The following is a 72,089-nucleotide window of genomic DNA, read 5'->3' on the forward strand; positions in this document are numbered from 1 at the left end:
TAATAGGTTTTTACATAAACTGTCAAACTGTGGAAGCTAATTTTTGTGAAATAATGTGAAATACTTCTTGTGTTATAAGTGGAATTTTACTCCTACAGAGTTCTTCTTTAGAACTTCAGCTTTCAATATTGTGTGTGTCTATAAACATATATGTATTTATGACTAAATATACATTTATTACTAAACATATATGTATATATTACCTCATGACCCAGGTCACTAACAATTATTCATGAGTTCATTTCTTTATATGAATAAAACAAAAGTTTTTCAAAACAATGTTATATCTAATTACATGAATTGAACACTGATATTTTATTTACTTTCTTAGTCTATACTGCTTATAATGTGGTGACTAAAGAATGTCTGTTTATTTCATGTGAAGTGCAATGAAAATGAGATTTTATGGAAAAAATATTTCTTCCTTTGAAATATACCACAAGTGAAAACATACATTTAGCCTCCAGTGCTTAAAACACCATATTCTTTACAGGAAATTAGGGAAAAGATAAAAATTTGAGAAAGTAAATTCACTCAATAAAGAAATTGTGTGTTAGAAACCTAGGATTATATCAATCTAAAATTAGAAAATTGTGTTTTTCATTATGTAATCCCCACAGAATAAATTTCTTATCAGTGTACTAAGTGTACCAATACACTCAAACATTTAGGGTGGTAATATAAAATATTATAAAATAGCTTTTGCAAACAAAATGTACAATAAGTGTTTATATCTAACTAGAGGCCCAGTGCAAGAAATTTGTGCACTGGTAGGGTCCCGAGCGGCTGCTGGCTGCCAGCCAGATACTCCCTCCCTCCCCCCAGCCACCTGCATGCTGCTGGGGCCTCGCTCCCTTCCCCTGGCCCCTTGCCTGCCAACAGGGCCTCCCTCCATTCCCCCGGCAGGTCCCACCCCCTGGTCAAACTCCAAGACAACCTCTCGGTCTAGGGGACAATTTGAATACTAGGCTTTTATTATATAGGATGGTTGTCTACTTTAAATGCTGTATGTTTCCAAAAAATAAAAGAATTTTTTCATCTTTTGATTGCATTTTGAATGCAACAGCTATAAATAAATACTGATATAGTTGTGTTGCACTGGCCATATGAATTCCATGAAATGTGTTGATATTAATGATGCAATTCCCTGAAATATTAAAAAAAGTAATACTTTCTAAGCAAAATTCAATCTTCCTTGACTTACATAATATTTTCATTCCTGAATTGTAAAACTACAGTTTATAAATCCATCAAAATTGTATAAAACACACATGGTATTGAGCACAGGAAATTATAAAGTGATTAGCAACTACAGCATGCATATCTTCTAGGATGTTACAGTGCTAAAGATGCCCAGAAACATTTTTGTTGTTGCTAGGGACTGTCCTACATATTGCTTAACCTATAGCATCTCTGGCCCCCATCAATTAAATGACCATACCCTCCTCATTAATATTAAATTATTAAAAAAATCAGGAAATTTCCCAAAATGTCCTTTGCAACATAGTGATGCCAGAGAACTACAATTCTTAGACTACATTTATTAGCATTATCTTATATCCGCAACTTCTACCCACAACTATAACAGTCACAAAGGTTATAGGACAATATCAACAAGAAGAGTCGTAGATTAAAAATTCTTCATGAAATTGGAAGGACTTGTTACTTATAAATTGCATGAGCTTTAGATAGTCAAGGAAAATAATTATAGATATAGCAAAAATATGAGTAAAGGCACAAGTGAATATGAAAATTAGAACCAAAGACAGACAAAGGGAAACTCTATAAAATATAAAATAAAAATAAGGATTAAAATAAGACAGGACCTGATTATCTGTGGCCTTACATTGATATTGGGTAAAGGATTTCTGCTCATAAACAGAAGTTTAAATGTGTCAATTTACTCTTACTGTGAAGTCTACATAAATATGGCAATAAATAATTTAAGCTTGTGTGTATGTGTGTGTGTGTGTGTGTACACATACACACATGCGAACAAATACCAGAACAAAAGAGAAAACAACTAATGATTTAATTGAAACACAGTTTAAAAGGATATCAAATTATTAGAAGTGTGGTTATTAATATAACAAAGGCAAGGAATCTACAACTTAGGTATGTGTAGAAGTTAAAAATAACTCAAATCATAAATGTTATGTTCCCTGACAAAGAAATGAATGAGAATAACATTAACAACAACACATCTAGAAAATTTCCAAATAAAAATATTGCTATAAAATCTTCTAAATAAATTTTATATGATTCATTGATTGAAACAAAGGAAATTAGACAGCATTTTGAATCAAGTGAAAATAACACAATATAACAACATTTGTGGGATCCTGCTAAGGCAGTTCTTAGAGGGACTTTTTAGCACTGAAACAATTTATATATCTGGAAAAAGATTGGTCTCAAATAGATAGCCTCAGTTTATACCTTAAGAAACAATTTAATCCTGATAAAATCTCCCAGAAAAATGAGGAATAAGAGGCAATTTCCTTAATGCCATAAAGTGCATAATAACTCAATGTTATTAAGATGTCAAGTCTTAATGAAAAACCTACAGCTAACATCAATTTAGTGCGGAAAGACTGCTGTTTTTCCTCTGAGATCAAGAATATGGAAAAATGATGCCTGCTGTCATGACTTCTTACTCACCGTTCTATTTGGTGTTCTTGCCAGTACAATAAGATATGAAAAAGTACAAAGCCCTCAGATTGGAAAAGAAGTAAATCTGTTTTTATTTGTAGATGAAACAAATGTCTGTATAGAATATCCAATGGAGTACACACACACACACACACACACACACACACAATCTACCAGAACTAGTAAGTAATCTTAGCAAGGTTGTAGAACACCAGATCAATATAAAATAATCAAGTGTATCTAGGTAAATAACAAAAACTACTGGACATTTAAATTAAATAAATAATATGAAAAACACAAAATACTTAGAAATAAGTGTTACAAAATTTTACAAGATCTCTACATTGGAAACTATAAAACATTGCTGAAAAAACATTTAGACCTAAATACACAGAGTGGGATACTGTATGCAAGTGACAGAAAACTCAAGGTTATTAAGATGTCAAGTTTGCAAATCAATTTATAGATTTAATGCAAATCCAGTCAAATCCTAGCAGGATTTCTTTTTGTAGACATTGCCGAGCTGATTCTAAAATTCACATAGAAATACAAAGGGAATGGGGACAGGAAGAGATTAACCAAAGAATGTATGCATATATGCATAACCCATGGACTCAGGTAATAGTGAGGTGAAGTCCTGGAGGGGGAACTAGGGCTTGAAGGGAGGGAGGGGGTCAAAGGGGAAAACAAGGGGACATCTGTAATACTTTCAACAATAACGATAATTTTTTTAAAATACCCAAAACAACTTTAAAAGGAATATATTTGAAGGACTAATATTTCTTCATTTCAAGACTTATTATGAAGCTACCATAGTCATACCAGTGTTGAATTGGTATAAAAGATAGGCAAATAACCCTGACAGGTGTGGCTGAATGGATGGATTGTTGGCCCATACACCTAAGGGTCATAGGTTTGATTCCAGGTCAAGTGCAGGTACCAGGGTTCCCTCCCTGCCCCCAGGTTAGGGCATGGCCAGAGACCATAACTTGATGTGTCTGTTTCTCTCCATCTCTCTCTCTCTCTCTCTCTCTCTCTCTCTCTCTCTCTCTCTCTCTCTCTTCTCCTCTCCTTCATCCCTCCCTTCTTCTATCTCTGAAAAGCAATGGAAAAATACCCTTATGTGAGGTTTAAAAAAAAAAAGCAAATAGATCAATGGAAGAAAAGAGGATCAAAAGTCGATTCACTAATATAGAACTGATTTTTCCCCAAAGCGTTAGACATTATTTACAGGAGAAAGGTTAGTTTTCAATAAATGATGTTTAAATCATTGTATTTATACATGTAAAGCAAAACAAAAGAGAGGGAACTGCAATTCACACTTCCCACTGTATAAAAAACTTACTTAACCATTATCATAGACCTAAATATAAAACCTAAAATTATAGAATTACTAGAACACATAACTTCTGCTCTTTAGAAACACAATAATTAAAAGATAAATCACATGACAGAAGGTAGTTGCAATTTTTAAAATTTATTGTTTGGGGGGATGATTGGTAATGACTTTTTTATTAAATTTATTAGGGTGACATTGTTTCACAAAACCATACAGATTTTAAGTGTACAACTCTAAACATTATATGCATGCTGCATTGTGCACCCATTACTCAAAACAAAGTCTCTTTCCACCCCCATTTTTCTCCCCTTTGCCCACCTCAACCTATCCCCATCCAATTACTTCCAACCCCCTTTCCCTCTGGCTAGTACCATACTGTTGTCTGTGCCTATCTGTTATATATGTTTTTACGTAGTTGCAAATTGTATACCTGGTTAAAACTTTTATCTGGAATATATAAAGAGCTCTCAGGACTCAAGAATAAGTAAACAATTTAATTCTGATAATATATTTGAATATAGACTTCATAAAAGATACATGAATGGCAAATATACATATGAAAAGATGTTCAAAATACTCATTAGAGAAATGCAAATTAAAACCACAATATGATACAACTATAAATATACTAGAGGCCTGGTACACGGATCCTGCTCCGGTGGGGTCCCTCAGCCTGACCTGTGCCCTCTCGCAATCCAGGACCCCTCGGGGGATGTCAGACTGCCAGTTTTGGCCCAATCCCCTAAGCAACTGGTTGCTTAGACTTTTATATATATACTAGAGGCCCGGTGCACAAAAATTTGTGCACTCGAGGAATGGGAGGGGGACCCCCCAACCCCGGCCTGTGCCCTCTCGCAGTCTGGGACACCTCGGGAGATAACAACCTGCTGGCATAGGCCTGCTCCCGGGTGGCAGAGGGCAGGCCCAATCCCTAGGTGCAGCCCCTGGTCAGGCTCAGAGAAGGGCCGATTGGGGAGTTGGGGCGCCGCCCCGTCATGCTCAGAGCAGGGTGTATCTGGAGGTTGCGATGCCACACTCAGTCACGCTCAGGGTAGGGCCGATTGGGGGGTTGGGGCACCCCCCCGTCACGCACAGAGGATGGCCAATCAGGGGGTTGGGGTGCTGCCCCCTGTCACTCACAGAGCAGAGCCGATTAGGGGGTTGGGGCGCTGCCCCCTGTCACTCACAGAGCAGGGCCGATCAGGGGGGTTGGGGCTCCGTACCCTGTCACACACAGAGCAGGGTCGATCAGGGGGATGGGGAGCTCCCCCCTGTCACGCACAGAGCAGGACCAATCAGGGGGTTGAGGAACTCCCCCCTGTCACTCACAGAGTAGGCCAATAGGGGAGTTGGGGCACCGCCCCCTGTCACACACAGAGCAGGGCGGATCAGGGGGTTGGGGCGCTGCACCCTGTCACACTCAGGGCAGGGCCAATGGGGAGGTTACGGCTCTACCCTGTCACACACAGAGCAAGGCCCGTGGAAGAGGGTTGGGGCGCCACCTTCTATCACCTACAGAGCAGGGCCGATCAGGGTCTTGGGGCACTGCACCCTGTCAAACACAGAGCTGCAGGGCAATCAGGGGATTGAGCAGCTCCCCCCTATCAGGCACAGAGCAAGGCTGATCAGGGGGTTGGGGCACCTTCCCCTGTCACAAACAGAGCAGGGCAGATAGGGAGGTTGTGGCCCTGCCCCCTGTCACACACAGAGCCGCAGGGCGATCAGGGGGTTGGGGAGCTCCCCCCTGTCAAACACAGAACTGCAGGGAAATCAGGGGATTGGGGAGCTCCCCCCTATCAGGCACAGAGCAGGGCTGATCAGGGGGTTGGGGCACCTTCCCCTGTCACAAACAGAGCAGGGCAGATAGGGAGGTTGTGGCCCCGCCCCCTGTCACTCACAGAGCCACAGGGCGATCAGGGGGTTTGGGCACTGCCCCCTGTCATGCTGATCCCTGTGCTGGGAGCCTCGCTGCTCTGCTGATCCCAGTGCCCGGAGGCATATTACCCTTTTACTATATAGAATAGAGGCCTGGTGCACGGGTGGGGGCTGGCTGGTTTGCCCTGAAGGGTGTCCTAGATCAGGGTGGGGGTCCCCACTGAGGTGCCTGGCCAATCTGGGTGAGGGGCTGAGGGCTGTTTTCCGGCTGGCGAGTGACTGAAGCTTCTAACCGCTCCTTGTTTTCTTTTTTTCTTTTTTTTTTTTTATTCTGGGCCAGCTTTAGCTCTGAGGCCTCGCTGCTGAAAACATCGATACAATGTTGCGGTCCGGCTGGCTTTCAGTCTGGCTGGTTTCTGGGGTTTTGTTTAGCTTCTTATTTGCAACATAGTACATAGTTGCTTAGAGTTGCAGCTGAGAGGCCGGCAATTTAGGCGGGAACGTTGGAGTCCACAGTCACTGGAGCAAGCAAGCCTCCCTGCTCACTTCAGTGCATGGCTGCTGGCCGCCATCTTGGCTGACAGTTAATTTGCATAAGGATATGCTGATTAGCCAATGGGAAGGGTAGTGGTCGTATGCTAGTTACCATGTTTCTCTTTTATTAGTGTAGATATAGACTAGTGGCCCGGTGCACGAAATTTGTTCACATTAAAAGGAAATTAATTAGAGGAAATATTTTAATATTGCTATTTTCCCTTTCTCTATAATAGAAGTGTCAGAGATGAAAGAAAATTAGTAAAATGTAAATGAAAATCTTCCTCCTTTCAGAGTCTGGGGTGCGCTGTGGGACCCAGAGTCAAGTCCCTGCCCACCTGTGGTGACTCAAAATCTCATGAGAGCCAGACCCAGCTGGCCCCACTCCCGTTGGGTAAAATCCAGACCTGGCCAACCCCACCCTTGTCTAGCCCCTCTGAGCAGGGGTGCAGCTTCAGGTCCCTTGGCCCAGAGCTGGGTGGGAGGCACAGCCTCACATCCCCTGTCAAGCCCCACCAGGTGGGGGATGCAGCCTCAGGTCCCCTGGTGCTGTGGTGAGGGCATGGCCTGAGGTCCCCTGGCCTGGGGCAGGGGGAGCAGCCTGAGATCCCCTGGCCCGGCACCTGGGCGGAGGGCACACCTTGAGGTCCCCCATCAAGCCCTGCCAGGCTGGAGGTGCAGCTTCAGGTCCCCCGGCCTGTAATCCTTATCTTGATTGTGGTGATTATTTTCTATGTATGCATGTATAAATGTATATATTTTAGTTGTACATTTAAATATGGAGTTTATTGAATATTAAAATACCTCAATAAAATATATATGTATATATATTTTTTGCTGTGTTAATTTGGGCAGCACCATAGGGCAATCATTTGCCCTAATCAGGAATTTATGCCTCAGGGGTGGTCAGCTAGTATTCTAATCAGAAAACCCACACTCCAGAGGTAGCTAATACAAATGTTTTGGTTATTCCAATCTCAAACAATAAAAGTGATTTAACAAATATTCAAAATGGATTTTCATTAGTGGCTTGCTAATTAGCTTAATGAATATTAGAAATAGGCTCTTATTAATGAATTCAGAAGTATTCAAGACATGTGGCTTGTCAAAAATATTTTATAGACACACCCATCCATTGCATGTACAGGTGTATTAATATAACAAGTCATCTAGCCTCAGAGATGGCAACAGAATCTTGTTCTCAAACCCATGCTGTGTTTGGGTCTGAAGATTCTGGTTGCCTGTTACCAACTATAAGGTTAAATGAATATTGACACTGGAATGTATCTGCATGTAGTATAGCATGTTCAAGTAAGGTGTGATGAAAGCACCCAAAACAGAGATGAGACTTAATATGCCCTGTTAATAATAAATGTTTAATAATTTCTGCATGTGTGGGAGAATCTGCCATGAGATTTGCTGTTATTAAAATCTGGCCTTGAGGTTATGGAGAGTGCATTGTTTTTCTAGGGCTGCCATAATAAAATACCAGACAGTGGGCTGCTACCTCAATAAACTATTTAAAAATAGAATTAATTGTTGAAGACATAATTACTGATAATTTTCCAAAACTTGTGATTCTATATCTTTGTGCCACAAATTTAATAAATATCATGATCCTAAGCAGGTCACACACCAAAAAAAATCAAAAACAAAAAATAACACAGAACTGACTTATCATGGTAATATTTTTAAGTGGGAAAAAAAAAGAGGAAATTTTAAAAGAAGTTAAAAAAAATAGACACATTATCTTTAAAGAAGCAACAATAGATGGTAGATTGCTGACAAAAGTAATGAAGCAGTAGTCAATGAAATATGTAATGTTCATAATGTTGAAAAAAATATAAAACTGCTACCTTATATTTCTATACCCAACAAAGTCTCTTAATTTTTTTCAAACAAACACATTGAAGATAAAAAACATCAGCATGATTCATCAGCATACCCTTAACAAATTTCCTTATGACCATTTATAATCTTTCCCTCTCACCCTTATCCCTGAACCATCCGCAAATAACCACTGATCTGCTTTTTATTTTTATAGATTAGTTTGTACTTTATGAAACTTTATAAACTGGAATAACTGAGTATGCATTCTTTTTTAATAATCAACTTCTGCTGAGAATATTGAGTGATGCAATCACTGCATTTTTATGTACAGGCCAAAATAATAAAATCCATCCTTAGCTAAGAAATGATAATGTTTTTGTAAACTTCTCCAAAGAATAAATTAAATTGGTAAGAAAACACCCACACATATAGCTAGAGTTAAACTACTCATGACACTAAGTTATGACAAAAATATGAAGAAAATAGAATTTTTACATCCTTCCAGTAGAAGTAAAAATTAAGGATAATCACATTGGAAAACTCCTTAACAGTATTTATTATGGTTTATCCTATAATTACCCAGTAATTTTACTCTTGGATATATATGTAAAATAAATGCATACATATGTCCATTAAGGGCCATCTACTTATATAAAAACCCTGGGTGGTGTTCATCACGACCATCAGAACTGTGACCAAGCGGAAGGAAGTCAGTCTTGCAGGGGTTGTCTTGGCAACAGCTGCGCCCTCCCCCAAGCTGTTTCCTGAAGCTGTTTCCTGTAAGGGCGGGGTATGAGACAGGAACCCGCCCTGGGAGCGTGGAGGCATCTCTTTCTAAAGTGTGCCTTGCCAGCACAGCCAAGGGTTAACCTGAGTGGGGGCGGCTGAAAGGCTTAGAAAAGACAGACAAGAGAATAAAAGCCGGGTCTCGGTGGGACGCTGCTTCTCTGAGAGACAGCGACCATGCCCACAGCCATGCCTTTATTTTATAACAGATGCTACGAGGCAAAGTAAGGGTGTAACCAAGATGTTTACAATATTCTCCTGGGTTTCAATCCTACTCAACTATATGCACCTGAACTCTATCAAGCCTACATCACTCAGGCACCTGGGGCCACGTGTTTGGACCATAGGTTCAAGCTTACAACTACAGCTGTTGGCTATAATTGTGCTGGGAGGGCCCTGCCCTCCAAGCTGGGACTTGCATGTGGCAATGAGAGGACTGTGCCCTCTTATCAGTCCAAGGCTTGAACCTATCCATAACACTGTAGTGGCTCCCCACAATAAAGTTTTAATTCTGTTTCTTTGTTACTAATGTTGTGGCCCCACCCCATAACAAAGAAACAATTTCCGGAGGATGAGGCCCAGGAATCAGGATTTTAAAAAGATTCCCAGGTGATTCTAATGTGCAGCCAAGGTTGAGAACCACTGCTATAGATAATATTAAATATATATCTAAACATGCAATTCTTTGTCCAAAAAATGCATGTTCAAAAATCAAATGAAGAAAATTTGGATATACTCGATGGAGATTTTCACACATATTTGAGTGATGAGTCCATTGATTCCACAGATGATGCTGAAAAGGAAAATTTTCCCATCGAATTTCTTAATAGTATTACTCCTTCGGGAATGCTGTGTCATAAATTAAAATTGAAAGTGGGTGCAATCATCATGCTATTGAGAAATTTCAATAGTAAATGGGGTCTTTGTAATGGCACCAAATTTATTATCAAAACATTATGACCTAACATTATCAAAGCTGAAGTATTAACAGGATCTGCAGAGGGAGAGGCTGTTCTGATTCCAAGAATTAATTTGTCCCCATCTAACACTGGCCTCCCATTTAAATTGATTAGAGGACGGTTTCCCGTGATGCCAGCATTTGTGATGACTATTAATAAATCACAAGGACAAACTCTAGACAAAGTAGGCATATTCCTACCTGAACCTGTTTTTGCACATGGTCAGATATATGTTGCTTTCTCTTGAGTTTGAAGAGCATGTGATGTTACAGTTAAAGTTCTAAGTACTTCATCACAAGGGAAATTAGTCAAGCAGTCTGAAAGTGTTTTCACTCTTAATGTGGTGTACAGGGAGATATATTAGAATAAGTTTAATCACTTTATCAGTCATTGTTTGCATCACTGTTGTTTTTATATCATGTTTTTATTGTTTCATATCATGTTTTTGTTGTTTTTATATCATGCCTCTGTTGTTGTTATATCCTTTTGTTACTGTTTATTTATTAATACATTTACATATTATTTTCATATACATTTTATTAATTTCCTTTCATCTCTCACATTTCTATTATGGAGAAAGGGCAAATAGCAATATTAAAATATCTCTGCTAATTAATTCCCTTTTTTTAAAAAAATATATTTTATTGATTTTTTACAGAGAGGAAGGGAGAGGGATAGAGAGTTAGAAACATCGATGAGAGAGAAACATTGATCATCTGCCTCCTGCACACTCCCCACTGGGGATGTGCCCTCAACCAAGGTACATGCCCTTGACTAGAATCGAACCCGGGACCGTTGAGTCTGCAGGCCGATGCTCTATCCACTTAACCAAACCAGTTAGGGCAATTAATTCCCTTTTAATGTGCACAAATTTTGTGCACTGAGCTACTAGTGTATAATACTTTTCATTGCACCATTATTTCAAGTAGCTTGAAAATAAATAAACAAGTGCCCATTAATATTAAGATGGATAAACAAACTGTGGTACATTTAGGTAGTAAATAACAACAGTAGTAATGCATTAATTATAGCTACACAACAACAAATATATGTCATAATACTAGAGTAAAATAAGACAAACAGAAAGAGTGCATAAATAAGATTCTGCTTTTGTAAACTTCAGAAAGAGCTGAAGGTAATCTTGTTTCTTAGAAGTCAAGATGGTGTTTCCATTGAGGCAGCAGGATGGGGGTTAGTGACTAGGTGCTGTGTGTGTGGGAGGCGAGAGGGCTTTGCAGTGCTAGTGATCCTTTACTCCTTAATGTATGTGGTGGTTATACACACATGCGCAAACTGTGAATATTTACTGAACTGTACTCTTATATTTGTGTATTTTTCTTTATGCATGTTATACTTTAATTTTTAAAGTTTTTTTAAAAAATTACATCCTATTATAAAATAAGATCTATTTAATAATAAAAAGTTCTTGGGACATGAACATATAAATAGCAAATTAAATTACTAGAATATTTTAATGATAAAGCTAACACTGAGGTATAACACAATTAAATGTTATTGAAAATAGAAAGTAAATTTTAAGAAAATCAGAGCATTACAGCAAGAACAAATATCTAATAATAGGACACCAGAAAAGGAGGAGAAAAATTTAAGTGGAAAATCATCAAATAAATAATGTTAGAAAAAAATTAGAATTTAGGAGCATGTGTCTCTACTCCAGATTAAAAAGCTTCTTTGAGTCTCTAGCACTCTTAATAAAAAGGGACCATCAACGCCCTAACTGGTTTGGCTCAGTGGATAGAGCGTCAGCCTGCAGACTGAAGGGTCCCAGGTTTGATTCCAGTCAAGGGCACGTGCCTGGGTTGCGGGCTTGATCCCCAATAGGGGGCATGCAGGAGGCAGCCGATCAGTGATTCTCTCTCATCATTGATGCTTATAACTCTCTCTCCCTCTCCTTTCCTCTCTGAAATCAATAAAAATATTTTTTTAAAAAGGGACCATCAAGTCCCAAAAGAATAAAAGTCATCTACAAAGTATCCAGATTTAGAATGGCATTGTTAGTAATAGTGTAATGTAGAAAAGAGCAGCAAAAAGCCTTCAAAATCCTGTGCAATGTGTTTGTTTTTTTTAAATCTAAATGTATTTATACAAGTTGAGGGTCAAAAAATAATTTTCAGACATTAAATTTATCAAAATAACTAATTCTCATGAAAACTTTCTCAGGTGATACAATGAAACAAGAGAATAAACCAAGTAAGAAGAATATAGGGAAATTAAGAAAAAAATCCACTATGGGAGAAATGATGAAAAATATCAAAATGATAGCTGGGCAGCATAAATAGCAATTCTAATGGGGAAAAAGAGGGCTTAGAAGTGGAGTTTCAGGAGTGAAACGGAATTAATGTGATCAAATATATGACTTACAATGTCTATATATAAAAGCCTAAGCAACTGGCTGACCAGCAGACCAACTGACCAGTGGACTATCCAGTAGCTATGATGTGCACTGGCCACCAGGAGGCAGACACTCAATTCAGGAGCAGAAACCACAGGCATGGAGACATGGAACAGACTGATGAATCTCAGAGGGAAAGGGGGAGGGAAGAAGGTGGGGAGAGATTAACCAAAGATCTTATATGCATACTAGAGGCCTGGTGCATGAATTCGTGCACTGGTGGGGTCCCTCAGCCTGGCTTGTGGGGATCAGGCTGAACTGGCTCTCTGACATCCCCCAAGAGGTCCCAGATTGCGAGAGGATGCAGGCCAGGCCGAGGGACCCCACTGGTGCACAAATCCATGCACCAGGCCTCTAGTATTAAATAAAAGACAGAGTTACTGAAACACTTAATACAAAATAAACAATGCTGTGAAAAGTTAGCCAGCTTATTTTTAGTGTCCTTTCTGATTTTTCTTTGTATTTAAATGTTAGAGTGCTCACAACCCCATACTTTAACCCCTTTCTTAATGGATATCATGAAATTTTAAATATCACACTATATCACAGACCTATCACTTTCACTCCAGCTGCATATATCTACTGCTCACTGTACATATCTACTTGGATGACTAATAGACCTGTGAACTATATCTTAATAAAATGGAAATTCAGATATTTTGTCCCCAAACCTGCTTCTTCTGCTACCTCCCTTAACTCACTCTATGGAAATTTTATTCTTCCAATTTTTTTAGTCAAAAACCTAGAGTAACAATTGATCTGGTCTTTTATATTATATCCCAAATCCAACCTTTTAGCATATATATTCTGATAGCTACTTTAAAAATTTAACCCAGAATCTGACCATTGCTTAATGGATCATCTCCTGCTACTATTGGACTATATATACAACTGAAATAATTTCTAATTGATATTATTTTTGAAAGTATATGTTATTGATTTCAGAGAGGAAGGGATAGTAGAAAGACAGAGAAACATCAATGATGAGAGAGAATCATTGACTGGCTGCATCCTGCACTCCACTCTGGGGATCGAGCCCACAACAGGGGTATATGCCCAGACTCAAGTCGAACCATGACCTCCTGGTTCATAGGTTGACCCTCAAACACTGAGCCACACTGGCCAAACCCGATTTATATTTTTGCTTTAACTCTTGACTTCCCTTTATTCTCTACTCTACATAGGAGACCAAATGCAACTTTTTAAACATAATTGTGATCATAACATTTGTCTGCTCAAAACCACAGCTATCCAAATAAATTATAAAATACTTACCATGTTCCACTAAAGAAACATAAATGACCAGGTCCAAGGCTCTAACTCATGCCCCATTTCTATTGCCTTTCTCCCATTTAGTTACTGACCTTCAATGCCACTGGCTATATGCTGTTTCTAGAATATATAAAATATCCCCTGAGGTCTATGCCTGTTATTCCTTTCCTAGCCTATCTAAAATACCAATACCTTCCATTATCCTCATAATATTTATCCTTTCTCACATTTAGTTATATATTGGGATTTATGTTTTGTTTTTTTCAGATCCTCTTTCTTCTCAATTCAAATTCAAGATCATTAAAGAGAGGGATTTGATTTCTTAATTGTTATGTCCCTGGGTTCAGAACATAGAGTAGACATTCCACAAGTATTTGTTGAAATCTCAGCTTATTTTCTCTTATGGTGATACAACATGTAATTATGGCTATTCCTTTGTTACCTGTGGTAAAAGCTAGATAGAAGCAAATAGGCTCAAAATTTTGCCTTATAAAATTGAAACAGAGTATCTATAAAATTGTTTTAGAATCTCCACATTATTTATTCCAGGGGTCCTCAAACTTTTTAAACAAGGGGCCAGTTCACTGTCCCTCAGACTGTTGGAGGGCCGTACTATAGTTTAAAAAAAAACTCTGAACAAATTCCTATGCACACTGCACATATCTTATTTTGAAGTAATAAAACAAAACAAGAATAAATACAATATTTGTATTTGCATGTAGCCCGTGGGCCGTAGTTTGAGGACCCCTGATTATTCTGTTCAGTAAGATTCTCCCATGGTTGTATTTAACTATAGGAAAGAGATGGTTGTATCAGTCACTTTGAAAGGGAGATTTTGTAGAATGTTGCACAGGCAAACCAATATTCATCCTATTTGCTAATGTACTCAACCAGAGTACTTTTGTTACTGCTTTGGAAGATAGGCCTTATGGGTTTTTTCCTTGCCTTCCAGAGACTGAGTCTTGAGTACAAATGGGCCCAAGTGTGAGAGAGAATCACTGAGAACAAGGCTGACAGAGCCTTTCCATTAAATAACTTCATTCCTAAACTATTCATGTATCTGCATCATCACTAAAACCTGAGCTAGGTATTAAGGATACAAATAGTAATGAACAATGGATTTCTATTAATTGATATACAACAAATCCAAAGATGTGTTTCAAATAGATATCACATGCTATTAATCTAATATTTTTCTTAATGTACAAAGAATCACTCCCCATTTGAAATATTAGGATATTAAAACAATCTATAAAACAACACTTTAAACCCAGCATCCAAAATACTAGAATTTTTTCTTCTTTTGCTTAACTATACTAAAAATATTATTGATGATTTTCTCTGTGGTAAATTTAAAAATAGAGATGAGGAGAAATGGAAATAGTTCACTATTATTTAGGAGTAGACTAAAACTAATTGTACAAATGGACAAGTATTATTTGGTTTGATTTTCCCCCTGTTGTGATGTGTATGTGTTATATCAGTAGCAATATCAAAAGGAAATTGTCCTATAGGTATTATTTCTCCCTAGTGTTAAAACTGTTTTTTGATCTAATATTATTTTTTTTCTTTTTCTAGATTCTTTTAATATATATATTTTTTAAATCCAGTGAAGCAGCTACAGATGCAATTAAAAAATAGACAAGTTCAAAAAAAGAGACAAGCCTGGCCGGAGTGGCTCAGTTGGTCGAGCATCATTGTGTGCACTGAAAGGTTGCCAGTTCAATACCTGACCAGGGCACATAACTGGGTTACAGGTTTGATCCCCAGTGGGGTGGATATTGACCTATTGATGTTTCTCTCTCCCATCGATGTTTCTCTCTCTTCCTCTCTTTCTCTCTCTCCCTTCCACTTTCTGACCATGCCCTAGGGCAGTGATGGCGAACTTTTTGAGCTCGGCGTGTCAGCATTTTGAAAAACCCTAACTTAACTCTGGTGCCGTGTCACATATAGAAATTTTTTTATATTTGCAACCATAGTAAAACAAAAACTTATATTTTTGATATTTATTTTATATATTTAAATGCCATTTAACAAAGAAAAATCAACCAAAAAAATGAGTTCGCATGTCAGAGGTTCGCCATCACTTCCCTAGGGTGAGGATTAAAAAAAATAACCAAAGAGACAAGAAACAGCAAAGAAAACCCTTCACTCTACAGAGCTGAGCTCTACTGGTGCCTTCCCCCTCTCACTACCACCACCCGCCCCCCCCCCCCCCATTGGAGACCTAGCTTTCCAGTGGTCAGGTGTTTTCTCCTTTATTGTGTGGGGACAGCAGACAGCATTCAGGCACTGCTGAGATCAAAGTCTACAGTTTGGGTCCTAGACCCGAGTAGGGGTTCATCACTCTTAACCTCTTTCATACTGTGCTTGATTTCATAGACAGCAAACTTGATCACCTACCAGACCCCGGGCCCAAGTACCAGCTTTCAGTTGCCTCATAAGATAAACATTCACAATGATGCTCATTAGTGGGAGGAGAGGCAAAGCAGGGAGCCTTAAAGTGAAGGGACGTGGAGCTCTGTGTCTGTCTCCGGATGACCCAGTGACCCCAGTAACCAGCATCAGGAGTAGCACAACCCCTGCAGTCCACACTGGATCTCCAGAAAGCAGTGGCATTGACCACTGGGCCAGCACCAGGCAAAGGACACTCTGGAGCAGAGCAAGCAGTGAGGAGCCAACATAAGCACCTGGGCCAGAGAGTGGGGTGGGGGTGGAGTTGTGTGGATAAATGGTGCCTGTGAGGTCAGCTTTTCTGTTTCGGGCATCCTCTCCTTCTGCAACTCCTGTTCACCCTCCTCAGTCTTTCTCTCCTGGCCAGGCCAATACCTGAATATGAGCACACACATAGGATCGGCAATCAAGGTCCCAACTGACATGAGGTCCACAAGATCTGTGAGTTCCAAGAAGAATGCCATTAATGCTGCAATAAAACCAGAGACCACAGTTCCTGTGATGGGTGTGTGCGCGCCATTGTGGATCCGGGCTAGGACACGTAACAGCAAGGCCATCCTTCACCATTGCATAGATCACCTAAGGCATGAGGAACATAGAGCCCAAGAGGCTAGTAGGAAGAGCGCAGAGGGATCCAATAGCCATAACATAGAGGGAAGGGGCCCATCCAACACAGAGAAATGCCTCAGGCAAGGTACGCTCAGTGTGAAGCTGGTAGTAAGGTATCATTAGCATGAGTGCCGAAGAAATACCCAAATACTCCAAAAAGCAGACAAACAGTGAAATCACAGTGCCCATGGGGATGGGACACTGGGGATTCTGAGCCTCCTCTGCAGTGGTAGCAATATAGTCAAAACCAACAAATGCATAGAAACAGGTACCTCTCAAGCTGAAAGGCCCAAATCCTCCAGAGATCAGAGAGCCCAAGCTAAAGGTATGGAGTCTTTCCTTGACCAGTTTGCAGTCCTCTTCTGTGAGCTTCTGGCTGTGCAGGTCCCCTAAATGAAGTCGGAGACAATGACAAAACCCAGAATCAAGAGGTTCAACACTGTGAACACTTTGGTAACCAAGATGGACTCAGGCCCCAAAAGCAGCATTCCAGTGAGCAACAACACCAGGCCCAAAGCAAAGGGGTCTGGATATTGTGCCAGGACATGGGGATCATGCAATGAGAGGCTACCGGCGGGGTCTGAGACATGTGGTTTCCCATCAGGCTGTCAAAAGCTGAGTTCCAGGCCCGGGCCACACTGGCTTCATCAATGACAGAAGGGAAGATGAGGTTCCAGGCAGTGGTGAAGGCCCAAAGTTCTCCCACAGTGACATAGATGTAAAGACATGCAGAACCAGATCGGGAACCCAGGCACCAAACTCTGCAGAGCATAGCCCAGCCAACACAGAGGCGAGAGCGACCACCACAAAGCAGATCACAGAGGAGGGTCCTGCTTTATTGTTGGCCACCTTCCCAGCCAGGACATCCACACCTGCACCTGGTGTGCTGCCCACTAAATGCAGAGTGCTCAGGCATCTGGCAAGGTGAGTCTTCGCCACGCCTGGCTCTCCTGTACGTCTGCATGCCAGCTTGTGACCAAATCTGTGAAGTTTTCTGCAAGGTCATCTAGCCGGAGATGAAGAGAATGCTAGGATCCAGGAGTGGTGAGTCTTGAGTTGGCTTCAGCGAAGTTGAGTGAAGCCAAGTTGGTTCAGAGGTGCAGGGTGCACTTGCTCAGGTTTCAAAGCTGCTGTTTCTGATCTAATATTCTTGTCACCTGGTTTACCAATGTATAGGAAGGTCCTCCAATATTGCCAAGGTAGTAACATACAAATGCTTTTCTCCTAAAGAAGAAACAGATGTACCTTGTCTTAGTGAAATTCCTACACTTTAAGGAACTCAAACTCTATTGCACTGATGGAAAAACAAAGATGAATATTCCCCAACCTCCATTTTGACCCTTACAACAGCAGTCTTTCTTGTTCTTTTTCTATTTTTAAATTTAAAATGATTACTTCACGTTTATTAAAGAAATTGTCTTGATTGTTTTAAAATTCATCTAAGCAAACAACTAATTTAAATTGTAATATATTACTTAAAGATATTTTGCCATCATTTTCTTGGTATCCTAGATATAATGTTGATAGGAAACAATTTGAAAAAGTTGATGAAACCATATGGATTAATTTGTCACATAACACTGACATGTAACTGAGTGACAGTAGTTGACAATAAGATATTTAAATACTTTTGTCTCTTCTCTCCTTTTGAAACAAGAAAAGCATGGTCATAATGTATGTGTATGTTATTTGTTCTGCTCTGTGGTTCATTTTTATGAGGAAATATTTATCAAGAACATGTAAATAGACCTGCTCACATATCTGTTTTAAACTGTGTTGTTTTTTTAGAAGTGAGTTCTGGGTTATGGATGCTAGTGCATAAATCTCTCAATATAGTCATTTATACCTCCTGACCCTTCCTGCCAGTGACCTATATAAGTTAGGAAAGGGGACATCATTTTAAGAATTGAATTTTCCTGGAAAGAGGGGAAAATAAAACCATAGATGTACGTGGCGTCTCAGAAGATAATGTGAAAATGGAAGGAAAGCAGCACACACTTCTCTCTCTGGGGCAGCCCAGTAAAGTGGGAAGTCAGGTTCAGTTATGGGGTGTGACTTGCTGCTTGGGACAATGTTGTTTGATACTTTCTGTCTTGTAATAATTTTTGATAATTGGAGGTAGGAAAAAAACTACTAATACCATGTTTGATACATCATTGACCCCACAGATTACTTATTAAACTATTGCTGAAACTGGCTCTTTATCTGTCATCTGTTAAGAAAGTAACAAGCTTACCTCATCTCCTATTTGTAGAGGATTTAATTTCTTCTAACAACTATACAATGCAAAACTTCTACAATTGCTATCTGGGGAATTCTGATCAATTTTATGTAAGAATGTCTCAGTCTGCAGGATGCTCTAAAGACAAATGAAGATGCCACATTCAGAATAGCTATATCAATAAAAAATTACGCATTTTAATTTTACTGGTTAATTTCTCCAAATGGAGAATACAAAGTAATGTTCTAAAATCGGGCCTGTGATGAAGGTTATACTATTTTATGCACTTGAATAAGTAGTAAAACATATATAATAATTTGGGAACAATGGCTCCAACAGCGTAGGCCACAGAGTTAATAACTAAAAATCACAATATAAACATTCTATGATCAAATAAATTTGGACGATGCTGGGTAAATAAAGTTAAATAGCTTGTTTTAAAATATGACCTCTTAAAGCTGTTAACATGTTAATATACATTTGAATGTACATGAGAGTGTTATAAGCAGTAAGCAGAAATTTTAAAAAATATTGATCAAGAATTTATTTTTAAATCAAAATCTATACTATTGGTGTTTTAATTTCTTTTTTTAAAAAAGGACTTTATCTCCCTCTTCTGAAACTTCTCCTTTCAATCTTCAGCCAGGTGAAGTACTCCCTATAGCATGATGCTATCCAGTTGATGTAGGTGTGACTATGTGCCCATTTTAGAGAGTCAGCATGCCATTTACAGGCAGTTCTGAGACTTGCAGCTAGGATTTCCTGACAGTGAACACTATCTTGAGATTGTCAATATATAATTTTATCCATTTATCCATAAGTAAGTCAATCTACAAATGACACTGTAAAATTTAACAGGTTCAACTCTGCTTACTCTTATTATATGAAAATACATTTTTACTTATATCTCTAAGGTGTTGAAAACTTTCCACTCATCTTGATAATTTAAGAAAAGGATGTGTGTGTGTTCTCTATTCCATATATTGCACCATTTACCGAAAATAGAAACAAAACCAGAACTTATCTCTAAAGAGCTTTACCATATGATATCCACCAGACTTGCAATAAATAATGTATCTATTTTTGAAACATGTCCAGGTTCTTCTTACCAGATGGCTAGCTATCACAAGATAAACCCATACTGTTTTTCCCAATTTCTTTGTGAGTTGGCATATATGGGGGAGGGTGGCAAAAGTAGGTTTACCATTGTGGAAACATGAAACAGAAAGTTTGTTCTTGTATTTTATTTATTCATGCTTGTATTATTTTCCATATGAACAACTGTGAACCTAATTTTGCCCCACCCTGTATATGCAAGAAGAGTTTGAAATGGCTGGTACATGTGGCTTTGAATCTCAAGAGTTATCCTCGCACCTTTAAAAAATATATATTTTTGTTCTGACAGAATTCATTCCTCACAAAGCCACATTGCATTACATTTTCCTCAATGCTTGATTTCCAAGGATCTGTTAAATTTACACATGGAAAAATGAGACTGATAGGAATTGCTATGCTTTTCTACTTTATAAAAGACTAGAGGCCCAATGCACAAAATTTGTGCAAGAGTAGGCCTTCACAGCCATGGTGGCTGCCTGGATCCCTCCCTTGCAGCCGCGGTGGCTTCCTCGATCCCACAGCTACAGCTCCGGCTTGGTCTGGAAGGTCATCCTGTCTAATTAGCATATTATGCTTTTATTATTATTATAGGTAATATAGGATGCATTCAGTTTCTGATCCAACATGTAAAGAACTTGGAAGTTATCTATCCTATCCACAGAACAAGAAAAAAAAAAACTGAGTAAACTGAAAAAATCAACTCTTTTTAGATACATCACAAAATTGAAGACACAGGGTAGACCACACTACCAAAACCTGGAGTGAAAAGTAAACACAGAGAATTACAGTTAAGTGTAGGAGCAGAAACCACTGCTGAAGGCTGGCAGCAACACTTAAAAGGTAATTAACCAATTGCTAGAGATTAAGCGTGGACCAGCTTGAGAAATAAAAATTCCTGAAGTCCATCTCTTTCATTAAATTTTATTTCTGGAAGCCCCACAAGTTTCTTAGGGTGAAGAGAGGAAAAAAATTCCCTCATGTTTCTGATAAAGGAGGGATGGTGGAATTAGCCCTTTCAAATATGTAAAGAATACTCTGTTTTCCTTAGCAAATGCTTGCCCTCAAGTGAGTGAATCTATTTTAACAGAGCCTGTCCAATCTGGGGGAAGGGAAAGGGCCAACTCCAGGCCTCTCTAGCTTTTGATGTGGGGGAAGGAATATACTGAACTCCAGTCTCACTCTCCAACTCTTTCTGTCTTACCTAGTAGGTAAAATAGTTCAGAACCCTTGTGGAGATCACAGCACAGGGATGACACTGGCATAAGAATAGACATATAGATTAGTGGGACAGAACAGAAAACCCAGAAGTCAAACCACCTCTCTATAGTCAGCTAATAATGAACAAAGAAGGCAAGAGCATACAGTGGAGAAAAAGCAATCTTTTCAATAAATGGTGTTGGTAAAATTGGACAAGTGCATGCAAAAAAAAAATGAAACTAGACCACCAACTTACACCATACACATGAATAAACTCAAAACAGATAAAGGACTTAAATGTAAGTTGCAAAACCATAAAAATCCTAGAAGAAAATATAGGCAGTAAAATCTCAGACATCTCTTGCAGCAATATTTTTTGCAAATGTATTTCCTAGGGCAAGGGAAACAAAGAAAAAAAAACAAAGCAAAACAAATGGGAGTACATCAAACTAAAAAGCTTCTGCACAGCAAAAGAAAACATCAACAACAAAGAAAGGGAACACACTGAATAGGAGAACATAGTATCCAATGATATGGCCAAGGCATCAGGCTCTTGGAACCCCCAAGGCTGATGGAGGGCAGTAATGAACCAATGGGTTTATTCAGAATCTTGTGAGATGAATTGATCCCTTCAACTCTACTTTCACATCTCCATGAGCAGTACACATGGGGCTTTTTTCTTAGCCAGCATCTGAGCATGAGGCTAAGAAAAAAGTCTCTAAAGAAATTGAAAAAAACAACCTTAGAGAAATAGGCCAGTTTGTGAGTTGGCACTTCATGGTGAGCTCCATATTTTCACATCTCCCAACATAATGATTACACATCCCGACCACCGCCCACCATAGCTGTGAGGACTACTAATTAACAAAGCTCTGTCCCACATACTCATAGACTCCGATCATATTTTTCTTACTATGATTTTTTACTATATAAAAAAGTAAGGATAGCCACACATTTGAAGTATGCTACCCATATGAGAGACAAAAGCAGAAAAAAAAAATAACCATGAATAAAACATATCAAATTTAGAGAAGAAAGCTTTACCTACAAATACAAAGGCACTCTAGTTACTATCCCTAGGGAGATAAAAAAAGATATTATCAATATACAACATGAAAAGGATACTGTTAAAAGTAACCCTTCAGAGAACAAATGCTTTTGAAGAATAAAATTGTAAGTGTTGAAATTTTATCTATATATAATGGAGGCACAGGGAATAAAGTTAAGGGACTCTGAAAAAGTGAGATAAAAAACAAAAAGTAAGAGAAAAGATGAGAAAGAACAAATCAATCTACAAATTTAAATATCCTATTAATAAAAGTATCATTAAAAAGGGAATAGAATAATGACAGGGAAGACATTACAAAGCATGTAATCCAAGATATTTAACAGGAAAGAGTTACACAAATATTCAAAACAGTCATCAGATATACAACCCAATTAATAAAAAAATAACACATATCAGGTACAGAGCTATGAAAATTTACAAAACCAAAAACATAAAGATGACTCTAATGCTTTCAAAAGATTATTCAAGAAGGTCACTTATGAAACCCTGATAACAGTCTAATATTAGACTTTTTATCAACAAACTCGATGATAGACACCACTGGACAAATCATTATAAAATAATGAGGAATAATATTGACTTTTTGTCATGAAAATAAAAACTCTATAACCTATCTTAGGAAGATGCTCTAGGCCAGCAGTTCTCAACCTGTGGGTCGTGACCCCTTTCACAGGGGTCACCTAAGACCATCCTGCATATCAGATATTTACATTACAATTCATAACAGTAGCAACATTACAGTTATGAAGTAGCAATGAAAATAATTTTACGGTTGGGATACAACATGAGGAACTGTATTTAAAGGGCCAGAAGGTTGAGAACCACTGCCTAGGCTGTGTTCCCTCAAAATAAATGACTTAAACCAACAAAGAAGTGACTAAACCAAGTTCTCCCTCCAGATTTCTTATACACTTGCAGTTGGATGGTTGTTAGCACTGGGCCATTTAAAGGCTTTTGCACTCACACGTCTGGCACTTGTGTTGGGACATCCAGACACCAAAAAACGGATCAGTCATCTGTTTCTCCATCTTAACATCACTAGTTTGGGCTTCCTCACAGTATGGAGTTATAGGATAGACAGAGCAAACATTTTCAAAGACCCAAAGAGAATCCAACAATGCTTCTTACAGCTAAGACTTAAAGGTCTCAGAAGGCATATATGCCCATTCTATTGATCAAGGAAGTCACTCAGTGCAGCCACAAGGGGAGGTAAGTCAGACTTCACCACACAGTGAGAGGAGTGTCACAGCCATCTTTACTCCAATGTAGCCTATTTATCCCCAGCTATTTCCTTTTTGCTCTTCTTCTCGCTCCACACATAACTCCAAATTAACATATACTGTTAGTCAAGGCTGATATTTAACTGGCACAAAGTGATTTTGTTGCTAAAATTTGAAATAGTTCCACACTGATTGGTAAATAACCTACCTGAGACCCAGATGGTCCTCCTAATGCCCCAGTTACCAAAATCCATTTCCCAGATCACCCCAAACAATCTCAGGATCAAGCAACTAAAATGCTTGGCTTGTTACAGGATACTAGGACATGCTCCATATGACCTTCAATTGTGGTTCAGTACCTATAACAAAAGGCATGTTCCAAAGGCACTGGGATTCCAGGGACCTCAGAAGTTTGGACCATGATCCACTTAGATGCCAATCTTGCCCTGAAAAGTGCCAGGAAGGCACCATGTATTTGTTTTTGTGACAATCAGCCCCCTGGCCTTCCAACCAATTTCATGTCAGCTCCCATACATGCACCAATAACATTCAGCCCTTCACATGATAGTTTGCATCTTGATGAAAGTTCTGGCATCTAGGAAACAAACCGTTGGTGCCTCTCCAGCCCTCATACAGTATGGCTGCCATTTCAGGCTAACACTCCTACATAACTGCTTAAGGAAATGAAGACATCCAGGTAGAGGGAGGGAGAGGAGGTGGAATGACAGTAACAAGGCTACCGCAGGCGCTGGCCTCCTGGAAGCCTGTCAACAGAGAAGCACCTCCGTTAGAGAAGAGAGGACTCAAAGCAAGGGACTGCTCCCAGGTGTGTGTCCAGGCTCCGGAGTAGTCTCAGGTTATGATTTCTCCTTTTCATTATTCCTATTGAATTTGGTTCCCATTTAAATGTGGTTTGGCAAGAACCATCAAAATTCCCATCCTTCATAGCCATTATTAGATTTTCACTTTATGAATAAAAGAAATAGCTAATTTTTACAGAGCATTTGATCCATGCAAGATGATTCTACAAATTTACATTAGATCAAAAGAGTACTATAATTTTAGCTCATCCCCATTTACAGATGAAGTAATTGAGACACAAAGAGATGACTTAAAAGATAAGTGGGAGAGCTGGAATTTAAATGTAAACATCCTGTTAAGAAGCCAGTCTCTTAAATGCCACGAGTTTCATGGGATTAAGTTTCATTTAATTAAATATGACATGGTAATAAACTACTTTTAGGACTTTTTTTTAATAATAGATATATTAAAAAAAAACATCCCAGACTGGATTGAACATTTTGAATATAATTGCTGTTAAATTAAGTAGAGGGAAAAATGCCTCAGCACCATGAACATTATTGTTGATATTAAGAAAAATTATCTACCTTTTGAGGCAACAAATAATCTAATCACTTTCAATTTAATGAATAAATTATTGGAAAAATTTCATATGGTTCCTTATGTCAAATTGCACAAAGTCACTAGGTAGCTACCATGAACCCATGAGCCCTGACACACACATACACACACACACACACACACACATACATACACACACACAGCACACACACATACACACACCACACACATACACACACACCACACACACATACACACACACACCACACACACACACTCCAAATAAGTTTATAAGAGCTATTTTTAAAAATTGATCAATTTCACTAACAATTTGTTTTATAATTTTGTTACTTGTAAAATATCTATAATTTTTCATGCTAAAAACAAGTTTATTAACTGTTATATATACATATATATGTATCATAGATGTTTATTTAGAAATTAAAATGTTTCTTTAGAAATTGTGATATATAATAATACTATTATTGTAATATATTATTAATATTGTTAATAGTAATATTATTACTCAATATTACTGTATTGATTGCTAAAAATATATTAATTTGGATGGGGTGTTTTTACTTGATATCTAGACAGAACCAAGAATGATGAAACATTTAAGAAAAAAAGCAAAAAAAGAGTCATTAATCTTATAAAGCAGAAAAATTTTAAACTCCAAGAACTTCAGGAATAGAAAAGAGTTAATACAAGTTTATGTGTACCAAGAGATGAAAAAGATTGAAAATCGTGGCCTAGACTCTTAATCCTGAAGTTGCAACATTGTTTTAAGTGATGGGTTGTTTGCATCAACTCTATTTAAAATGCACATCAACTTATCTAGACTCTAGAAAAAAATATATTGAAACTAAGCATATGACCTAACATTTATTTTGTTTTTTTAAAAATTTTTAATAGTATAATTCTTAAATTTTAACTGTAATTATCTATCAAAAATAAATACACACTTTCCAGGCACATTTGATTGCCCAGAGTAGCCTTATGATTGAGTTCCGACAAATAGAACATGAGGTGCATTGCAACTTTCAAAGTGTACACCTAAGGAAATGGTGTACTATTGACCTTTCCCACTTCTGGGTGCTGGAAGATTCTGCTAAGGAATCTCCTTGAGCATGTAAACAAGGCACCACCCTGGTGATAACAGAACAAAAACATAGAAGACTGGGTTCCTATCTCTGGAGTATTTTTATTTGTGCCATTGTGAGGGAAATAAATAAACATATGAATTTAACATCTATTTTTAGCTTTACATGATTATATCAATTGTAAGTATATACAGTATTATAAAGAATTTGGTTCCAGCCCTAACCAATTTGGCTCAGTGGATAGAGCATCAGCCTGCGGACTGAAAGGTCCCAGGTTCGATTCCGGCCAAGGGCATGTACCTGGGTTGCGGGCACATCCCCAGTAGGAGTGTGCAAGAGGCAGCTGATCGATGTTTCTCTCTCATCAATGTTTCTAACTCTCTATCCCTCCCTCTTCCTCTCTGTAAAAAATCAATAAAATATATTAAATAATAAAAAAAAAGAATTTGGTTCCAGAAGAAGGGCTGCTGTTACAAGGTGTCTATGTGGCAGGTCTCAAGGACACAGGTGCTGCTGGCCAGAGGTCAGTTACCTTTGTTGTGCAAAGCAGAATGTGAGTAACCAGCCTTCTCCACCAGACCTTTCTGTGATAATGGAAATTTCAGAAGTCAGAACACAGGCCAAAAGAGTCTGTAGCTTGAGTGGATACTATAGTAATAAAAAAATCAGAATATTAGGAAGTGTTGGTTTCTTATTAACATTTGTAGCAAGGTCCAGTTACAGAGACAGAAAATTTCCAGGGGGAGATATTAGATAACGCAGTTTTGATTACAGAGATTGTTTTAGTCTCAACCTATAATCTATTTTGAACAAAATTCTGATCATCTCAACCCTAGTGAGGTTAATAAAGCAAACTCTTTGTGTAAACCAAACCAAAGTAATAATAAGTGACCGAAGAAGCAACATTAGAAGCGAGTAAGTCTGTGGCCTCACACTTTTAAGCAACATCAATAAGAGCTCTTTTTTCTTTTTTTCTTTTTTGATTTTGTTAATCCTCACTCCAGGATACTTTTTCCATTGATTTTTTTTTTTTTTTTTAGAGAAAGTGGAAGAGAGGGAAAGAGGAAGGGGGAGAGAGAGAGAGAAAGAAGCATCAATGTGAGAGAGACACATTGCAGGCACCCTGACCCGGGCCTGGATAAACCTGCAACCCAGGTATGGGTCCTTGACCAGAATCGAACCCACCACCTCTTGGTCTATAGACCGACATTCTAACCATTGAGCACACTGGCCAGGACTAAATATGAGTTCTTTTGCAGGCAATGAAAAGCAGCTAAACTTCAAAATTCAGACAGAGCAATTCAGATTTCTATCCTACCTAAGCCTTTATTTCAGACAGCTTCAAGGTAGCCTCCATGAAGGAATGGGGGATAAGAAATGCACAGAACAGGAGTAAGGTAACTGTTCAGGATTAGACATAACCTTGCCCGTGTCTCTTCATTTATGGTACTGTACCGAAGTAAATAGACACAAAACCTACTATGTTTTCAAGGGACTACATTATCAACCAAAATTATACGTCTAGCCTGCAAAAACCTAAACTTGTTTGACTGTCAAAATCACTCCTAGGTCCCAGAGATTGTACCAACATGAAGTAAGTTGTGAAATAATTTAAACCCTTAAGGAGAGAGCATATACTGTCCATTGGCCAACTCAACTATGGAGGTAGGAAGTAATAGGTAAGGAAGAAACTCCTCACAATGAAGATGATGGATAGGGGAGTACGTGACAGATAATTGACCCCAAGGCTATGACATGGACCAACCCAGGAATCTTCTCTATTGTTGCTCAGGGGTTTGCAGGTCTCTCAGCAGGATGTGATAGGTGCTTTGGATGACTGAGTGCTATGTGTTTTCTATTATTCCTTATTCCATGTGGGAGTTTTTCTTGTAGTTATACTATTTCTATTTTGTCACTGTATATTTAATAAAGGTAGGGAGAGAGAGAGAAAAAGAGCTTAGTTTTTAGGTTGCCAGACCATGTACAGTTTTGTCCATACATCTAGTTGCTGAAATCAAAATCCTTAGTCACTCATGACATCCTATTACCTCTATGTTCTAAACACAGAGTCCTCGCTTATCTTCACATACACTGATCCAACACTAGCCCAAACCATATTTATCTTTTAATTCAACTATTATACTAACCTTATTACTAATCCCTTCTAAATGCTCTCTATACTCTATTTTCAATGAATCACCCAGAGAAATCATTTTAAATATTCGTAAGATAATGCCATTCTGCTCAAATCTCCTCAGTGGCTTCCTAACCATTTCAATCTCATTAAAAGTCATTTGTGACAACATGGATGGACCTTGAGAATAGCATGCTAAGCTAAATAAGGCAGTCAGAAAAAGTTAAGAACTATCTAATTTCACTCATATATAGATATAAAACTGAGAGCAACAAGCTAACAAACAAGAAAAACAAACAAAAACTCATAGACAGACAACAGCATGGTCATTACCAGAGGGAAGAGAGATGAGGGGGTAGTGAAGGGGGCCAAATAAATGGAGATGAAAGATGATGTGTCTTTGGGTAATAGGCACTCAGTGCAGTATATAGACCATGTATCATAGGAATGTACACTTGAAACCTATAAATCTTAATAACCAATGTCACCCTAATAAATTTAATTTAAAAAAGAAAGAAAATTATAAGTCCACTGGAGGAAGAAGAAGAAGAAGAAGAAGAAGAAGAAGAAGAAGAAGAAGAAGAAGAAGAAGAAGAAGGAGGAGGAGGAGGAGGAGGAGGAGGAGAAGGAGAAGAAGCTCTCCATAATCTGGCCTCAGTTTACTCTTTAACTTCATCTTCCTATGTCGCTCCCCTTAATTTACATGGCACAAGCCATGCTGTTCTGTTTATTATACCTCAATGACAACTCTTTAACTTTTAGCTATTTCCTTCCCGGAGACACTTGTCTCTCTCATATCCAGATGTAATTGTGTGTTTTTATCTTTTCCTGTTCACAAAATCTCAAATTTCAGGAACATGCGGGAGCCTACTTTTGCAAGCTTATGATAAGTAATCAACATTTTGGAAAATTTTCAAGTAGGTTGACATCACATTGGTAGCTTAAAATTGGTGAGAGTATTTACAACATGGAAATTGGACAACACTATAAATCAGGATTTTTTCCCCCCAGAACTGATTTGTAAACATTTACCAGCATACTACTACTGATTGCCTTTACTTCCTCTATCCTTTTATAGTACTAATAATCTTCTAGAAAACACCTTAACATACCTATTTTTAATGTTTAGTATTTACTGTCTGTCTTCCCTATTAGAATGAAGAACTAAGTGTAGACTTTTTAATTTTGTTCACTGATGTAGGTCTCTAATGTATCTCTACTCAGAAAAGCACTGATACCTAGAAGTCACTCAATAATACCTGTGGGATAAATGAGCCATTATCAATACAAACCCTTTGATTGCAGCTAGGAACAAGTATGCCCAAAAGAAAGAGTACACTTCCCAGATTCCTTTGAAGTTAATCATGCTCAGTGGCCATTTTATGGCCAATATGATATGACTGTAAGTGATGTGTTCAACTCTTGCACTATACCTATACAGGGTAGGGATAAGCCTTCAATTTGCAGTACAGATATAGATAGCCATGTGCCATCTCAGACCATTTGTCTGAGGCAGTGCTTATATAGATGTCAGTGTGAGATTATTAAATGGTCATGGATCCTGGATGTTGAGGTGCTACAGTAACAGCCCGGGAGTGATAATGCTTAGATTGTTATTTAAGAGGTAAATAAAACTCCATCTTGTATAAGCCAGTGCTTCACACCATTTTTCACCTTGTGGCACTGTGAATGTTCCCCCACATCCCGCGTGGTTCAGGGTTCAGGATCTGGAAGAGAGGCCGCACGCAAATGAAAGAGATGAGACAAGAAATAATTTGGAAATATTGGGGGCCAGGTGGGCAAGCCCAACTCAAGGGGAAGGACTTCCACTGGTGCCCATGCCTCGCCAACCTTTTATTCAACTTTGGATACACATCTAGTTCTTAGTCAGGCAGGCCATTGCAGTAACAGACAGACTATCTTAAAGGTCAGTAAATATTAGAAGGATTTACTCAGGAAATAGCTTGAGCCCCCATTATTTGGACTAGGCAATTGGTGCATAACTCTGGCCCTTGCCATGGGTTCAAGGTTCACCAGCATTTCCGGGATCCTTGTTTGCACTTCTCTGCTAGTGAAGACAATGGGCGGCTTCCTGCATGGCACAGTTAGAAATGCTATCTGCATAGCACGCTGGGCAAGTAGCTGAGGTACCAAGTCCATCATCTCCTGGCACACAAGTGTCCTATGGCACAACTATTGCAATACTTCACTTTCTGCCAGTGTTATTTGATCTTTCTTGCAGTAGCCAGACAAATAGTCTAATTAACATAGAAAACCATCCACTTTGTTGACTAATTTGTTCATTTACTCAAAATAAATGGATTGCAACCACTCCCTTTGTTACTGTATAAGATTGCATTATGTTAGAAATGTTAGAAGGGTTAGGTTCTCAGCTCTATTCCTTGGCTAGGCTGATTCCTTTTTCTGTAATACAGAATCATTTCAGTGTCTCTTTCCCAGTTAATTTCTACCAATCCTTCGGGTTTAAGTTAAAAAATCACTTTCTTAGAAAGGCATCCCTAAACTCTCAGACAAAATCATTTCCCCTGATTATATATTTTTCTGTGCTTTTTATTGGTCATACTGTCTAAAACAACTTGGTTTATCTGTGTCACTGGTTAATGTTTTTCTATCATAGAGAATAAAAGGTAACATGTCTGTTTTGCTCACCATGGTACCTGGTAAGCATTCAATTAGCATTTTATTACAAAACTAGAGGCCCTGTGCACAAAAATTTGTGCACTGGGTGGGGGGGTGGGGGTCCCCCAGCCCGGCCTGTGCCCTCTCACAGTCTGGGACCCCTTGGGAGATACCGACCTGCTGGCTTAGGCCTGCTCCCGGGTGGCAGAGGGCAGGCCCAATCCCTAAGTGCAGCCCCTGGTCGGGCTCAGAGCAGGGCTGATTGTGGAGTTGGGGCGCTGCCCCGTCATGCACAGAGCAGGGTGGATTGGGAGGTTGCAATGCCACCCTCAGTCACTCTCAGGGTAGACTGATTGGGGGGGTTGGGGCACTGCCCCCTGTTACACTAAAGGCAGGGTCAATGGGGAGGTTGTGGCGCCACCCCCTGTCACGCACAGAGCAGGGCCAATCAAGGGGTTGGGGCCCTGCTCCCTGTCACTCACAGAGCAGGGCCCATCAGGGGGTTGGGGCACTGCCCCCTGTCACTCACAGAGCAGGGCTGATAGGGGAGCTGGGGCACCGCCCCCTGTCACACACAGAGCAGGGCGGATCAGGGGTTGGGGCGCTGCACCCTGTCACACTCAGGGTAGAGCCAAAGGGGAGGTTATGGCTCTACCCTGTCACACACAGAGCAAGGCCCGTGGAGGAGGGTTGGGGCGCCACCCTCTATTACCCACAGAGCAGGGCCGATCAGGGGGTTGGGGCACCACCACTGTCACACTCAGGGCAGGGCTGATGGAGAGGTTATGGTTCTACCCTGTCACACACAGAGCAGGGCCGATCAGGGGGTTGATGTGCTGCACCCTGTCACACACAGAGCCGCAGGGCAATCGGGGGATTGGGGAGCTCCCCCCTTATCAGGCACAGAGCAGGGCTGATCAGGGGGTTTGGGCGCTGCCCCCTGTCACGCTGATCCCAGTGCCGGGAGGCATATTACCCTTTTACTATATAGGATAGAGGCCTGGTGCACGGGTGGGGGCCGGCTGGTTTGCCCTGAAGGGTGTCCTGGATCAGGGTGGGGGTCCCCACTGGGGTGCCTGGCCAGGCTGGCTGAGGGGCTGAGGGCTGTTTTCCCGCTGGCAGTTGACTAAAAGCTTCCAACTGCTCCTTGTTTTCTTTTTTTTTTTTTTTTTTATTCTGGGCCAGCTTTAGCTCTGAGGCCTCGCTGCTGAAAACAGGGATACAATGTTGCGGTCCGGGGCTGACTGAAAGCCTGTTTTGTTTAGCTTCTTATTTGCAACATAGTAATAGTTGCTTAGAGTTGCAGTTGAGAGGCCGGCAAGTGAGGCGGGGAACGTTGGAGTTGCAGTTCCTGGAGGAAGCAAGCCTCCCTGCTCGCTTCAGTGCATGGCTGCCGGCCACCATCTTGGCTGACAGTTAATTTGCATAAGGATATGCTGATTAGCCAATGGGAAGGGTAGCGGTCGTACGCCAATTACCATGTTTCTCTTTTATTAGTGTAGATGACCCAATAAGATGGCACTTGCCATGTCAAGTTTTAGGTGTTCATGTGAGCATTAACTGAATTATGACACTTTAATAATAGTACTATAGAAATATAAGTATATATAACTAAGTGGCTTAACTATGAATTTTGCAGCACGATACATTATTATGTAGAAATAGGCCTTGTTTGTTTTTATTTCATTAAATGATATAATTTTGCTTACTTGTATACTCAGAGGTGTTTAACAATAAAACAATATTTTTTTTCATTATTTCATTCTCATTTATTAAAATCAGTGCAGTTATATTTTTAATTTATGCAGAATTTTGTTAGAGTCAAAGCAAGATTTGGGGTTTGATACAATCCTGAATTAAAGATGAGGTGGAGCTATTGACATTTTATAAGTCTCCATAGACAACTTTTAATATTTGGTAAACAAGATGAGCAATTTTGAGAATTAGTGAAAAGCTTTGGAATATCATAATTCCCCCTAAACCAGAGTTTTGGAACTAAGTACGTGTGGATCTCATACCAGAAGGTGACCTTTAATTTAAAACTTCCTGGTTTTATGCAATTTGAGCTCCTGAGAATTGCTGTCTACCAGCTGGTAGCAAAGCACCGTTACAGAGTTAAAAACAATCTAACTTCATTTATCACAGTTCCTAGGACTGATTTACACTCTTTCATTTACTCTGTCCATCGCTAAGTATTTCATGAATACTTATTTTGTTCCAAGCACTGGATACACAGTCCCTGTGTTGTCACATTGCCTAAAATCTATTGTGGAGAAAATACAATAAATACAAAAAATAAATAAATAAAACAAATGCATAACATAAATATGACAAGTTCAGAAAACAGTTCTATGAACAAAATTAAAGGGGACAGAGCGTGATATTGGAGTCATATTTCTGCAAAGACAATGCGAAGGAGGTTGCTTCAGGTTCTCAGTAAAGTGCATTTTAGCATTTTATTGAATAGTCATTAAATAATTGCTAACTATGTAAAAGGATGTATGCATATAAAATATGTAAGGCAATTATTGTGTAAAGATATGAATATGCAGAAATTAACAAGTTATGTTTGTTAGGATATTGTGAATTTTAAAGTCAGAAAGTGATTCAAATAACATTGGAATCTCTGCTTCTTTGGTAAAGTAGGAAAAATAGCTAAATTCATAATATTATTATGATCCTTTAAGGGTTTTATGTATATAAAACAGATAACAAAATAACTTGCATATGCTAGTATCTGCTTTTAAATAAAATTGCTTTTTCTTTATTGGGTTTACTATAATATAATATCTCACATGGTACAAATATTAAGTATTTTCCCAAAGGGAAAAAATGTAAAGAATATAAATTGAATCTCCTGACTCCCTGTTTTTAATATCTTAAACATTATAAATAAATTAGTGAAAAGTTATTTCTAAAACTTTGTAAAAAAGAATATTGGTGGGAATGATGGTTGGTTTTGTTTATTCAGTTTTCCTATGTTTTCCCTCTGGATTCCAAATTTTTGAGTAGCACACTTAAACAGTGATACATTGCCTTATTCAATCCATGAGAAGAGGGCTGTATAGTTTTAAATTGGTCCCAATGGAAGTAATAATAGAGTCCTTGGGGAATGTGGTAACAAAAAAGAGAACAGTTATTCTTTGGCCATACCTATGATTCTAAGCAACTTGTTTGTGTCTAGCATGCTTAGTAAGAATATTAATACACACATATATGCATATACATATATGTGCATATTGAAATATATATGCAAAGGAAAAATTTTTAAATAATGATTAATAATAACATCTAGAAATAGTTTCAAAGTATAATTGAGTGCCTTCTCATTTATATCTAGTAATTTCATTATAGACATAGAAAGGAATACTGGGAGTATGTGCGTGTGTGTCTATGTGTTGTATGTACACACACACAAATATGGATATAGGTAGTCAGGTAGATAAAGATATGCTGTAAGGATAGAGATACGTAAGGTCATACATTTGCACATAAACTAACATACGCACACTGAACAGCACTAATTTAGATTTACAAATAGGCATTTGTGATTTTAGTAGACCATTAGTCAATATTCTGTTATTCTTCAGTGTGAGTGAAATATAGCCAAATGAGAACTTCAGTTTATGAGAAAGTCTCTCTGGTTGACATAATTTAAAATTAAAGTGATGAGTGTGAAGATATTTTAACAGAAGCTGGAAAAGCAAGACCAAATATAACTATTCTGATAGTGTAGGCATCTATATTCATGTTGAGATTTGCGCTCCATATTTTAAAAATTTACAATGTGTAATCATGCTTTTCTATAGTAATAGCTTTTTCTTTCCTCTCCAAAGAAAGTAATGATTTTTAAAAATCAGAATGAAAAGAAACTTAAAAAACAAAGGCTTTCAGATTTAGTACTGCAACAATGCCTTGCTTTGCCAGATGTTTACTTGTTAAGGGTTAAAGCAATCAAATAAGCAATCCAGAAGACTGATGCCTCCCTGTGGAAAAATGTCTTGTCTGTTTCTATGATCAAAGAGAGAAATAAATATCATGTGAACTATAGTGAGAGTTAAGTATTGTAAAGAAATTGATATATTATTTATAAAGAAGAGTAATCGACAATGAATTTGAAATAAGCATCTTTTCAATGGTAATATTACATGTGTTTATCACTGCTCAGGAAAGGGGCAGGTATTAGAAAGTGCCAGGCATAAAAACTTATACTAGTGCCCACCAGAATCATGCAGAGTTGTTGACCTTATTACGCAGAAATTGTGTCCATCAGATCTTTGATATTTCTAATACCTACAGTGATTAAAGGAAAACATTTAATTTTTCAAAAAAAAAAAATTGGATGTGAGCCCATCTGGCTGCGACTCTGGCACTCCAATGATCACCAGGGTTGATTCAGCTGAACTAGGTGCTAGATCAGTGTCCCTTTCCTCCCTCACTGCTCCATGTGCAGCTCCCCCGAAGCTGTGATCTAGGTCAATGGCAATGACCTTCTGGATAGAGGAAAAAATAGTACTACTGAAGATTTCAAGTGGAAAATTTGAAAATTGATGCAATTCTTTAGGCCTAATTTTTTTATTTGTGAATTCAAGAAAATACATTGGTTTTAGTGCTCCAAACAAAGATATAGAAGCATAATTTTCCTCTTTTTAAAGAGCAAAAATTAAATTCTCATTAGAAATAAGAAAAGGATTTTTATGAAGTCCAAGTGAGTCATTGCATCTATCTTTATAGTGAATACAGGAGTTTAATTTAATTCCGCTGTTCAACTATAAATGGAAGAGAATGAATAAAAATTATTAAGAATATGAAATAGCAAAAAATGAATTATAGAAAAATAGAAGAAAGTATGTTTAAAATGACAGCATTATCACATTCACATTATGATATTAATGTCAGGAGTAGTTGCCTTCATTATCCTTTATATATTCACTCTTTGCTATTTTTCATATCATAGTCTCAACCCCTCATATTGTAAGTTTTAATCAAAGTAACTAACTTGTCTTTAAGGAAAATAACTAACAACTTTAAGCTGATTTTTGGGAACTATTTGTCATGCGTAAACATTTTAGCAAAACTGCAAGGACCATGAACCCACATAATAAAACCCTCTATAGTCACACACTTCCTTTTATACTTTCTAAAACAGGCAAAAATGGATAATTGCAACATTATTGTTTTTAACATAACCTAAATGCATAATTACAATATTAAACAGAATTAAGAAGCAAGTGGCTGGGACAAATGTGGCTTGGTATCTCCCTCTCAAGCAGGGTAATTTGAGTTTTTAAATGTTGAACTATAGCATCAAGAGAGAAAAAGTGGATGCTGTCAAACATCACACCAGGTTGGCCCAGAACAGGTGTGTTATATCTTCCACATGCTATTGATTAAAGCAAGTCACAAGGCCAGATTCAAAAGATGGTAAAGGATTCCACTTCTTGAACAAAGAAGTAATAGGAGGATATAGTGATGGGAGAATTGTTAATGGACATCTTGGAGTTGATCTATTGCAAAAGATGATCAGAAAAAAATTAACAAAAGAAGTCCTCAGTCATCTCTCACCTGACAGGTCATTTTTTTTACTCAACAGAAATCACCAATGATCATAAAAACAACATCTAATTCCCAAATACTGCTGCCACCAATGATGAAGCCAAATTCAGACTAGAATAAAAACTAAACTTGGCCAACTGCCCCCGCCCCCCCCAAAAAAAACCACAAACAAAAAAAACACTGAATCTGAAGAAAATACAGAATGAGAGAAGCAGCAGAAGTAAAATTCTTTTGCTCTTTGTGATTTATTCTGGGAATCAAGAAAATACTCTCCTGGACTTAAACAGTCCATGAGATGTAATTATGGGGCTATATAGTTTAATTGGCTATAGAAGATGAGTCCATACAGACATCCTACTGTTAAAGGATAATTTTTTTAAAATCTAAAAACTCTTACAAAAATAAGTAGAGTGAACTTGTGTCAAAGATTTATTTAATTCATAAATAAGAAACCAATAAAATAAGAAGACTGGTTTTAGCCATATAGGTTTTTTATTATATAAATAAAGACACTGTATTTAGAGAAGTTATTTGCTGAAAATCACGTGGATAGTTAATGTTAGACATGGGAATAAGATCTAGAACAAAGTCTCATTTTACTGCACTTTCCCCCACGTGAGATAATTCCATTAAAAACAATGTATTAAATAGTCTATATGGTATTTAGCTGAAATCATCAGCTCTGTAACTTCTAATCTCTGATCCTGGATGGGTTGTTAGAGCTAGTACATCTTTCTTGTGTATCATGTTTATTAACATAGCTTATATTTTCACCAATCTTTCGGTCAGATACATTATATTTTTTCTTTGCATTAATTCTTGGATCAGCTAAAAGCATTAGATCTTACTGTATGTAAGCTACTATATTAAAGCTATGTGAAATTTTTGCTTATAGTAGAAAAATCTATACATGTATTTTTATTATTTTTACCACAATTATGTATCAGTCAGATTTCTTTTTTTCTTTCTTTTTTTTTTTTTTTATCCTGACCAGGAATCAAACCGTGACCTCCTGGTTCATAGGTCAACACAATCACTGAGCCATGCTGGCCGGGCCATGGTTATATTCTTTTTTAAAAAAATAAATCTTTATTGTTCAGATTATTACAGTTGTTCTTTCCCCCCCACATAGCTCCCCTCTTCCCACCCCACCCCATGCCATTAACCCTCCCCCCACTGTCCTCATCCATAGATGTATGATTTTTGTCCAGTCTCTTCCCACACCCCTTTCGCCCTGAGAATTGTCAGTCCACTTCCTTTCTATGCCTCTGATGCTATTCTATTCACCAGTTTATTTTGTTCATCAGATTTTTTATTCACTTGATTTTTTAGATTCACTTGTTGATAGATATGTATTTGTTGTCACTTTGTTGTTCATAATTTTTATCTTTACCTTTTTCTTCTTCTTCCTCTTCTTAAAGAATACCCTTCAGCATTTCATATAATACTGGTTTGGCAGTGATGAATTCTTTTAGCTTTTTCTTGTCTGTGAAGCTTGTTATCGGACCTTCAATTCTGAATGATAGCTTTGCTGGGTAAAGTAATCTTGGTTGTAGGTTCTTACTATTCATCACTTTGTATATTTCTTGCCACTCCCTTCTGGCCTGCATAGTTTCAGTTGAGAAATCAACTGACAGTCGTATGGGTACTCCCTTGTAGATAACTTTTTCTCTTGTTGCTTTTAATCGTTTCCCGCAATCCAAGTGTTAAGATTCTCTATTTGTCTTTTGCCCTTGGTATTTTAATTATGACGTGCCTTGGTGTGGTCCTCTTTGGATTCCTTTTGTTTGGAGTTCTTTGTGAATCCTGGACTTGTAAGTCTATTTCTTTCACAAGGTAGGGGAAGTTTTCTGTCATTATTTCTTCAAATAGGTTTTCAATATCTTGCTCCCTCTCTTCTTCTGGCACCCCTATAATTCAGATGTTGGTACACTTGAAGTTGTCCCAGAGGCTCCTTGCATTATCTTCATATTTTTGGATTCTTTTTTCCTTTTGCTTTTCCAGTTGGGTGTTTTTTGCTTCTTCGTATTTCAAATCTTTGATTTGATTCTTGGGATCCTCTAGTCTCCTGTTGGATCTCTGTATATTATTCTTTATTTCAGTCAGTGTATGCTTAATTTCTAATTGGTCCTTTTTCATATCCTTGAGGGTCTCACTATATTTCTCAGAGGTTTCTAGAAGATTCTTAAGTAACCTTATAACTGTGGTTTTGAACTCTATATCCAGTAGTTTGCTTTCCTCCATTTCTGTCATTCGTGACCTGTTTCTTTGTCTCCACATTTTGTCTGCTTCCCTGTATTGATAGAGTGGCTTTGTGTGCTAGGTGTCCTATAGGGCCCAGTGGCTCAGCCTCCTCAATTACCTGAGGTGGACACTCTTGGTGCACTCCTTTGTGGGCTGTGTGCACAGTCTTGTTGTAGTTAAGCCTTGATTGCTGTTGGTATCCCTGGGAGGAATTGACCTCCAGGCCAATTGGCTGTGAGGACCAGTTGTGTCTATGGTGGGAGAACTTCTGTGCTGGAGACACCCTTATGGGGCAGGGCTTGCTTCAGTGGGGCTTTGGTGCTCACTGAGTCTGACCCCTGAGTGTGTCTCTTATGGATGCGAAGACTTGTCATCTGGATGGTCTCACTCTGACCACTGGGTACACTGGCTCTTGGATCTCCAAGGAGATACAAAGTCATCCACTGCCTGAGGCCACCCAGCAGGAGCTACAGAGAGATCTGCAGATTCCTCCTCTTTGGAATTTGGAGGTGCCCAGATGAGGCGCCTCTGTGAAACAATGCAGACTGCTGAGAAGCGTTAGACCTTCTTTTGGAAGTTCTGTAGCTCTCTGGCCCAGCTACAGTTTCACAGGTTTTTAGGCAGAGAAAGGCAAAGCCATTAATATGCAAAAGCCTCTGCTCACAGCTTGGGTGGGGTTGTAAATTGGGTGGGGCAGGGTTTCAGGGAATCACCAGGGCAGAGCAAACCACAATGGCTGCCAGTCTGCTCTGCCTCAGAGCGGTCCCAGGGTCTTTGTCCCGCGGCCCCGTGCAGAAACAATGAACACTGTAAGCACCTCTGCAAGAAAGCTACCCTCACGTTCCAGCCTGATGCCAGACAGTCTAGTTTCTCTCCATATGAGTCTGGGTCCCCAAATTCTCACCCGGAACCGGAGTTCAGAGCAGTCGGGAGCTTGTATCTCCCTCCTGATTGAAAAAGACAACAGCGTGACCAGCTGCCAGCCCCTTTCACGCGTGCACCTCCATACCTCCATATTTCCACACTTCTGCACCACCTACTGGACTCACTGCGCTTTTCTCTTTCCTTCTATTTATAGAATTTCCACTCAGCAAGCCTTCCCGTGGTTCTGGATGATATTAGTTTTGTCTTTTAGTTGTAGTTTTAATGTGGTTGTGCGTGGCAGCAAGTTCATGTGTTTACCTATGCCACCATCTTGGTTGTCTCCCCCAGTCAGATTTCTTAATTGTAAAGAAAAAGTAATCGGCTCTAGCTAATCCAAGAAAAGAGGAGATTTATTGAAAGACCATCTGACCATTCAAAGATTCCATGGGAAGCTGCAATGGGAGCAGGAGCAACAGCCAAGATCAGGCCATGGCAATACCCTGGTTGGAATGAGAATTTGCTATTGTTGCTACCAGTGAGTACTCCGGTTCTGTATACTGCTGCTTGGGAGTTTATTACACTTTAAAATAAATATCCATTTGTTCTTACATGATTGCATAGTTTGTTTGAAATATTCACTACACTGAGTTGGAGCAACTATTGCCAAGCTAGATCAGGTGCCTGCTCTTTAAGGACCAAGGAATACATAACCCATTTCAACTTTCATACAGGGAGGCAGGAGTCTCAATAGATGCCCCATCCCCAATACAAAGTGGGAATGCATGTATTTCAAATAAAAAAAAAATGTCCATTTTCTGGAGAACTAACATGCATATGTATTTAGTCTCTCACAAGTACATCTGAAAATAACAACACTGAAAACAAGGCCCCTGTCAACAAAATGCAAACATCCTTTCTAAGGAGAACGAAAGGAATTCACTTCTGTATCGATCTCCAATCTCAGGGAATCAGCATCTCCTCTACTTCTGTTAAAGTTATTTCCAAATATTATGCACTTCATGAACTAATTTGTAAAGATATCCAGCATTGGACATTGTTTTTATATAATATTGACAGAAAACCTATTAGTTAAAACATTACTATTCATGATATAGCAATATGAAAGATTGACAAAGGTTTGACAAAAGAGTTCTTGTTCTTGCTACTGGTCACAAAGCAATAGTTCTGATGCATAACTCCCTTTTTACTGTCCATTGCATGTACTCTTTACTGGTTAGTTGTATCTTGTTGGTCAGGGTTCCTTTTTTGGTAAGACAAATCTAATTTTCATTCTGAGGGATGAGAGCCTTTATATAGCCCATTGTCACCTGTATAAGTTGACAGTAGTCTTCCACTATAACCTAGCACTCTCTATAGCAATATAAAATGTTCTCACCTGGATGCATCTAAACATGTGTTTATTAGATAGAGTACCACATAATTTGCCATTAAAAATCACCATCTTTACTGGTGAGAGGACACTATTGATAATTACTCAACAGCTAACTGCAGTGATTATTCTGAGCAATCTAGGATGAATTTTAATTCAATAAATAAGTCATTACATTACTCTTTACTGGATCTCAGAGTGATACACAAGATTCAAACTCTAAAGGCATCAGTTCACTGATTTATATCTTTTGTTCTAAAAAATTAGAAATGTTTTGTTAGTATCTGAAGGTTGTGGTGCTAGCATAGGTATAAAAAACAGGGGCAAGAGTCATTCAGAAATACAGTCCCATACCTCTTTCTAAAATCTCCTTGTTACTAAATGTCCAGTCTTGTACTTCACAAGTCCCTGATAATTTGCATCATCCTTATGCTTAGACACCAAGCATAAGCCATAATATATCCTTATGTGAAGCCACCCTCTCTTCTATGGTAAGTGGACGTGGTAGCCTTATGAAAGATTGACTCTCCACTCTCCTCAAAGGACAATCCTGAATGGGACAGGCACGCAGCAGTCCACTTAGAGCTGGTGGCAGCATATCATGCAGAGCCAGTGGTAAACCAAGCTTAAAATCACTCCTTCTCTTTGAGAGGGTTACAGGAAACTCTGCAGGAGGTCATATTTATGGCCTGAAATTGTGGCTGCAATGTGGCAGGATCCAGACCTACATGGAGCGAGAGAAGGGCAATTTTACTTTGTGCCTTTGTTATCTGTTTGGACTCATTTTTGTCCCTACATAATTATGAAGGCCTAATAGGCAAGCCTACCTTAGGCAAGATGTACTATATACATCTTATTCAAAGGAGGCAGTTTAGGTCCTATGGCCGAATGGTGGCCCCTTCTCCACTGGGCCCTGTAGCAAATCAAAAGTTATTTCTCAAACATCAAGCTTTTAGAACTATCCTTTATTTCATCAGCCAATCCAGAGAAAAATGTGTTTTGACATAGAAATGACCATTTCTGCATCTTTCAATATTTTTACAGTGACGGTAATATTTAATTTGCCTATGATTGTGTTATTGCTTTTAGTTTACCATTTTTGTAGTTTCCATAGTGGTAGGTAGGCCTCAAGTAAGGTCAGGGATTGGAGGAGACCCAGAAAATGAAAGGGAGGTAGACCCTTGCTTTGAAGAAAACATCAGTTTTAGAAATTTATCTCTTTGTACCTCATTTTGAACTTAGGTTAACAATTTGAAATAAAGCTTAAATAAGGTAACACATTTCATACTTTGGCACAGTTCAAGGCAAATAATATTAGGTAAATCTTGGCTCTAAATAATCCTATATAATAAAGAGCTCATATGCTAATTAGACCAAACAACCTATCAACCTTCTGGATGTCCTTCCGGACAACCTTCTGGACGAAGCCAGGGCTGTGAGGGCCAAGCCCCTTGCAAGAATTTTGTGCATCAGGCCTCTGGTATTATAATAATAGACAATGATCTTGAGAAGTTATGTGCTCTATTACTAGTCATTAAAGATACATTTTAAACTTATTTTATACATGTTTATTTTATTATATTTTCAGTTTGAATGGGAATTATTCTTCCCAGATAGAACCTTATATTTTGTCTAGCATAGGGTGTGTGCACAATAAAAAACAAATATATAAATGAATAAAACAAATGATAATCCATTGAATGGCAGAAAATATCAGTGGCCTTCTACTTTCTCCTGTTTCATCATCAACATTTTACCATTGATCCCAAGGGATCAGAGCAGTCCTTTTTAATGCTTTATCTTCTAACCATTTCCTATCTTTCTGTTTTCACCTCTTGTTTTACCTATAGCTTTCCTGACATCATTATTAGATGTTGTATATTATTTTAAAATTTATCTTTTATATTGATTTCCTCTTCCTACACTTTGCACATGCCATTTTTTATACCTGAGCTTTGCAAAAAGCTCATGGTGTAGTCCTATTCATTTCTTTACATGACTCATTCTTTTGGCTCTCATATGTATTTTGTGACAATACTATCAAAATGTTATTTGTATGTGGTTTCCCATTTCTTATTGATCATCTTCCATTTTCAAAGTCTCTGCCCATGGCTTATATTTATTTTTATGGATTTATTTAGACTTAAATTCTAAAATTCAAAGGGGCATTTGCCTGACAAAACTTAGCAATTCCCTTTCTTTGCAAGGAGAACATAATTCCGGGTTGGGGAAATATTCTTTCATCTCACCGTTGTAACATCTCACTATCTACCCTTGCCTCACATGTTTTTCAGAGTAATTATTTTTTAGTTGGAGGAGAGATGAAAACACTCATATGAATCTAAAGCTTTTAATTTCCTACATTGAACTTCAAACTCACTACTCTATGCCAGGATCTTTCTGGTAGAGTTGAAAAGTACATTTATTGTCTATCAGTACAATTTGCATAAAAATATGTTGGAACTTTACATATTTATGGCACACACTTACTGAATCGCCTCAACTGCCAAACACCATAGAATTCGGTACATGTGCATTCTGCTCAAAAAATTACAGGAGAATTAACAACATAAAAATAATAAGAAATAGAAATATTCAAAGGATGCAGAGCTGTATATTGCCTATGTGAAAGCCCATACTGTGCAGTAAAGCTGTTGGTTTTCATGTTGCATAAAATGACAAAATCTGTGTACGGTTTGCTTGCCTTGGCTCATGCTGTAGAATGTAAAAAGGTATATATTGTATTACTGAAAGGAGGAATTTGGAAATTTGGTAAGGTCTGTAGCACCTGTTCTGTAAAGAGAGACTTCCCCATTGATGTTCAATGTGCTGAAATATTTCAAACCCCTTGGAGACTCATTGATGTTCCTGCAGTCGGAGGCATCAGCAGTAATCATGAGTGTCTCCTTTCATTTGTAAAGTGCTCTAGCCAGAAAATTAAGCTGCAAGATGAAGATCTTGCTTCAGTGATCCATACTCTTGACATATTCAGCCTTTCAACCTGGTGTATTTCAAACTTCTTTATTTGAATCTCTCCAGGGAAGCCAGTCAAAGAATAAAAATGGCTCATAAAATAGCAGACTGCTTTTTGAATTGAACAAACAGCATTCTGCAGTGATTTTCTTTACCCTTTGCTCATTGCCAGGACACTTCCAAATATAGGAAAGCCCTTTCTTCTCATTTTCAAAGCATCACACAAGATGAACCCCAGCTTCTTCAAACAGCACGAAACCTCGCATCATCATATCTGAATCTAGATGAGCATTGAACCAAAATGACACAAAATTCCTAGAGTCCCGAGTATTGGAAGTTTCTATTAAAAGGGCATAGGAAAAAAAGAGAAAAAAGAAAGTCATTCCTTACTCACTAAAACAAGTACCACAGTGCAGTAGTCACTTTAAACTACTGGTGTACTACATATAAATTACTTATGTAAGAAATAATTTTAAGGCTAATATTATATATATATATAAATATATATATATAAATTTTAACTGTATGTTAGTGTTATATATATACATGTAAAATATTAAAAATAACGAATAAAAATAGATATGTTATTATATGCTTTTATATGAGAGGTTCAATTGTGTCACATCTGTATATATATAGAAGTCTATCTACTATCTACACTATTGACAAAAAATGATCAATTATCTTAGGTTATAAGCAATTAATATGGAAGCATTTCTGAACATATTCTCTACATCAAAACTATGCTAGGCCTTAGTAGGTTTGGCTCAGTGGATAGAGTGTTGGCCCTTGGACTGAAGGGTTGAATTCCGGGCGAGGGCACATACCTGGGTTGTGGGTTTGATCCCTGACGCCTGTGGGGATGCATGCAGTAGGCAACCAATTGATGTGTCTTTCTCACATCGATGTTTTTCTATCTCTGTCTCTCCCTCTCCCTTCTACTCTCTCTAAAAAATCAATGGAAAATATCCTCAGGTGAGGATTAATAAACAAACAAACAAAAAAAACTATGCTAGGCACAGTGATTTGTATTAATACAAAGGGCTGAGTTGTTAAGCTGATTTGTGCAAAGTATGCATTTTACCCACATCAAGCTTTATAATGATTTTAAGGATACAGGATAGAACCAAGTAAACGTGCAGCCTTTCTTTCACGCAAAAATGCAATGGCTTTCCAAGTGTTTCTTTACGAGTACTCTGGCATTTCACTCAGTTCTAGGACATGGGAGCTGCTGGGTTTCACAGGAAGACTTTCCAAGATGTAAGGGGAAGCTGCCCCTAATTTATACCTTTGGCAACAAGCTCCAGCAACATTCATTTTGGGTCTTCAGATTATGAGAGGCAAGCCTGAGAATCAAACTCAACACGTTCAGATTATAAAGCATAAAGAAGGAAGAGCTTAGGCTTTTGATAACATGTTTGAACTGCTTTATCAGCACTGAAACTGCTCTGGCTCTGAGCTCCTTTATCTGCTAGGTAATACTTATCTACATTATTTATGTCAGCTTTAATATGGTATTAAATTCTTTTACACTCTAATGATACAGAAGCAAAGGCAGGGAACTTGGGAAAACAAAATAGAAGAGAAATACAAGTTTGAAAGAGATCAGTACCAAAATGATAAGTCATCATTATATGTAATTTATTATCTTTCTTTTTAATTAAATTTATTGAGGGAACATTGGTTAATAAGATTATATAGGTTTCCAGTGTACAATTCTATGACACATCACCTGTGTATTGCATCATGTGCCCACCACCCAAAGTCAATTCTTCTTCCATCACCATATATTTACCCCCTTTACTCTTTACTACCCCTACCCACCTCCCTCTGGTAACCACCATACTCCTGTCTGTGTCTATGAGTTTTTGTTTGTTTTTCTTTTCTTTCCCTTTTCTTTTTATTAAATTTATTGGGTTTACACTGATTAACAAAATTATACAATTTCAGGTGTATAATCCCACACATATCATCTGTACACTGTATTGTGTGTTCTCCACCCCATGTCAAGTCTCCTTCCATCATCATTTATCCTCCCTAAACTCTCCTTTACTAACCCTACCACTCCCTCTTCCCCCAGGAATCGCCACACTGTTGTCCATGTCCATGAGTTTTTTCTCTCTTTTTTTTTGGCCTTTTTTTTTTTTTTTTTTTTTGCTCAATCCCCCCCTTCCCCACTGGACACTGTCAGCCCACTCTCTCTGAGTCTGTTTCTACAGGGTGTTCCCCCCAAAATGTATACACACTTTAATAGCTGATAGCTCAGTTGATGTCTCTTTCTTTTTATATTTAACCCATTGGAGTTAATAATTATTCAAAGTGTGTATACATTTTGGGAGCATCCTTTATTTTGTTTGTTAGTTCATTTTGTTCATTAGATTCCACATATGAATGAAATTATATGGTACTTGTCTTCCTCTGACTGGCTTATCTCAGTTAGCACAATGCTCTCCGTATTCATCCATGCTATCGAAAAGGGTAAGAGTTTCTTCTTTTTTTACAGCTGAGTTGTATTCCATTATGTAAATGTACCACAGCTTTTTTATCCATTCATCTACTGATGGACACTTGGGCTGCTTCCTAATGTTGACTATCATAAATAATGTTGCAATGAACATGGTGGTACATATATCCTTTTGAATTATTATTTTCAGTTTCTTTGGATAAATTCCAAGATCATAAGGCAATTTGTTTTCCTTGTTTGTTCATTTGTTGCTTTCAGTTTTATATCCCATACTAGAGGCCCAGTGCACAAAATTAATGCACGGGTAGTGTCCCTAGGCCTGGCTGGCAATCAAGGCCGATCAGGTTCTCCACCTCCCCATCTCCTCCTTTTCTCACTCCCTCAGTGACCAGCCACCACAGCTGGCCACCTACCATGTTCCTTGCCGCCCCCTGGTGGTCAGTGTACATCACAGCAAGCGATCAAACTCCGGTTCTCCTGGTCGAACTCCCAAGGGGACACTTTGCCCATTAGCCTTTTATATACACTGAGTGGCCAGATTATTATGACCACCTGACGTTTGTAGGCAAATTAGCTATAATTTTGCGCTGAAGTTGCTAGAGGGTCAGACCATTATAAATAGGGAAGCAGGTTGTTTACCACAATAGTAGAAGTGATTTTTTCCTGAAGATATGGGTAAACAATGAGATTTAATAGCCTTTGAATGTGGGATATATATTACATATATAGCTATGAGTTAAATCATATTGTTCTTGACTATTTTTATCTGAGTTATTTTGCTTAGCATGGTATTCTCAAAATCTATCCAGATTGTTGCTAATGACAGTGCATCATGTTTTCTTATGGCTGAGTAGTATTCCTATATATATATATATATATATATATATATATATATATATATATATATAATTTTCTTTATTCAATCATCTGCCTATCGAAGGACACTGCAATTGTTTTCCAGAAGAGGGGCTGCTGGATCATATCCTTTATTCTTAATTTTGGAGGGAAACCCAAAACTAAGGAAAGTAAAGGCAAATTAAATGAACGGGACTATAATTCATTATTAATAACATAGAATGTGTGTCCCATGTCATCCATTCAACATCCATTTCACCCTTCTCTAGTTTTTCTTCCTAGAAAACAGAGGCAGGAAAGATAAAAACTACATTTTCCAAGCTTATTTGGATTCAGGTTTGTAGATGTGACAGATTTGGCTGATCACATGCACATACGAGGCACTGAAAGACAGGCATGAGATAGAGGCCATAGAGCAGCTTCTTTTGCTATTTCACCTGGCAAATGTGGATATTGAGGCATTTGCTGTTTCACACAACACATCAATAGCTGTACTATAGCTCAGTAACTGGTTTCAGGAAAGCAGAGAGATGGTACAAACATCCATTTTACTGGTCCTGATTGCAAAAGATACAATGTAGTTCTGGAGACAAGAGCAAAAACTCTTTTTTTTTCATCATAGTGGTGTCCTAAATGTCTCTAGGTGTATATGTTTGTGCTTTCCTGATAGGGGATTATTTTTGTTGTTGTTTATCCTCACCTGAGGATATTTTTTTCTATTGATTTTTATTTATTTTTTTAGAGAGAGTGAGAGAGAGAAAGAAACCTCTCACATTGATTGGTTGCCTCCTGCACATACCTTGACTAGGGCGGGGGGTCAAACTTGCAACCCAGGTACCTGCCCTTGACTGAGAATCTATTTCAGTGTGCAGGCTGCTGCTCTAACCACTGAGCAACCGACCAGAGCTTGATACTGAATTTTGATTTTAGTAGTTCCTGGTTGTGACGATGTAAATGTGGTTTTAGGGCTTAAAAGTTTATGATCTTAAAAGAAAGTTCCTTAGCAGGAAGGTCCCAGGAGTGATTTGGTTAGTTGCTCCAGAAATTCAACTAGCATCTTCTTCAGCTATCTCACTGATTTCCTAAAACTTTAAATATCCTACAATAATATCCAATCAATATCTCTTAATATCCTTAAACAAGTTTTCTATTTCTTAAATAGATCCAGAGACATAGAAGCATGGAACAGACTGTGGAATCTCAGAGGGAAGGCGTGGTAGATGGGTGGGAAGAGATCAACCAAAGAACTTGTTTGCATATATGCATAACCCATAGACACAGACAATAGGTTGGTGAAGGCCTGGGGTGGGGGTGGGGGTGAGACTATAAGGAGTCAATAGGGAAAAAAGGGGACGTATGTAATACTTTCAACAATAAAGATTATAATCCTATATAATAAAAACCTAATATGCAAATTGTCCCCTCATCCAGGAGTTTGACCACTTGCTATGACCTCTTGCTATGATGTGCACTGACCACCAGGGGGTGGCGTGGAGTATGGTGGGCATTGGCTATGCAGTGCTGGCAGCAGGTGGCAGTAGAGGTGCTTGCCGGCCATGATTGGGTCCTGATGAGAGTGGGGCCGCAGCAGGATGGTGGAACAGATGAGCAGGGGACACCAGGCCAAGGTTGGTGCAAGCGGGGGCAATCGCCCTGCTGATTGCCCCACAGACTGCGACCAGCAGTGGTGGCAGGGGGTAGGGCCACCACCCGGCTCCCAGATGCTGAGGGAGCTGGGTGAGGGGTCTGGCCCTGATCAATCACCCGACAGACGGGATGGTGGAGCAGGTCAGGGGGTGGTGGCAGGCCACCCTGAGGGACCCCACCCATGTATGAATTCATACACCAAGCCTCTAGTAAATAAATAAACTACCTAGAGTGGAATTTTGTTCCACTTAACTCTAACAAATATCAAAAACATAATTACCTTATTATTTCACACATTTATGCATTAAATATGTTCCTGTGACTATGTCTTTTTTTTCAAGTACCTAACAAGGTGCTAGGTAATGCAATTCATAACTTTATGTAGATATACAAATAGAAATAAATTTGTATGCAATCTAATATATTTGTGTAAATAGTTTTCATTTCAAAATATTCCTTTCTACTAGAGTATGAAAATAGCAACAGAAAGTACATTAAACATTTATTATTAAAGTTTTATGAGGATTATATGAAAGATAAACAGGCATTTAAAGCATCAAATGTAGCCTGGCTGGCATGGTTCAATGGATGAGTGTCAACCTATGAACCATTGATTCCTGGTCAGGTCACATGCCCGGGTTGCAGGCTCAATCTCCAGTGTGGGATGTGCAGGAGGCAGTTTATCAATGATTCTCTCTCAACATTGATGTTTCTATCTCCCTCTCTCTCTCTCCCTCTCCTTCCCTCTCTGAAATCAATCAAAATACATTAAAAAAAATAAAGTATCAAATGTATACACACATTCCTTTGAAGAAGGCAAGCTGCTATACAGCATATGCATTGTTTAATGACAGGTTTACATAACATCAAAATAACCTCTCACAGTGGATACACTTGTGAATATAGGCATGAGTACCCAAGCTGATCTTACTCTGTTTATTTACTTTTTATAAATATATTTTCCTATCAACTTGTAAAGAGTTTCTAACCACCAATTTTCCTATGGAATGTTTCTGGTTTAGTTTAAAAGGTATTTAACTTCGTGTAGACAATCATTGGAATGAAAGGAAGAACCCATAAAGACAAAATTTGAAATGTTATCCACAGGTAACTATTTGAACATTATTTAATTTCTGCTTAACTCTATCAGTCTATTAGCCATCAGGAAGCAAGGCTGTTTCTATACTTAGGCAGCTTAAGTAGCTTTCAACACAGTTTAACTTGATTGAAAGTGATTAAGTACTTTATCTTTGCACACTGAGTACACAGGTTGAAATCCCAAAACTATCATTCACTAACAAGTGACCCTGAGTGATTTAATTAACTTCTCTGAGGCTGAATTTCTGCACTTATTAATTCTATATCTATCATCCCCTATCTGTTTGTGTGTGTATATATATATATATATATAGTATATATATGAAAAGCAGTAATATGCAAATGAGGTCGAGACTCCGTAACGGTCACAACCAGCTCAGGAGGAGGGGCTGGACACAGCTCTGAGCCTGAGAGAACAACACGCAGGCACGTCCTGGAGCCTGAGGGATCAACACAGAGAGGCACCTATTCCCAGCCTCAGACACAGCTGGGGGCAGGCCACACACACACACACGCACACGCACGAGGCACCTGCTCTGAGCCTACATGGCTGCGGTCACCTGTCGGCTGGGAGGGGAGAGGGAAGCCTAGCCTGCCACGTGTACCAGTGCCCAGGAGGTGCTTGGGCCCCTTGGTCTGAGGGGTTTTCTCTGGGGCAGTCTCCTGGTTGCTTCTCTGGTCCCAGTCAAGGGAAGGAGCCAGGGGTGGGGGAAACGAGGCCAGGCTAATCTGGATTTTCCAACTGTTCCCGCTGTGTGTTCGCTCCAGGGGCTGGCGGGAGGAAGTTCTCTGCACAAAGGCAGGAAGGCAGAGGTGCTCTGTGGCAAAGGCGAAGGCACAGCGGCCCTGGGACAGCCCGAGGGCCTGCAGCACAGAGCGCGGGGCAGGGCAGCCACTGCAGGGGCCGTCCCTGGCACCTCTCACCCCTCTGAGGGCATCAACTCGGGATGACATGGAGGGGGAAACAGACGCAGACAGAGCTTAGACCTGCCCAGGTCACGTAAAGGCTTCCAATTCAGCACCCTGTCCGTGCTTCTTCAAGTTCACAACCATTGACTGAACACTTTCTATCAAGTTCCTAGAAGGTGGTAATCCCTCCCCAACTGTGGTTTTAAGAGGGTTCCCTTTTAGATGTACGCCTTTACACAGCTTTTTCAAAGAGGCACTTACATGCCATACAACTCACCCACAACAGGCATATTGTTTGATGTGTGAATTTCCACAGCAGCTCAACCACCGACACAAACTGTTTTCAAGCTTCCATCACGCTATTTTCCCATCTGCAGTCAACCCCACCCCAGCCCCAGCCCCAAGCAACCACAGGTCTGCTTTCTGTCTCTGTAATTTTGTCTTTTCTAGAAATCTCCACCTTCTTAAAAAAAAAAAACAAAAAAAAAACCAAAACAAAACAAAAAAAAAAACAAGAACGCTGCTGTCCTCAGGCCTGGAAAGGGAAAGAGGACTGAGGGCAAAAAAGATGTCTCTGTGAAGGGCCTAGAGTGCAGGGCCTGGCCCTTCCTGCTTCAACTCCCAGATGAACAAACTCAGGCTCAGAGAGGCCTGGGGTGTGGTTCAGTCTTTTCAATCCATGCCTGCATCCCAGACGCTAATGACAGTGGCAGCAGTGACGGTACTACTCAGGGCCTGGCCTGGCCACACCAGCCCTCTCCCAGCGGACACACACACACACACACACACACACACACGGGGCACCTGCTCTGAGCCTCCAATGTGACTGGGGGCAGGCCTCCAGCGGACACACACACACATACACACACACACACACATACACACACACACATGGGGCACCTGCTCTGAGCCTCCAATGTGACTGGGGGCAGGCCTCCAGCGGACACACACACACATACACACACACACACACATATACACATACACACGGGGTGCCTGCTCTGAGTCTCTGCAGCCAGACCGGCCATGGGGAGCAGGCCTAAGCTGTCAATAGGACATCCCCTGAGGGCTCCCAGACTGTGAGAGGGGGCAGGCTGGGCTGAGGGACCCCAGCATGAATTTCATGCACCAGGCCTCTAGTTTATTAATAGTAGGATAAATCCTATAAGTGTTACATGAAGAATAATTGACTTTTTCTTCTTCTAAAGCACTTAGCCTAGGGCTTGTCACATCAGGATAGATTTAATAAAGGCTAGTGTGTTTTGGGGGGAGGAGGGTTTGGTGTTTGTTTGTTTATTTGTTTTTTATTGAGGAAGATGTTGGGGCCTTCGTATTTGAAACATCTCTTTCACAGACCTAACAGTTATTCCAATCAACAATTTTAGCATTAGTCTATAAGTGTTATCTAAAAAAAGATATGTATTTAAATTTCATTTAGGCATTAAGTTATAACAAATGTAGTAACTAGACTGCTTAAGTACTGTACGCATGTCAAAGGATGCAATATCAACCTTTCAGAAAACCATAATATGATGCAAGCATACATATTTTAATGGAACAAAGAAAGGTGAGAACATATGATGATAACTATGGGGGGTATAAGAGAGAAAGGATTTCAGAAAAGTGAAAAATGATAGGTCACTGTAAAAGAATTTCACCTAATTCAAACTTTTTAATATAGACAATAATAGTAATAGAATATTTTATGTATAAACAAAGTTAACTGAAAAATATATCAAGAAAATGTAATTTAAAGTACTCAGAAAACTAGGATTTAATGCATATTCCACGTATCTTTTTGATAACAGTTGATGTCTTATTTGATATTATAAAGAATTATTGACCTGATAATTAATCAGTTTACAAGTTGTTCTCCTTAGCCAATCATATGTATATTTAGACAAGAAGGTTATAATGATTTCAATTAGTCTTCTATTTGACTTTTTTGCATTCTTTTGGCAAGATAATTAATTTTCAATAAATTGCCAAGGAGCACTTGTTAAGGTATAATAAGTATTGTAGAGGCACTGAATATATTAATTTCTTTCGATGAGCTATTAATATATTGTTCCAGCAAGGTTTTTAGACAGTTAATTAAAAATGTTTAACAAGGCAGCACATTGCAAAGTACTTAAGATAATCACCAAAGTAAGATACATTAGCAAAAACCACAATGGAAAAAAGAAAACGTACCTTGATCATGGCAACAAAACAAATATCCTTGTTACACCAGATAAATATGCATTTTAAAAAAAAGTCACCTTGTTTCTAATATGGTTGGCACTATCAGTCACACTGGATTTCATCATAAATGGTGCACTGGTATTGCTGTAAATGTGCTGTGTTCTGATAATACAGTCTGTAACTGCCTCCACACGACGGAATGTGTTAGAGATATGACTTAATTACTCTGCACCTCCATTTATACTTTCCCTATGTGTTCATAATTTTTAGATATCAGCCTCAAATCACATGAATTTATTGCTTGAAACAAAATATTTGTAATCTGTCTTCTGGGGGCAATTGTCATTAATATCTTTGAAAGCTGGGAATATGTTCTGGAGAGAGAAATTACCGTAAATAAATGCTTGTAGATATGTATCCCTGTTTACATTGATTTAGAACATATTTATTATGATTAATATCAAAAAGTATGATTTATTTCTTCATTGAACATTATAATTTAGAGTTAGAAAACATTTTGAAAATTTGTGCCTATATTTATTGAGTGAGCAAAAACCCTTCATTTTATAGAGGATATATGTAGTGATTTTTTGTTTGTTTTTTGTTGCATATTAATTATAAAGCTGGTAAAAATAGGATTAGTCTAAGATAAAAAACAAAACAAACACACAAAAAACACTAGTCTACAGGCATAGCTAGCACTGAAACAAGTTTTCTTATTTACTCCATTTATCTTTTCAATATAATTTGCAGTTTTAAATTATACAGTCCACATACATAGCAAAAGATAATAAAGCTTATATATGTCCAAAATGTAATGTTAGAATCATTTTATAAAAAATTAAGGCAAAAGCCAGTCAATGAAAGAGAAATACCACATGATCTCACTCATTTATGGATAATTAAGACCATTATAAACTGATGAACAAAAATAGATACAGAGGCAGAGGAACACTGAACAGACTGTCAAACTACAGTGGGAAGTCCGAGGAGGGTTGGGGCAAGGGGGTAAGAGATCAACCGAAGGACTAGTATGCATGCATATAAGTCCTTAACCAATGGACACAAGACACTGGGGGGGGGGGGGGGTAGGGGAGGCCAGGGGAAGGTCAAGGAGAGAAAAAAAAAGAGACATATGTAATACTCTTTGTAATACTTTAAGCAATAAAACAAAAAAATTTTAAATAGCAATATATATATATATATATATATATATATATATATATATATATATATATATTGTATGTGGGAATTAAAAAAATTAAGGCAAGAACATTATTGTCCCTTCATTGAAAATAATTTGATAAGCTTCTAGATTCAGGTTTCTATCAGTTTAAGCAGGTACATTATGCTAAAAATTCCTCTTGTAATTTCTTTGAAATAAACAAATAGATGTTAATAATGTATTTTAAGGTTTTTTTGAAGTCACAAAGGTCTGTGTAAACTTTCTTGTAAGAGATGATTGTATATATTGTAGAAAATTTCTCTTTCTACTTACATTCTTCCAACTGGAAAAATGTCTAAAGTTACTAAAGTATTTTTTAACAATAAGTACACACAGATTTTAAAAACCCACATTATTTTCAAAGAAAATATCTAAAACATAAATTGAGCCATACTTACATATAGTGCAAATTGTATGAATTCTAGAACAAAGCTACAAATTGCAAAAATTTTTATCATTTTTGAGAGGCATAATACAAGCTATTTTTCAATATAAGGGCTAAGATGATAAAACTTTTATTTGTTCATTTGATTATTGTGCAAAGACAGTAATTTCTGCCTAATGTTCATTAGTTGAACTTGCTGTTAAAATAGGTCAGACAGCAAATATCACAAATATAGAGGTCATGTTCCTTTTTGGAGATAGCCAATACATGTGGATATGTCACAAAGATTAACCCCCAAACACTGTGATATTATATAGACATTGAAGATAAGGAGATTTCCAAAAAAAACAAAAACAAAACAAAAACCTACAAAATTATTTTCTTGATTCCAGCAATACTTGAGGATGATTAACAAATTACTTGAGACCCATAGCATTTATTTAATTAATCCAGTCCTCACTCATGGAGGTAGTTAATGGTGATAAAATGACCAAAAGCATAGCCCTTTTTCTGAGATTGTGGACTAGGGATAAGTAAATGAGCAATTTAAACACACTGCTCCCAGAACTAAGAGGCCCCCACAAATGTCACCAACCACACACACAGCTAAAATACCACTTGAGATCTTTACAGCAATATTTCAAGAAAGTTACCTTTATAAAGGTCAGACAGGCTAAGTGCCCTGACTTACCTGAGATTGCAAGAGGTGAAGCTTGACTGCAATCCCACCTTTAACGATAAATGATTTACACTTGGCGTGACATGGTTCATGTATTTGTATCCCATATTCATCTTGTCATATATATTTGGTTTCCCCTCACAATTCTAGTGTTATCAGTTCAGGAAGCCAGGTTAGGAATATTTTTATTTATGATTAAAATAATTAAATAGTATTTTCTGATTATGAATATTTTACACATTTTCCTTTGCTACACATTGTTTTCATTTAATGTAGTTTATAGGAATTAGGATGTAATATTATGTGACATTAAAATAAAATTGTATAAAAATTCATCAAAACTACTGAAATACTAAACACAGCTGAGGACTTTTTCCATGAAACCTTTTCTTACTACTGTCCCCATTACTTTATATTCCAATAAATAAGTGAGTAAATAAATGGCTCTTAGTCATCTAGTGGACTTATATAAGTGCCCAACTGTGAAGTACTACATTGAATGGTTAATATGGGCTACTCTTGACTCATCCTAGAGTGTATTATGATGTACCTAATAAAAATTATACAATCTCATATTATTATTCTTAAAACACACAGAGAAGTAGGACAAGAGGTTGAGAACTAATAAAATAAATGAAGAAGACTTGTGCTTTCAGGAATATGGAGTATACATACTTTTTCCTCTTCCTCCCAGTAAGTATACCTAAAAGTCCTGAACATTGTATATAAAACAAATATTAGAAAACTCTTAAAGGTGTAGGGAAGAAGGCAGACTGGTAGGGACCTCAGGACCCAAAGTATGACACAGTTATAAGTTCCTGGATTCTCTTTTTGCCTTATATATCCAAGATAGGTGATGGAGATGTTGGTAACCCAGAATTTTCAATAGGCACAATAAAAAAAATAAGACCTAACTAGTCAAGGATTTCTCTAGTCAAAAGGTCAAAAAAGGGGAAGCCTAGGAAGACATAGAACTTTGAGAAAATACCCACTCTACTGCAACCAAACAAAACAGCAAAATCTACGGCCCCACCCATATCGATGGCAGCAAAATCTGAACAGGGAGTCAAGAATTCTAACTTCACCAAGATGCCTCAAACTGTGCTACAGGGGAGTCAGAGAAGGACAAGTAGGGAGCCAGAACTTTCATCCCTCTAGATCAGTGATGGCGAACCTATGACACGCGTGTCAGAGGTGACACGTGAACTCATTTTTTTGGTTGATTTTTCTTTGTTAAATGGCATTTAAATATATAAAATAAATATCAGAAATACAAGTCTTTGTTTTACTATGGTTGCAAATATCAAAAAATTTCCATATGTGACACGGCACCAGAGTTAAGTTAGGGTTTTTCAAAATGCTGACACGCCGAGCTCAAAAGGTTCGTCATCACTGCTCTAGATGGTAATGAGACTACAGTTGTGGTGACAGTAAAGATAACAGCATGAAAGCCTCGGCCTTCCCACCAGCAGTTATGGATGGGGATACTAGCCCAAGCTCTCCTGAGGGCTTTTCCCTCCTTGCGGTGCTGGTATCAGAGGCCAAGTAGAGAGAACTTTCACCACCAGCCAGTAGGTGTCAGTAGAGGCCATAGGCAGCAGCAGTGAGGCAATCCTATTGCTCTCAACCAGGGCCAAGTCAGTGGAATCCTAGAGATTGTGGGACTCTCACCCTGACCTGAGAGTATTTAAGAACCTTTCTTCTCGGGCTCATTGGAAGCCAAGTGGAAAATTTGGGCTTTTATCTGATCCTAGTCATGACCAAGGAGTGCTTCCCACCCCAGTGCAGAACAATGTCAGAGAAGCCAGCGGAAGCAGAAAGTTTAAATTAGATCTAAACTATTTTAACATTATGCCCCAAATTTTCAGGTTTCAATCAAAAGAAACTCATCATAACAAGAACCAGGGTGATCTCGTATTTAATTAAGAAAATGAGTAAAAAAAAAAAAGTCAATAAATGCCCACACGGAGATGACAGAGATGTTAGAATTATCTGACTAACACTTTAACGTAGACATCATAGAAATGACTCAAGGAACAATTACAAAAATGTTTGTTGAAGTGAACATGATTATATAAAACATTCCACTAAAATTGGTATTCCCCTAACATGTAAAAGAATGTGTGTGAAACTAATTAATTTAATAATCCTATCTAATAAAAGACAAAAAGGGTAATTAACCGTACCTCCGCTACGCTTCCCATTGGCTAATTAGGGCAATATGCAAATTAACTGCCAACAAAGATGGCAGTTAATTTGCATACGTAAGCCCAGGTTGCGGGCTTGATCCCAGTAGGGGGCATGCAATAGGCAGCCAATTAATGATTCTCATCATTGATGTTTGTCTCTTTCTCCCTCTCCCTTCTCTGAAATTAATAATATATATATATATAAATTTTAAAGAATATTTAGTCTATGGATTGCTTTCTTTGTAGTCTTACAAAGTTATATGCACATGGGATCTCTGAACTTGATTTTGTGATTGATGAGTTAATTCCTAATTGTACCTTCTTTGATAAAAGGAAAATATGTTCATGATATAAAATCTCATTAATGCTTCTGGTTGCTTTCCCACACTTCCACTTGACTCTTTTAATGAAATGGAAATTTTCTGTTTGGAGTTTTAAAATGAACAAGGATACTTTATAAGAACTTGGCTATGCTTTCAACGTTGTTGAATTAAAGGTTTTGTTTTTAGTTTTCTTCTTCCAATAGAGACCAAAGAGCAGGAGATATCTGTTAGACATTGGAACTGAGAGATGGCAGAGACATTTATCTTGTGATCCTTATGGCAGAACTGCCTAAGAACTGATAGCCCAAGGTCAAGTTTCAGTCTTCTCTGGAAAGTAAACAATGAATCTTTCTGAAGCATTTTGACAGGAAAACAATTGTTTCCAGCTGAAAGGACATAAATGTAAGATGTGTACATTATAGAGCACATGTCAAAATTCAAAAACGATAGTGGCTTTTGCCTCTAACCTAAGTAGCCCTGCACTGATGGTTCAGGGCATTTTAACTGAAGTAGAAAACAAAGTACCCACTCTTCTCCTTTACTCTTACAGGAAGTCTTGTGGCCACAAGAAGCCTTTTTGCTCAATCTGTCCTGAAGAAAGAAGCACTCTCCTAAAGATTTATTAAGACACAATTAATTATGTAAAATTTACAACTTTATATTTCCTACAAAATGCAAACTACCTTTTCCCACTAAACCACTGACTTTTTTTTAAATGTTTCTTTCAGAGAGAAGGATGGAGAAAGAGAGAGAGAGAGAGAGAAACATCAATGATGAGAGAGAATCATTGATCAGCTGCCTCCTGCATGCCCCCTACTGGGGTTGGAGCCTACAACCTAGGCATGTCCCCTGACCAGGAATCGAATCATGATCTCCTGGTTCATAGGTCGACACTCAACCACTGAGCAACACCAGCCTGGCTAAACCATTGACTTTTAAAAACATCACAGAATGTTTACTACCCAGAACCTAATACAATTCTTTACCCAGGGTAGATCCTCCATAAACACTCATTGATTTGCAATAAATTTATGTAACTGCTTTATTTAACAATAATTATATTATCCTGTTTATAAGTTTCAAAAAGGACATTAAATTTATGTGATCAAATATAAACTAGAAAAACTACAATATATGTGATATGTCTTGTGTGATGTTTATTAATTCTAGTATGTGGAACTTGAGAACGAAATACAGAAAGGTTCTAATAGATGCTTTTCCTAGTGCAGAAGAAGAAAGTGAAAAGTGAAGAGAAGCACTAATCATAGAAATAGGAAGTAATTAACAGCCATCACTAAATACACAGAAAAAAAAACAAAAGTTAAAGGAGATCAACAAAAACTTAGGACACTATTTTTCTTGGCCCCAAAACTTATTATTTCTTTTTTCTTTTTTACTGTAACAGATGTCCCTTCTATCAAGATCCCCTTAAATACATTGGCTTAAGTTCCTATGAATTGAATAATTCTACAGAATGCAAATGGCTCAAATGTCCAATTTTTTCATTAAATTGTATATTTTGTGGCACAAATAAATGTCATCTAAATTATTTGCAAATATTCACAAAATTAACATAGTAAAAGACATCTTTTGGATGGCTAAAGCATTCACGTTTATAAAAATTTACTTTTTAAATAGTCACATGTACATAAAAGGTGACCTTTATATTTATAGATATGATAGTCTTTCCATGAATAAGCACATTAATTTGTGCATTTCAATGAAAGCTTATAAAGTTAGACCAAGGAATATTTCATGAATATTAACTAATGATTCATAAGAATTTCACATGGTTATCAACTTTTTGAGAATTATGTATTGGAAATATTTTAGAATAGATATAGTAATGCTGCAATTATTTGGATGAAGTCTTCATTCTAATTACACTATACTAGTTTATCTAAAATAATAATTTCTTCCATAAACTGTTTTAAAATTTTAGTTAGAGTAAAAACACTCAGTATGAAAACCTGCTAATCTTATTATGTATGCCGTAATAATCGACAGGCCCATAAAATCCAAAATTTTTGATATTTTTCTCTTCCTGCATATTTATAAGGCAATACCCTGATGCTATTAGTTTGGAATGCCTTGCCATTTATTTTATTGTCATCTACTTCCTTATTTTTTAATCTGTATCTGCTCCTTTCAACTACATCCTCACCTCCCACCTTAAACAGAGTAGGCTAGACTAAATGTTGGCTCTCAGATGGAGATGGGAAGCTTTAGGAAATATATTATACTATTAAGGTGGAAATACAGTAGTCCCCCTTATCTGCAGTTTTACTCTCCTCAGTTTCAGTTATGTGCCGTCAACTGCAGTCTGAAAATATTAAATAGAAAATTTCAGAAATAAACAGTTCCTAAATTTTAAATTGCATGCCATTCTGAGTAACATGATGAAATTTTGTGCAGCCCTGCTCTGTTCAGCTGGACATGAATCATCCTTGTGTACAGTGTATCCAGACTGTATACACTACCCGCTTGATAGTCACTCAGTAGTCATCTGGGTTATCAGATGGACTGTCATGGTTTCACATTGCTCATGTTCAAGTAACCTTTACTTTAATTACTAATAACCCCAAAGCACAAGATAATGATGCTGGCAATTCAGATATGCCAAAGAGGAGCTGTAAAGTGTTTCCTTTAAGTGAAAAGGTGAAAGTCCTTGACTTAATGAGGAAAGAAAAAAAACATATGCTCAGTTTGCTAAGATCTACGGTAAGAACAAATCTTCTATCCATGAAATTGCCTACTTTATAAATTCAACTGTATCAGAAGCATGTATGTACAGGAGAAAAATACATAGTATATATGTACATATGTTAGCAGTATCCATGGTTTCATGCATCTACTGGGGTCTTGGAACATATCCCTCAAGATAAAGGGGACTACTGTATAGCAGAATGTATATATTTTTTAATATTAGAAAACTGACAGGGCACATTAATTCATTGAGCAATCTTTTTTAGAGCATCAATGATTATGATTCCTGTGTCAGATGCTTAGGATAAAAAGATTAACAGGAAACAGATCTGATCCTCAAGAAAGTCACAGTGAAAAAATAAATAAAAAGAACAAACATAAGCCCTAACTGGTTTGGCTCAGTGTATGGAGCGTCGGCCTGTGGACTGAAGGGTCCCAGGTTCTATTCTGGTCAAGGGCATGTACCTTGGTTGTGGGCACATCCCCAGCAGGAGGTGTGCAGGAGGCAGCTGATCGATGTTTCTCTCTCATTGATGTTTCTAACTCTCTATCCCTCTCCCTTCCTCTCTGTAAAAAATCAATAAAAATATATTTTAAAAAAGTACAAACATTAACTGAATCATCTAATCTAATAAAAGAGAAACATGCAAATTGACTGCACCTTTGCTATGCCCAAGCCACACCCACCAACCAGTGAGAGGAAATATATGCAAATTAACCCAACCAAGATGGCGGCTGACAGCCATGGAGCTGGAGCAAGCAGGAGGCTTGGTTGCCCCGACGATGGAGGAAGCCAAGCTTCCCACCTGCCCTAGCAAGCTATGGCCTCTGCGCAAGGAAACAAAGTATCAATTATAGAAGATAAATAAATCCCAGATACCTGCTTCAAGCCAGCCTCCACTGGGAGCTTGGGTGGCTGGGGGCCATGGCCAGCCTGCAAACAGCCATCAGCCCTCACTCAGACTGGCCAGGCACCCCAGCAAGACCGCCCACCCTGAAGAGGGTGGGGCCAGCCTGAAAATGGCCCTCAGCCTGTCATCAGGCTGGCCAGGCACCCCAGTGGGGACCCCTACCTTGAAGGGGCTGTGGCCAGCCTGAAAACAGCCATCAGCCCCTCACCCATGCTGGCCAGGCACCCCAGTGGGGACTTCCACCCTGAAGGGGCTATGGCCAGCCTGCAAACAGCCATCAGCCACTCACCCAGCCTGAAAACAGCCCTTTGCCCCTCACCCAGGCTGGCCAGGCACACCAGCGGGACCCCCACCCTGACCTGGGACACCCTTTAGGACAAACCAGCCAGCCCCTACCTGTGCACCAGGCCTCTATACTATATAATAAAAGGGTAATATGCAAATTGAGCCTAACAACAGAGCAACTGGGAATGACTGGTCACTATGACACACACTGACCACAAGGGGGTAGATGCTCAATGCAGGAGCTGCCCCTGGTGGTCAGTGCACTCCCACAGGGGGAGCTCTGCTCAGCCACAAGCCAGGCTGATGGCTGCCAGTACAGCGGTGGTGGTGGGAGCCTCTCCCGCCTCCTCAGCAGCTCTAAGAAAGTCCAACTGCAGCTTAGGTCTACTCCCCGCTGGCAAGTGGACATTCCCCGAGGGCTCCTGGGCTGCCAGAGGGATGTCTTTCTGCCAGCTTAGGCCCAATCCCCCGGGGAGCATGCCTAAGCCAGCAGGTGGTCATCCCCTGAGGGGTCCCAGATTGCGAGGGGGCACAGGCCCAGCTGAGGGACCCTTCCCCGAGTGCACAAATTTTTGTGCACCGGGCCTCTAGTTGCATTATAATGCTGTAAGTATATAACAGGTGTGTCTGCAAGATACTGTGAGAGTACCGAAGGAAAATGAGGCATGTGAAATTTTAAGACAAGTAATAAAACACTTGATTACATGGATATGAGTCTATTTCTATTTTGTGTTAGTTTCTTTTGGTCATTAGATTCCACATATGAGTGAAATCATATGGTACTTGTCTTTCTCTGACTGGCTTATTTCACTTAGCGTAATGCTCTCCAGGTCTATCCATGCTGTTGAATTTTTAAATTAATTAATATATTTCCTCTATAGCTATTTTACAGATGATATAGTGTGATTGTGTTTTAAGAATAGATTGTCAAAGATATATGAAAGAAGAGTTGGGGAAAAGTGCAATTTTGTCCATTGGATTTTTACTTAAAACAATGACAACTTTATTGAGGTATAATTGACATTCAAAATTGTACATATTTAATATATACAATTTGATGATGTCAAAAATATACATATACCTGTGTTACTATTACTACTATCAAGGTATTAGCCATATCCATTATTCTGAAAGTATCCTTGTGGGTTTTTTGCTTGTTTGTTTGTTTGTTTTGTTTTTTTGTGGTAGGTCTACTTAATATGACATTTACCGTCTTAACAATACAGTATTGTTAACTATAGTGATGCTATATGTAAATTTCTAGAACTAATTCATTTTGAAAAACTGAATCAGATCAATTGAATGGCAACTTCCCATTTCACCTTACTCTAGCTCCTGACAACCACCATTCTGTTCTCTATTCTATGAGTTTGATACATTTAGGTACTCACCAAAGTGTACTCATGCAGAATTTGTCCTTCTGTGACTGCCTTATTTCACTTAGCTTAATGTCATCTACGTTCTTCCATGTTGTCACACATAGCAGGATTTCCTTCTTTTTAAAGTCTGAATAATATTCCACTGTAAGTATATATTATATTTTCTTTATCTATTTATTGGTCAATAAACAATTGGGTTGTTTCCATATTTGACTATTGTGAATAGTGCTACAATGCACCGACCCCTTTGAAAGACTGTTTTAAATTCTCTTGAATATATATCCCGAAGTGGGATTAAGGGATCATCTGGGTAGATATAAATATTAAGCATCATTAATGTATTGCATTATTTTATTACTAGAGGCCTGGTGCACAAATTCATACATGGGTGGGGTCCGGCCAGCCTATCCAGATGGGAGCTGATCAGGCCGGGCTGGTGGGGGAGAGGGGATGCAAGAGGTCGGCCAACCCTGCCCCCAATCAGGATGGATGGCCAATCATGGGCAGGGCCAATCATGGCCCTATTCGGGCCAGTTGGCCACCACAGTGCGTGTCATAGCAACTGGTTGTTGTAGTTGTTCTAGTCATTCACTTAATCCGGTCATTTCGTCGTTCTGCCATTCCATTATTCCAGTTGCTATGCTTTAATATATATAGAGGCCCTGTGCACAAAAATTTGTGCACTCGGGGGGCTCCCTCAGCCCAGCCTGTACCCTCTCGCAGTCTGGGACCCTTCGGGGAATGTCCACCTGCTGGCTGAGGCCCGCTTCCCAGAGGAACAGGCCTAAGCTGGCAGTCAGGCATCCCTTTGGCAGCCCGGGAGCCTCGGGGGATGTCCACTTGCCAGCGGGGAGCAGGCCTAAGCTGCAGTCAGACATACTTAGCGCTGCTGAGGAGGCAGGAGAGGCTCCCACCACCACCGCTGTACTGGCAGCCATCAGCCTGGCTTGTGGCTGAGCAGAGCTCCCCCTCTGGGAGAGCACTGACCACCAGGGGTCAGCTCCTGCATTGAGTGTCTGCCCCCTGGTGATCAGTGTGTGTCATAGTGACCAGTCATTGCCAGTCATTCTGCTGTTAGGGTCAGTTTGCATATTACCCTTTTATTATATAGGATAGAGCCTTGGTGCACAGGTGGGGGCCAGCTGGTTTGTCCTGAAGGGTGTCCCAGGTCAGGGTGGGGGTATCCACTGGGGTGCCTGGCCACCCTGGGTGAGGGGCTGATGGCCGTTTTCAGGCTGGCCACGGCTGGGGGCTAGAAGCAGGTACTGGGATTTATTTATCTTCTATAATTGAAACTTTGTAGCCTTGTGCAGAGCTCAGGGCCAGCAGGGCAGGCAGGAAGCTTGGCTTCCTCCATTGCTGGGGGTAACCCAAGCCTGCTTGCTCCAGCTCCATGGCTGCCGCCATCTTAGTTGGGTTAATTTGCATATTCTCTCCTGATTGGCTTGTAGGCATGGCTTGTGGGTATAGCAGAGGTATGGTCAGTTTGCATGTTTCTCTTTTATTAGATTAGAGACTGACCATTAATGTCTATTAAAAACAACATTTCAAAATTTCCTCCTGGCTTCCATAATTCTAAGCAAAAATGAATAAATAGATAAATAAAGAAATAAAGAAATGCTTTAAGCCTTAGATTCTTCTATTTATTGGCCAACATTTGCTTTGGCACTATGAAAACAGGCCCAATGAGTAAAAGTTTTTTATGACTCACCATACAAACTATATCGTATTCGTTATCTTTAACTGCATAACAAACCACTCCAAAATCCAATTTCTTAAACAACCACCATTTGTCATTTCCCATGAATATCTTTTTTGACTGGATTGTTCTGCTGATGCAAGCCAGGCTCTTCCGACCTCAGTGAGAGTTGTCCAGACATCTGTGGTTAGTACAGGTCATCTAGGGCTAGTTGATCTAGGATGGTCTCATTCTTGTGCCTGGGAATTGGAGCTATATATTAGTTGGGGTTATAGGGCTTATATGATCATTATTTTTCATCAAGGAACAGTCTACCTGAGACTTTGTTTCTACAACTAGCATGGAATATTCCAATAGCACCAAGAATTGGCAAATCTAGTGCAGAAGCAATTTTCAAGTTTCTGCTTGTGTTATATTTGCCATTTTTCTATTAACCAAAGCAATTTGTATGGCTAAGGTCAGAGTCAGTATCAGAGGCAGCTATCTGAGGCCATAGATATAGGGAGAACTGAATAAATTGTAACAATCTATGAGAGATTTTATATTTTTAAATAGTTTTTATTTCTCCAACAAAAACACATGATATGAAAGACATTTTTGCCAAGACTAGACTGGTATGCAAATGGGGGCTGCATGAGGAGTTGGCATCAACTACAAAGAGAGTGAAACTAATAAAAATGAAGCCAACATTACTGGGTATTGTCCAGGACTGGAATACAAACTGATGTTTTCCTTCAAAAATTATTTTCTTCTCCATGTTGGTCCCAGTGTAAACATTTATAAGCTATTAAGTGCCTGAGTGATTTGAAATACAAACTGATCCAAGTTATCAGTGCCAACAGGCTAAGAAATAATAGCTAGCTGACCAAATATGTTATATAGATAAAAATAAATGTTTTTTGAAGCTCCTAAAAAATTAATTTCACAGTGAAATAGGGCATTCATCCAGATAACATTTAGATAATAATGTCATAAATCATTACTTTTTTATGTGAGGAAAGGTTTACTCTAATCCAACATCGTTTTGTAGTAAACAGTGAAACTTTAGAATAGTGGACCACAGACTAAACATTACAATCATTCATTTTGTTTAATTATTTATATTTTTTTCAATTTATGTTATTCAATATCTTTATGCATCATTTGAATACTTGTATTTTTATTGCTCACTTAGCATAATTGCAAGAAATAGTTAATGAATATTTTATAACATTTTAAAACTGAAAAATGCTATATGCCTTTAATTCATTTCAATTAAATAAGTGCATTCTTTACTTATAACTTTATTTTTTATTGTTGACACTATTAAATATGTCCCCCCCCTTCCCCTTTGCCAATCTCCACCAAGCCCCTGACCCCTTTCCCTCTGGCAATCACCACACTGCTGTCTGAGTCCATGGGTTATGCATATATGTTCTTTGGATAATCTCTTCACTTTTTTTTTTTTTTTTCATCTGGTCTCTGCCATCTTTCAGTCTGTTTCATATATCCATGACTCTGGTTTTATTTTGTTAATCAGTTTATTTTATTCATTAGATTCCACATATAAATGAGACCACATGGTATTTGTCTTTCTCTGACTGGCTTTTTTCACTTAACAAAAAATCTCCAAGTCCATCTATATTGTCCTATAAGGTAAGACTTCCTTGTTTTTATGGCTGCATAGTATTCCATTGTGTAAATGTACCACAGCTTTTTAATCTACTCATTTACTGATGGGTACTTTGTCTGTTTCCAGATATTGGCTATCCTATCTAATAAAAGACAAAAAGGGTAATTGACTGTACCTTCGCTAAGCTTCCCATTGGCTAATCAGGGTGATATGCAAATTAACAGCCAACAAAGATGGTGGTTAATTTGCATACATAAGCTCCAAGTGGTGGAGCGATGCCAAATGTACCCAAAGCCGGCCGAGCAGCAAGGCCTCACGGCCAGGTTCAGAGGAACCGGGAGGCCTCACCGCCCCTGGATCAGCGGAGCCAGGAGGCCTCATGGCCCTGGGATCAGCGGAGCCGCGAAGCCTGACGGCTGCAGGGGGCTCTGGCTGGAGCCCAGCCAGAGTAAAGGCCTGGGTCCCGTGTGCCAGAGGAAAACTGGTGCCAACAGCCAAGGGAAGGGAAGGCCTATTGCACGAATCTCTTCGTGCAACAGGCATCTAGTTGTAAATATTCTTGCTATGAACATAGGGGTTCATATATATTTTCTGACTGATGTTTCAGGATTCTTAGGATATATTTCTAGAAGAGGGATCACTGGGTCAAATGGGAGTTGCATTTTTAATTTCTTGAGAAAACTCCATACTTTTTCCACAGTGGCTGCACCAGTCTGCATTCCCACCAGCAGTGCACTAGCTTCCCTTTTCTCCACATCCTTGCCAGCATTTGTCATTATGATTTATTGATGGTAGCCATTCTGGAAGGTGTAAGGTTTAAATTGTGGTTTAAATTTGCCTCTCTTTGATGATTAGTGATGTTGAGTAATTTTTCATATGTCTATTAGACTTCTGTAGTCCTATTTGGAGAAGTGTATATGCAGGTGATTTGCCCATTTTTTAAAAATTCTTTATTGTTGAAACTATTACATATGTCCCCTTTCCCCCCTTGTCCTTTCCCAGCCTGCCCCTGCCCCCCAGTCCTGGCCTTCACTCTCCCATTGTCTGTGTCCATTGGTTGTGCATACAAGTTCTTTGGTTAATTTCTTGTCGGCCCAACACTACCACCTCTGCCACCTCCCCTCCCCTCCCCTCTTTTCCCTCTGAAGTTTGATGATCTGTTCAATGATTCTGTGTCTCTGGATCCATTTTTGCTCATCAGTTTATGTTGTTTATTATATTCCACAAATAAATGAGATAATGTGATACTTATCTTTCTCTGACTGGCTTATTTCACTTAGCATAATGTTCTCCAGGTCCATCCATGCTGTTGCAAATGGGAAGAGTTCTTTCTTTTTTACAGCAGCGTAGTATTCCATTGTGTAGATGTACCATAGTTTTTTATCCACTCATCTGTTGATGGACACTTAGACTATTTTTAAATCTTAGCAATTGTAAATTGTGCTGCTATGATCATAGGAATGCATATGTTCTTTCTTATTGGTGTTTCTGATTTTTTGGGATGTATTCCTAGGAGTGGGATTGCTGGGTCAAATGGGAGTTTCATTTTTAATTTTTGAGGAAACTCCATAGTGTTTTTCACAGAGGCTGCACCAGTTTGCATTCCGACCAGAAATGTATGAGGGTTCCCTTTTCTCCAGGTCCTCGCCACTTGTTGTTTATTGATTTGTTGATGATAGCCATTCTGACAGGTGTGAGATGGTACCTCATTGTCATTTTGATTTGCATATCTCGGATAATTAGTGACTTTGAGCATTTTTTCATATGTCTCTTGGCTTTCTGTATGTCCACTTTAGAAAAGTGTCTATTTAGGTTCTTTGCCCATTTTTTAATTGGACTGCTTGTCTTCCTGGTTTGGAATTGTATAAGTTCTTTATATATTTTGGAAATTAATCTCTTATCATATGTATCATTGGTAAATATGTTCTCCCATACAGTGATTTCCCTTTTCAATTTGCTGATGGTTCCTTTTGGCTGTCCAGAAGGTTTTTAGTTTGATGTAGTCCCATTTGTTTATTTTTCCTTTGTTTACTTTGCTCCATGAGATATATCAGTAAAAATATTGCTATCACAGATGTCTGAGATTTTACTGCCTGTTTTCCTCTAGTATTTTTATGGTTTCATGATTTATATTTAAGTCTTTTATCCATTTTGAGTTTATTCTTATATATGCTGTAAGTTGGAGATATAGTTTCATTTTTTGGCGTGTACCTGTCCAATTTTCCCAACACCAACTATTGAAGAGATTTTTCTTCATTGTATGTTCTTGCCTCCTTTGTCAAATATTAATTGGCCATAAAGACATAGGTTGATTTCTGGACTCTGTGTTCTATTCCATTGATCTATATGCCAGTTCTTATTTCAGTACCAGGCTGTTTTGATTACAATGGCCTTGTAGTACAGTTTAATATCATGTACTGTGATCCCTCCAACTTTTTGTTTTTCAAGAGAGCTTAGGTTATTTGGGGTTTGTTTGTTTGTTTTTGGTTCCATATAAATTTTTGGAATAGAGCTGTGAAATATGCCATGATATTTTAACAGGCATTACTTTGAATCTATAGATTGCTTTGGGTTGTATGGATATTTTATGATGTTAATTCTTCCAATCCTTAATGTGGTATATGATTCCAGTTATTTGTATCTTCCTCAATTTCTTTCTTCAATGTCCTTTAGTTTTCCAAGTACAGATCTTTTACCTCTTTGGTCAAATTTATTCCTAGGTACCTTCTTTTGTTGTTGTTGTTGCAATAGTAAATGAGGTTGTTTTCTTAGTTTCTCTTTCTGATAGTTGGTATATAAATATGCCACCAATTTCTGAATATTAATTTTGTATCCTACTACCTTGCCAAATTCCATCCATTTTCAAGGCAATATTATAATAAACTATTTCAGTAGGAAAAAGACAATTTAGTTTTATAGAATTTTTTCACCTATTGCTTTGGTAAAGAATATGCAAAGCCAATCTAACATAAAATACCTATTAGTAAGGCACAACATTTTTTTTCCAAGTTAGAGTAGGATTTCCATAAGATCCTAGTTCGAAACTGAGAAACAACAATAGAGTTTGGATAATCAAGTCTTATTCCATAATTAATTGATTACAAATAAATTAATAAGAAACCACTTGAAATGTTTGTTGTTAATGGCATACCGCTAACTAAAATTATTGATGCACTACCTGCTTCATTCTATTTTAAAATATATAATTGTCTTTAAATATATACCACAGACTATTGTGACTCTGTCTATATTTTGTACTTTTTACCCAAGAATAAGTATTGATGAAATTTTCTGGGAGAACCTCAAAAGTCATTTGAGATAAATTTTTGTTTGAAAATAATGACAACTTTAAATAAAACAGTGTCTTATGTTGTATGTGAGTTTTATTTCTTTTTTATTGAATTTGTGGTGAAATACCTAGGCTTTTAGTCTCTGGAGTGAGTTTAACAGGAGGGAAGAAGGCTTATATGTTGTCAGCATTTTCAACAACAGATGCTGTCTATATAACCATGTGATCTTAGAATATGTAGCAATTTGTTTTAAAATTGGGGAAACGTAGAAGGTTCATGTTCAAGGTGATGATATAGGAAGATCCTGAACTTACCTCTTCCCATGGACATATCAAATCAACTACTATAATCAAATCCTCTGGAGGGAAAATAAAAACACACTAAAAACTGATGGAGCAACCCATCACATCAGGCAAATGCGAAGGAAACACACAAAAGAGAGTAGGAAAGGCTGAGACACAATCTCACCATAAACCCCACCCCCAGAACGATGACCCACAATTGGGGAGGAACTCAAGTCCTGAAGCTTCTCCCTGAGAAGCACAAGGTTTGCACCCACTTTTAAGACTTGCATATGAGAGAATTAGGAATATGCAGAGCACCAATCCAAATAAAAATAAAGTAAGTAATTTAAAAAATCTTACCATTACTTTCAAGAAATAATGTTAAAATTTCAGAGCACTGAAGTACAGCCAGTCTGAATTGCTTTATTCCCAAATATAATTTGTCTAAAGCTTTATGGTTCTGTTTGATCTGAGTAAAATACTAGTAATGTATTAACCCAGTACTGATAGCACTTTGTTTTATCTGGATTTTATAAAGCCAAAGCGAAAAATGATCTTGTGAGTTTGAGCAAGTAAAACATAAAACAACATTAAATCACATTTTTGGTGATGTACAACTCAGTTTATTCAGGGTTAAAAATAATGTAAAAATAAAAGTGATGACAATAGCTTTTCACAGAGTGACAGGAATTAAGCTTTTATCACCACAACTTTCAGTACTTAACCCAGAACCTTGAAGAGGGGGTTACAGCTGACAAGGAAAAGTGTTTTTTAAGGGCTTGTACCAAAAATATATATTGCTGAGGAACAGGTTTTGAGTGAGAAGTTTATATAGTATCCCTTTATAACCCATAGTAAAATTCTTGACTGTGGCTATCATACTTCTGGAGAGTTGAAATATTGCAGACTAGAATTTGATTAATAGTACACTTCAGGAAGGATAAAGTGTGCAACATCAATATTTTCACTACCATTACTTTCTCACAATGCATTGCCTAGTATGTGTAGTAATTATAGAAGAAAATATAACAATATACAGGCTGCAGAAAGGTATATAAAATATAATAAAATGATGCTAAAGTATTTCTAATTATGTTTGTTCTTTTCCAGATTTTGTGTTTTTATTATATTAACCACAAAATTGCATACTGGAAGTACAGCTCACAACACAAATAATGCACATTTTCTGTAATTGTTTTTAAATACCTTCTTTCGAACTGATTTCCATAAGCTTAAAATAAAAAGAATGATTATAAAGAATGGCAAGATTCTTTCATTAGGTTACTTTAATTATAAGCATCTAGGAGGTTTTGATTTCAAAGAGGAAGGGAGAGGGAGGGAGATAGAGAGAGAGACATCAATGATGAGAAAGAATTATTGATTGGCTGCCTCCTGCATGCCTCTTACTGGGGATTGAGCCTACAACCCTGGCATGTGCCCTGACAAGGAATCGAACCGTGACCTCCTGGTTCATAGGTCGGTCGATACTCAACCACTTTGCCATGGCGGCTGGTCTAGGAGGGTTTTATTTCTGTTCTATGGAAAGCTCTTCCCTAGTAGGGGTAGTAGTCTGAATTTCAGAAAGGACTAGTTTCCTTTTTTAAAAAAAATTATAAATAATTTCTCTAAGAAGAGTTTATTTTTATGGACTTCTGATGAAGTGGACAAACAATTTCAGAGAACACTACTGGATCAACATTCCTTAAAAAGTTACTGGGAAAGACCATGTCAGTTCATAAGGGATTCATCAAAATCAAAGACCTAAGTATATGACTCCCGCATTATATAAAGACAATCGTAATAAAGATGATGAAGTTAATAATTAACATTTTATATTAGATGTCATATACTATATATTATAAATCATATATCATGCATTAATTATATGTTGCAGTTGACCCTTGAAAAACAAAATACCATTGGAAGTCATGGATCCACTTAAATGAGTATTTTTTTTCAATTGATTGACATGTGCAGTTTGAACCCTCATTGTTCGAGATTAACTCTGCCATTGGGAACATGCACATGTGGAGTTATACTTTCACTATATGTGGCTTTTTGACTGGGCGGGAGGTCAGAGCCCCTTACCCTTAGGTTGTTTAAGGGTCCACTGTTTTTTTATAATAAGTGCTGTTATATGTAATACATTATAAATA

The 72,089-nt window shown here is 38.3% G+C and overlaps 1 pseudogene; it reads right to left on the reverse strand.

Moving 5' to 3' along the window:
* Positions 1–15,942: 15,942 nt before the first annotated feature.
* LOC138992299 (cationic amino acid transporter 3 pseudogene) lies at positions 15,943–55,368 on the reverse strand (annotated as a pseudogene).
* Positions 55,369–72,089: the final 16,721 nt, after the last annotated feature.

Source organism: Myotis yumanensis, unplaced genomic scaffold (genome assembly GCF_028538775.1).
Source record: "Myotis yumanensis isolate MYYU_CA2020_CCGP unplaced genomic scaffold, mMyoYum1.0.hap1 SCAF_1, whole genome shotgun sequence".
NCBI lineage: Eukaryota > Metazoa > Chordata > Mammalia > Chiroptera > Vespertilionidae > Myotis > Myotis yumanensis.